Source organism: Adiantum capillus-veneris, chromosome 23, assembly GCF_014529385.1.
Source record: "Adiantum capillus-veneris isolate H3 chromosome 23, ASM1452938v2, whole genome shotgun sequence".
NCBI lineage: Eukaryota > Viridiplantae > Streptophyta > Polypodiopsida > Polypodiales > Pteridaceae > Adiantum > Adiantum capillus-veneris.
Window position 1 is genome coordinate 80,512,047 of NC_140953.1, and position 72,089 is coordinate 80,584,135.

Below are 72,089 nucleotides of genomic sequence, written 5' to 3' on the forward strand. Positions count from 1 at the left end.
GAATGGATTGGTTTTCCTCAGATAGCAAGGGTTCCTTATTTATGATAGGTAATTGGCATGGACTCAAAATCATCCTTGGCATGAATTGATGCTATATGCAGAAAGCTTTAAAGAGTCTTGTGAGAGATAGCAACGATTTTTTTTTTGCAAAGTCTAAATCATACGGATGTAGAATGCTATCTTATTTTTTAGTCATGTACATGGTCATCTACATCAATCAAATGATGATTAGTAGTCTTTAAGAATATCTAAGGTATGAAGCCGTTTGATGGTATTACATGGAAAAAGCTATGAACTCTACATGATTCTGGTTACTTTTGCTTTCAAATATAAAAATGAAATTTGAAGCTATATAGTGGGTTGCAAGTGAATAGTCATGTATTTATATAGTTGAATAATCATGTATCTATACAGAGGAGAATATTCACGAACTACATGATGGTTTTGTGAGTATCACATTGGAAGGTATAGCCGTAAACGTCCTGTGGAAGGTCACATTGAGAGATTGCATAAATTGGATTTTTGAAAGATTGTTTGAAATGAAAATGGGATGTTGCCCAAATTTGGTCAAGTTGTTTTATCTCAAAATTCAGCCTTGAGAGTGGTTATTCTATGTGCTATTGAAACCTCAAACCTCTCGTGGAGGGTCTCAGTTAGAGATGGCATATACGGTTTTTTTTAAAAAATTGCTTGAAACACAAACAAGACTCTGCCTGGTCTATTTTGATTATGGTCATCATACTTTACAGACTTTGGATTTCTTGCATGGTGGTTGATTTAGATCTAGACAATATGCTCAAATTTTTGACATGGAGAAGGACATTGAATAACCTTAAGAATAATGCAAGTTTTCCATGATTGATTATTTAAAGTTGTCTGTCTAGATTAAAAAATCCTTAATCCTCCCATGAGGGTCTCCAAAGAGATGGCATGCACTGTGGCTTTTTGACAAATTCTTCAAGAATCAAACAAGATGTTGTCCAAATTTTTGAAAAGAAGCTTGTTTTTTGGCTTTGTTGATACATTCGACATATGATAGTGCGTAGGGTAAGCTATAATCTAATTCTGCAGGTGTGACATGGATAAGAATTGGACCCAGTGTTGACACCTGCAATACACACAAGCATTGACAGTTCTAAACCGAATGCTTTTGTATGGATGCAGGAACAGCTGGATCTTTCTCCTTGTAGGATTAGTAGAGGTTTGTCTCTAGGGTCTAGATATCTTTAAAGTGGATCACATCAATAGCAATACCTGGAGAAATAAAGATCTACATCAAACATTTTTTCATTCAGTAGAGGTTTATGCTAATGTAAACTATTAAAATAAACATTTGAGAGGATGTTATATACATGTAACTTATCTTTTGGGTATATTGTTAATGTCCTTGTACATATATCATTGCCCTTGTCCATATGTAAAATCTAATCTACTCCATTGTATGGTTCAATAGTTTGTATAATCAAACTATTGTTAGGATTTTCATTCCAAACACACACACACACACACACACACACACACACACACACACACACACACACACACACACACACACACACACACATGTCGAGAGAGAGCCAGAGAAAGCATGAGACATTCAAAAGCATCACAAGAAAGGCAAGCAGCAGTCAATCAAGCAAGGAGTGCTTAAAAGCAAGTTTGGGAAGGTGAGTTTAGCGAGCTGCAGGTAGGAACTTGGGAGTGGTGATGTTTTGAAAACACACACACACACACACACACACACACACACACACACACACACACACACACACACACACACACACACACACACACACACACACACACACACACACACACACACACATATACAATGGGCCAGCCACGCAGCGTCTAGGTCACGGAGTGAGCAGAATGAAGAGCATGGGTTCTGTGAGGAGTAGAGCATTTGAACTGGAGCAGGTGTAGCGCTATGACTTTGGAAGCACACACACGTTCTCTCTCTGTAGCCTCACCATTCGTGAAAGCCCTCTATAGTCAATTTTTTTTTTGGCCAAAAGATAGACAAATGTTGTAGGCTGAATACAGTAAAAATAAAAAGTTTTTCCTTAATTTTTTAAATCACACACTTAGTGTGTGTAAAGCCCCAATCCCACCAAGTGATCTTGCAACATCTTGATGACTCTCGAACCCCACTCTTAGACAACCCAAGCTTGGAAACAAAGAGAGAGAGAGAGAGAGAGAGAGAGAGAGAGAGAGAGAGAGAGAGAGAGTTTGAGAGATAGTGTTGTGATAGAGCGAGATAGAAAGTGAGTAATTTTTCTCAAGAGAGAATGAGCGAGTGAGATAGAGAGCATAGAGAGGTGTTGCATCATCTTGGGACTGGAGACTTCCATCCGGAAGGCAACATCAACATTGACATAGTCACCATTCTTAGGCATTGTGTGTGTGTGTGTGTGTGTGTGTGTGTGTGAGAGAGAGAGAGAGAGAGAGAGAGAGAGAGAGAGAGAGAGAGAGAGAGAGAGAGAGAGAGAGAGAGAGAGAGAGAGAGAGTCAATGGCAGCTTTGAGCATCGACAACCTCGACCTCGATGCGTCTATGGCTATTTGAATAGCCACTCCCATCCAATGATGGGAGATGACATCGACATCGGATATTAGAGCCATTTCAACACCAATTTTTGTGTTTTGGCATCGACTCAACATTACTTCCATTACAGGTGGATTTTTTACATTTGACTCGACACTGGTTTCACGCTGACAACATTTTCCCACGATCGATAGCTATACTTGCCACACCCACGGGTGAGGTGCTTCTACCATAGAGGAGTGACACCCGGCATTGACACCGAGTGCACCAATTGTGCTCTATGGCACGGTTTTTGGGTACGACACCTTTGCTGGATATTCGACTAGTGCATTTCTGCCCGACGGCAAAAGTTGGCACATAGCGACATCAACATGCAGATTACAGGTTACGAAGGTTTTTCAGCCGGTTTACACATAGACTCTCGATATTACTAAACATAGTGCTTTCACATGCGATTTGACAGTCATTTTGACAGCAGTTTCTCTGAGGAAAAATGCATTGATAGATGCATTTTTGTGTGAGCACACCTAGTGTGCTCAGTAGCACACCTAGTGCTACTGAGCTCTTTTGGCCGCACACTGATCACTTTTACTGCATGCAACAATTCTTGGCATTTGTTTGAGTTTGGTTCACTCATGTACCTTGAGTTGTGAACATTGCCCAATGTACTACATGTGGAGCCATTTTTTGGCTAGTTTGGCAGTTTTTCCAACGGTTTCTGAGACTGTGGCTAGTCCATTTGTGTCTGCATTAACCTTTGGAGGGTCGATAGCGTTAGGTTTTCTTTGAGCTAGGTTGTGCTCGAATGTTGAGACACCTTCAATGATACAGATAGATGGAGTTTCCCACTTTGGTACCCTCGCCATAGGAAATGTAAATGGACGGCTTCATATGCTTTTGACGCCAAGTAGGCGATCACATTGGCAATGAAAGTATCAAATTTTTTATGCCCAGTTAGTGTTGTTGGCACATTTGGGTATATTTTGCGTTGAGTTTAGACTCCTCATACAAAGGAGACTCTGCCAAATTTCCTTCCCACGAGTCATGACTTTCATTGTTGACACCTTTGAGCCTCTTTCGGTTGAGATTTTACTCCTGATACAAAGGTTACTCTGCCCAAATTTCTGCAGCTTCTTGCCATAGTTTTGCACCTCTCAAACCCTCTTCTAAGCGATGGCTTCTTCTTCAAAAAAGGAGGAGTATCTCATTCGCAAGTTCGATGGCAGCAGCTTCACCATGTGGAAAGGCGCATGAAATAGCTTTTGGATGTGAGAGCCATGGCTACAATAAGTCTACATCTAGCCGAGTCAGTGTTCTTCACTACCATAGGGAAGACAACAACCAAGGAACTTTGGGATAGCTTATGTTCAGCATGGGAGAGCAAAAGTGCATCCAACAAATTTTTTCTCATGAAAAATCTTATGAGGCTAAACATGAAAGAAGGTAGCATAGTTTCTAGTCACTTAACTCAGTTCAACTCCTTGATCAGTCAATTGACATCTCATGGATTTAAGGAGTTTGATGACGAACTCAAGTCTATATTCTTGTTATGCTCTCTACCCAGTTCATGGGACATCTTTTGAAAAGCCATTAGCAATTCGGCTTTGAATGGCAAGTTAGTGTTCAATGACGTTGGTACACCAAGAAAATGTCGACCCAAGGAGAAGACATCGGCACCTGTGTTATAGTTAGTAGGTAGAGGACGCAGTACTTGTGCAGCTGTTTGATGTAAGGTATGGCCAACACTGTCGAGAAGTGTATGTCAAATGTGGATTTTAGCAAACCAAAGGAGGTTTTCATGCTTAACTCGTCGACATTCCCAAAAGTGTGGGTGCAATCATCAGCTAGTGCCATGATATGTTATATGTTGAATGCCTTCACAATTTTGCCAATTTTGAGGCTCTCGGGATGCATGGAACCGCTCAATCGGATGTTGTTTGAAGGTTGCCACACTTGTAGCGGTCCTACTCTTCTCAGGGTGGTGTGCGGGATCGACTGTGACCCGTTTGCATCACCATGGGATTGTCCACACTAAAGATTATGTTTATGAATGCTTTGTTGGATCGGCAATTTTTGGCGTGTGAAATGGGGCCATGACACCCAAAGCTTTTTAAAGCTATTAATAAAAAAAAACAACGAGCTGCAGTTGATGCAGGTGGCAGGTTGATTGAAGGAAAGCGCCACCACTCGGAGGTTGGCATGAGAGGGGTGCTATATCGGGAAGCAGGCAGAGGTGGACGATAGAGAAGGACTGCCATTGAGGTGCCACAAAGGCGGACTACTTGAAGGCAGAAGGGCCAGAGGAGCACTAGCAGGTGGGCTCGACCCACAAGTAGGTTGGGAAGGGCCAGGTGATGGACTACAAAAAAAGAAGGGGTCGCCAGAGGGGCGCCACTCAGGGGAAGCCGAGAACAAGCAGGTCGGGGCTGAGGTGAGCAGGCCAAGTTGCCGGAGATGGGGAGGCCGAGAGCCGCATGAGAAGGTCCAAGTATCACTTCACAAGCAGAGTGGGGTGCGCTGTCTGTAAAGAGGGGCTGGCTGAGTGCAACAAAGGGGGTTGGCAGCGTTGCATGTAGGGAAAAGATGCTATGAGCTGCAGATGTTGGGGTAGGAGCTTCGTTGGGGGCACTACACGCAGAGGAGGCCGATAAAGGATGCAATTGATTTGAGCAACACATTTGTAACCGTGTCAAGAGCTACACCTTCATTTGTAAAAGCCTCTACTGAATTTCAAGTTAATCACAGCCGAGTTTTTCTATGTTCTTCTCTACCCATTTGCGTCATCTACTATATTATCCGATGTGTATGTGTCCTCCTTGAGTTGTGTATCAGGTGATTGAAGGAAAGAGATTGTGTACGTGTATGAGGAAGGTAATGAGGAATTTGAGTCAATCTATGAGCTTGGAATTAGCTTGGCGAGGTTTTTGCATGTGAGTGTATCCCTGTGTGGATGTAATGCATGCAAAGTGGATCCTAGCTAGAGGGAGAACTTACACATGCCATAGGATTTGTGGGTATTCACGTATGTAGAAACCATGATGACAGGGGTTGTGAATAGGACGTGTATGCAGTCAAGGTTGGTCGGGATCGGGCTTGGGCAGTGATTGTTTGCAGAGTGTGTATCGAAGTGTGTGTTTACTAGGGGATAGGGGTGATGTGAGATCACTGGGCTATAGAGAGGCAAGCATTCAGTGTGTCGGGTGTTTTCTCATTTCCTCCTTTCCAACGTCACCTCGGGGGTGCACTATGTAATCATGTTAATGTATAATGTGAGTTCAAAAAGATAGGTTTTTTAACGCAAAAATCTTAGGCAATTTAATAGAGATACATTAAAATAAGGGGTTTTAATATTCAACTTTGGAAAAAATTTCTAAAATAAGGAGTCATTTTATTCATTTAGACATGTTAAAAGAGGGGGGTTTTTAATACCCCGTGAACGCACGTATATAGGGGGTACTCAACAGTGAACCCCTAGAGGACGTCACAAATGTGCTGCTCATTGAAGAAATTCAACCTAAATCTCTTGATGGTGCTAGTCATGGAGATGTATATATGGTTGATAGTTCAATGAAGGCAAGAGGCCATGACAGGAAAAAATACAAAAGAAAAGTAGAGAGCAAAATCCTTGTAGTCCTAGCAGACACAGGAACTCAAGTAGAGACCGTAGTGCCAGAAATATCGAGTGTTACTATTGCCAAAAGAAGAACCATTACAAAAAGGATCTAAAAGAAATGCAAAAAGATTATTCTGGCAAAAGACAAAAGTACGGTAAATATTGAGGAGCTCAATGTGGTTACCTACCACTACAGTAAAGGATGTTTCTTCTCTAGTGTGATAAGCGTTATGCCAACAGAGATTCATGCAGAGGTGATAGCAGATGCCTTAGATGTTCTCATTCTCACTTCAGATCTCACTCCAGATGCTTTGGTTGCACAGGATGAGGGTCATGCACAGAATTGAATTCTTGATTCTGGTGCAAGTTTTCATGTCACGCCACATAGAGAGTGGTTTTCCTCTTATGCACCAATGCATGGCATAGTCAAGCTTGGTGACTCCTGTGAGCTTGACATTATTGGCATTGGTGATGTGAAACTTTAGATGCATAATGGCACTACTTTTGTGTTGTAGAATGTCAGACATGTGCCCAAGCTTACAAAGAGATTTCTTTATACAGGGCAATTGGATTATCTTGGCTACACTACAATTTTTGGTAATCGTTCTTGGCTGATCCAAAAGAACAACCTTGTCATGATGAAAGGTCGTAAAAATGGATCCCTTTAGTCTATGTTTGTTTTGAGTGTTGATGAACACTCTATCTACGTTGTCGAGTTGTTGTCTATTGAGTTGTGGTACAGTCGTCTATGGCATATTAGCCAAAAGGGAATGAAAACACTTTAGTGTTTTGTCTACTTACCTATGTTAGGCTACTTACCTATGTTAGATTACATGGACTTTCTATTGTGTGAGCATTGTCTATACGACAAACATACTAGGTTGAAATCTTCGCCATTGAACAAGAAACTATGCGAACCCCTAGACTTTGTGCACAGTGATTTGTGTGGTCCAATTCCACATAAGACTTTAGGGGGGGCAAAATACTTTCTCACTTTCATAGATGATTCTATCAAAAAGGTGTGGGTGTATCTCCTTAAGCGTAAGGAAGAAGTCTTTTCTACATTCTAGAAAATCCTTGCCATTGTTGAGAACAAATCAGGGAAAAATCTCAAATCTTTGCCATTGTTGAGAACAAATCAGGGAAAAATCTCAAATCTTTTTGTCTCTACGGGGTTCAAGGATTTTTAAATCAAAGAGGCATTTGTAGGCAATTTACTACTCTGTACACACCTACTCAAGATGGGATAGCTGAAAGAATGAATTCCACAATTCAAGAGCGAGTTATCTCTATGATTTCTATGGCAAAACTTACTCCAAAGTTTTGAGGGGGATCTATTCTGACAATAGTGCACATTATCAATAGGTCACCTACCTCTCCTTTGAATTTCAAGATTCCATAGGAATTGTGGATTGGAAAAATGCCAAGCTATGAATATTTGCGTGTGTTTGGATGTGAGGCATATGCACATGTGCCCAAAGAACCTTGTTGTTGTAAGTTAGATCCCAGGTCACACAAATGCATTTTTATTGGCTATGGTGCAGATGGACAGATGGGCTATTGTCTTTGGCACCCAGAATCCCGTAAAGTCATTTGCATCTCACATGTCATTTTCAATGAATCAAAGATGCACAAGAAGCTCATTAAAGGAATTGAGTACAAATGCATTTGATTTGAGGATGTAGCCTCTAAACCAACTCAATTTAGTAGTGATGCACCTAATCCTCAAGTGCAAGATACTACTATATCTCTAGAGAGAGAAGAGTCTAGAAGTCAAGCATCAAGATGCTCTACAAGAGTATCATGTGCACCCGAGAAGTTTGAGCCAGGTATACACCACATTTTGGTCACTAACAGTGGAGAGCCAACCTGTGACAAAGAAGCTATACATGTGGATGATAATGTTAAGTGGGAGCATGCTATGTAATTATAATACAATTTGATTGTGGCTAATGAGACATGGGATTTGGTTGAGCTAACATAGGTTGAACATGTTTTACCCTGCAAGTGGGTATACAAGAAGAAGTGTACAACGAAAGATCCCGAGCCTAGGTACAAAAGGGTTTTGTATGTGAAACTAAAAATCCAACGAGGGAAGAATTAGTTTGTAGACTTAAAAAGGCACTCTATGGACTCAAGCAAGGTTCAAGATAGTGGTACCAAAAGTTTGACAAATTCATGCAGTCCCAGGGTTACATAAGGAGTCAATAAGATCATTGCTTATACACAAGAAAGCTGAATGATGATCTTTAATAATATTGATCTTGTATGTAGATGATATGCTTATCGTATGACTATCATGTCACGCCACATAGAGAGTGGCTTTCCTCTTATGCACCCATGCATGGCATAGTCAAGCTTGGTGATTCCTATGAGCTTGACATTATTGGCATTAATGATGTGAAACTTCAGATGCATAATGGCACTACTTTTGTGTTGTATAATGTCAAACATGTGCCCAAGCTTACAAAGAGATTTCTTTCTATAGGGCAATTGGATGATCTTGGCTACACTACAATTTTTGGTAATCGTTCTTGGTTGATCCACAAGAACAACCTTGTCATATGAAAGGTCGTAAGAATGGATCCCTATAGTCTATGTTTGTTTTGAGTGTCGATGAACACTCTATCTACATTGTTGATTTGTTGTCTACTGAGTGGTGGCATAGCCGGCTAGGGCATATTAGCCAAAAGGGAATAAAAACACTTCAGTGTTTTGGCTACTTACCTATGTTAGATTACATGGACTTTCCATTCTGTGAGCATTGTCTATACGACAAACATACTAGGTTGACATCTTCGCCATTGAACAAGAAACTAAGTGAATCCCTAGACTTAGTGCACAGTGATTTGTGTGGTCCAATTCCACATAAGACTTTAGGGGGGGCAGACTACTTTCTTACATTCATAGATGATTTTACCAAAAAGGTGTGGGTATATCTCCTCAAGCGTAAGGAAGAAGTCTTTTCTACATTCCAAAAATTCATCGCCATCATTGAGAACCAATTAGGAAAAAAGCTCAAAGATTTTTGCATGGACAATGGTGGAGAATATGTCTCCATGGAGTTCAAGAATTTTTTGCAATCGAAGAGGCATTTGTAGGCAGTTTACTACTCCATACACACCTTCACAAAATGGGATAGCTAAAAGAATGAATTGCACAATTCAAGAGCGAGTCATCTTTATGATTTCTATGGAGACTCTTATTGCAGAGTTTTGGGGGAAAGCTGTTCTGACAGCAGTGCACATCATCAACAGGTCAGCTAATTATCCTTTGATTTCAAAATTCTAGAGGAATTATGGAGTAGGAAAACGCCAAGCTATGAGCATTTACATGTATTTGGATGTGAGGCATATGCACATGTGTCCAAAGAACTTCATTGCAAGTTAGATCCCAAGTCACACAAATCCATTTTTATCGGCTATGGTGCAAATGGGGAGATGGGCTATCGTCTCTGGCACACTGAATCTTGCAAAGTCATTCTTAGCTCACACGTGATTTTCAATGAATCAAAAATGCACAAGAAGCCCATTAAAGAATTTGAGTACAGACGCATTCGTTTTGAGGATGTAGCCTCCGAACCAACTCAAATTCAGTAGTGTTGCACCTAATCCTCAAGTGCAAGATACTACTATTGCTTCGGAGAGAGCAAAGACCAACACTCAAGAACTAAGATGCTCTGTAAGAGTATCACATGCACCCGAGTGATTTGAGCCGGGTATACACCACATTTTGGTGACTGACAACAGAGAGCTAACCGGCTACAAAGAAGCTATACAAATGGATGATAGCATTAATTGGGAGCAGGCTATACAATCAAAATACAAGTTGATTGTGGCTAATGAGACATGGTATTTGGTTGAATTATCAAAAGGAAAAAATGATTTACCTTGCAAGTGGGTATACAAGAAGAAGTATACATCAGAAGATCCCGAGCCTAGGTACAAGGCTCATCTAGTTGCCAATGGTTTCAAGCAGCAAAAAGGTGTGGGTTTCTATGAGATTTTCTCTCTAGTAGTCAAAATGACTACACTTCGCACTGTGCTTGTCTTGGTTTCTATCTAGGACATGAACCTTGTCCTCAAATGGACGTGAACACATCATTTCTTCATGGGGATCTAGAGAAAGATGTCTACATGAAACAACCAGAGTGTCTTGTATGTGAAACCCACAAGCCCAACGAGGGTAGAATTGGTTTGTAGACTTAAAAAGGAACTCTATGGCCTGAAGCAAGGTTCAAGGCAGTGGTATCATAAATTTGACAAATTCATGCAGTCTCAGGGTTACATACGAAGTCAAGAGGATCACTGCTTATACACAAAGAGGTTGAACGATTTTTTTTAAATCATATTGATCTTGTATGTAGATGATATGCTTATCGCATGCAGATTAATTGATGAGATCAATCAGTTGAAAAAGATGCTAAGCACTCAGTTTTCCATGAAAGATTTGGTAAATGCCAATCACTTTCTTGGTATGCATATCAAGAGAGACAGGCAACGTGGAATTCTTAAATTATCTCAAGAAAAGTACAACCACAAAGTCTTGCAACGTTTTAGTATGTAGAGGGGGAAGTCACAGAGTATCCCAATGCAAGCATACTCCAAAACTTAGAAAGGAAGATTCTCCCAAGAGAGTTGCTGAGAAAGAGGAAATGGCAAAAGTGCCATATTCTTCAGTAGTTGGCAGTTTGATGGACATGATGGTAGCCAAAAGACAAGACATTGCACATGCAGTGGGAGTGGTTACTAGGTACAGGGAAAACCATGGCAAGAAGCATTAGGAAGCAGTGAAGAAAATCATCAGATACTTGAAGGGTACAACTAGCAAGTGTTTACGCTTCAAAAACAATGATGCATCTATTGTAGGTTAGACGGATGCGGATTATGCGGGTTGTGTGGATCAAAGAAGATCTGTCTCTGGCTATGTGTTCATGTTTGTTGGAGCAGCTATCACTTGGAGATCATGTCTCCAAGACTGCATGTCTTCATCTACCACTGAGATAGAATATGTGGTTGCCGTTTGACGCAAGAAAGGAAGCCATATGGTTAGATCATCTAGTGGGAGATTTGGGCATCCACGAGGTTCCAATACTACATTGAGATAGTCACAGTGCCATTGCTTTGGCAAAGAATCCGGTGTTTCACTCAAAGTCAGAACACATAGAGGTCAGATACCATGTCATACGAGATGCATTCGTTGGCAAGCGCATCAATCTTGTCAAGGGTCACACTGACGACAACGTTGCACATGCTCTTACGAAGAGCCTAGCCTCAAAGCGATTTACACATTGCATAGAACTTATGGGTACAGGATGAAGCCTAGGTGATGCTTCATCAACTTTTTATAGAATAACTATATTGATGCCACTATTGGCCACCATGACCTTCAAGTAGGAGGTTGTTGGGATGTAGGCCAGGTGGCCGTGGAAAACCACCCTTACACTTACTTTTTCCCCTAATCAATATAGGGAGAGAAAGTGAGAGAGTTGAATCTCTCTCACTTTCCTCTCCACTAACCTAACTCCCTGTCTGTGCTTCATCCCCTTTCCCAATTCTCTTCTCCCCTCTCTTGCATGCATTCCTCACATGCACACTCCGCCAAGACAACCCCCATGACGAGTTCTATGACTCCGTAAAACATGAGAGCTTCAAGAAGATGTTGCCGATAATGAAAATCCTGACAACCATGTAGGTGACATAAACAACACTTTAACTAATATAAGGTTGCATGATTTTCCAAATAAAAAACCCACGAACCAATGTCACCACTACAAGAATAAAGTACATCAGAAGTGAATTCCAAAATCCTCGTTGGAAACACAACTGCAACAATCATCCTTAGACGTGGCTCCCATTTAGGAAGAACAGACCCAACCAAGAAGAACACAACCGTGTGAACGGGCTAACAATGCTCTAATCAATTGGATAGAAAAGTCATCCCAAAAACAAAAATCCAAGAGAAAACAGATAGTAACTTTCCATAGCCAGCCAAATTAGAAAGGAAAAGTGCCAGATATCAACCTTGCTAAGGATAGTAGTGACAATGATGATTCTTATGACATCCCCTACCAAAAACTCAGATCATCACTCTCACTAGTAGTTACATAACAACCAAGTAAGGCCAGAAGAAAAGAACAAAAAGTCAAAATCAACAAGCTTAACAAATCTGGATACCAAAGAGTCAGCTTGGCCAAAAGCAGGTATGGATCAAGAAGATGAAGATCTTTGATAAAAAAAAACCACAACATCCAACACCAAAAGGGAATCAGTCAAAGCATCCAAGAACAGCTAAGAAAATCACAATGTCCCAAGATTTTGAAACTCAGATTTGGGTTCCAAAGAAGTTGATTCAAGCACAAAGAGGTCAAGACTGATCCCATCGCCAATCAAGCGTACAAGGGCTGCAACAAAGAATGCTGCTAACTCACACAAAGACAAGGTGGAACCCAAAGAATTCTCTTCAAACACAAAGAAAACATGGACAAGTATGGGTTCCCAAACGAGCAGCATCAACAAAATGGCCAGTTATCACGAAGAAGCGGGTCTCAAAGGAAACCAATAAAACTATTGTCATTGCATCACCACCTAAATGAATTCTTTCAATTCCTCCTACGATTACAGTACAATTAGAAGAGAGCTCACTTCAAGCTAGAACCCATTACTACAGAAAAATGCTAGATACGACAACCAACCACAAGGCTAGAATGGATTTCAAAGAAGTGTCAAAATAGATAAGTAAGCCTTCAAAGAATCCCTACAACCTTCAATCAAGAAAACACCACAAGAGCTTCAAAGATCGTCACATTGCTTAGAATATGAAGCCTCGCCAAAAAATGCCAATAAGCAAATTTCTTATAACCACATCTTGCACAACATAAATTTTTCCTTGCATTGATTGTGTATGCATAATAGGGCTACATTACAAGACCTGCATAGGCACAACTTTTGATTGCCCAAGAATAACACATACCCTTGACAATACCCTGTCGTCAAAGAGGACTCCAAATAGGAGGGGGGGACGCATTCTAAATGCGGACCTCTTATTATGAATATTAGAGGACAATGTTTTGTGAGCTACATTGAATTTTTGCGTTTGATTGTGATGAGTTTTTGACAAAATTCAGAGTATATTCCCTCATAATAGCGTTACAGGAGAATTACGGGGACAAAAGTCATATATCACCCCCTAGGGACATGTGTACAATGTACATATCATTTAGAATTCTAGTTGAATGATTTTTCCTTTTGTTGAGTTGATTTTTGGTTTCTTTAATTATTTTTTTAGATTTTCTTATTTAGAAAAAGAAAAAAAATTATAATCCAGGTGACAAACAAATTGAAGAGATGTCTGAGCATGACAAAGAGAAAAAGGTGCAAGAAAATGATGAAACTTTGCTATGGATTATGGTTAGAAACATCATTTGTAATGAGTAGTTATTCTAAATGCAAAAGCCGGTCATTTTGGAAGAAGAATTTTATCATAATCAAAGTTTTAAGCTGCCATCGACTATGTGTGAGAGAGAAAGAGAGAGAGCATGAGCTTCATCTTGGTGCTACTTCCCGCTGTCTCATCGCATTGGAGAACCGACTACACCATCGCGATAGGCTCGGTGAGAGATACGCAAGCATTCCATGCCAGATGGAGCACGTGCTCTAACGCATCTACGAGCTATTTGCAATTGTAAGTATATAAAACAATGTCTGTTTTCTACGTGCAAGTAGTCATTGGAATTGTGGAGACATAAGCTATCCATAGGTACTCATAGATTTCAAATTTGGGCACTTTCAAAATGCTATAGCCCTCTGTCGGATTTCATCCAACTGAAATAGATCATCTACTCGTTGCTTTAGGGTCTCTTTGAAATCCATCCCAGATTCAGCTACCAGTTTTAAGCTTGGATTTACAAATCCATAGGTACAATTACTTTTGTGCCATAAACTAGTTTAAATGGAGTCATTCCCATCGTGACTTTGTACGTAGTTCGGTAGGCCCATAATGATGTCTGAAGTCTGGTATCCCAGTAGTGTGTCTCCTTCTGAACAATCTTTGTAAGAATAGTTTTGATGGTTTTGTTATTAATTTCACTATGAGCATTGAATATGGGATAATATGGTGTTTACTTCCTATGTTTGATTGAAAAAACTCCCATGAGAATCTTCATTCTATCATTAATGAAATGAGTGCCCTGATATGACAAAATCTCAATGAGACAACCATATCTGCACATAATATTTTCATAAAAGAATGAATAAATTTGACTTAGTAGTGTTATCTGGTAGAGCTTTGTCCTCCTCCCATTTTCTAACATAACATGTAGCCATAATGATAAACTTGCTCTTTCTGGGAGTGATCTTTTTGAATGGTCCCATGAAGTCAAGTCCCCATTTCATAAAGATCCTCAATGGTATAAATGGAGTTAGTGGTTTCATGTCAGCTATTGTGGCTTCTTGAAAGAAATTCAGGTCCACAATGTGACTTTCCTAGGGGAAAATTTTAAATTTGAACTCCATTAAGAACATCATCCACCTAATCAATCTTCCTTGTATGATCACTTTATTAATAAAAAATAATAAATCTTAATGATCAACATAAAAGTGAAATAATTTCCCTAGTAGAGGTAATGTCTAAACTTAGTTGCACTAAACACCATTCCCAGTTCCTCTCTTTCTGTTGTTGAATTTCCTTGTTCGAAGATCCTCAATCCGGCTTAGAACATCTCTATCACCAAGAAGAACGCCAACGAGAGCAGGACACAACACAAGAAAAAGACGATACACCGCCTAGAGAGGACTCACCTAAAGGAAAAGTCAACCCTATTGAAGAGGTTCGACACCTCTCCTCCAAGTAGACCACCACAACCGGAGAACACTACACCACCACAACCATAAGAGACCACTCCCATTGCTAGAAATATCAGAATCATCCAAAGAAACTACCAATGAGCAAGTGGATGAACCAACCATCCCAATAGAAACACCAAGTACTCAAGCCAACTAGCCAAATGATCCAATCACAATCAAGGCTCATGACACATCAATGGATTAGCCTGAAGTGAGCAACACAAGAAGTCTAGAGAGTCTAGAGGACATAGATGGATATGACCAGTATGCACATGATGTGGTGGACAAAATGAAAGATGAGATCTATGCTTGCCACCAACAGCTCCAGTTTTGTATAAGAGATTGCAGCTCTCCTATAAAAGGGTCCACATGGCCAATGTTTGTGTTGAATCATACAAAGAAGACATGGAATTCAAAGACAAGGAACTGGTTGACCTAACTGCAAAGTTAGAAGCAAACTTGGAAGCTCTCCAAACAAGGAATCAGCAGAGCAACAAGTCACAACGGACACCTTTGCTCTACAAGAGTCTTCTTCCACAATCAACCGGCTACAAATTCAGCTAAACTTGCAAATGATCAGTTGGCACAGTCAGATACTATATGCCAAGAGTAAAATACATTACTAAACCCACTCAAGGACAACCCTGTAGTAGCCACACTACAGGGCACATATCAAGCATATAAAGCAGTGGAACAAAAGGTTAAAGACCTTGAGATGGAGCTAAGGCTAGAAAAAATGTAGAGAAGAGAACTCTCCATTGGATTTATGGAGTGGGAGAAGAGATATCAAAAGGAAAATGACCAACTTAAAGTGTAATTGAGCAAAGTTCAAGCAGCTACCACAGCGCAAGCCACCACACCAGGGGAAGAATAGGTAGATTCCACACTGCAAGATAAAGACACCTTACAATTTATGGACTTTGAAGGAGATACCACCGAAGAGGCTATTCTTCTAGAGCTAGATATTTATCATGATGAATTTGGACCCTCTGCTCAACTCAAAAGCTTAACTGCTAAGGAAGAAGCACCATTAAATAGGCATGTGGAAGAGGAGACTAAGACCATCTCGAAGGAATCCATGCAGTGGGAAGAGCAGATACTACTTTCCGTCAATGTCAATCTCCTCACACCATTTGATATCAATGAGGCATGGAATCAGCAAGCTCTACCCTTTCCCCTTATAAAGTTTGAAGTCCTCCAAATCAAAGAGAGACTACTCAAGGATTTCCAAGCCAACCCAACAATGGCACATCCCAAACGGTGGGAGATCTGACTGAACTGGCACCTCAAGTATCTTATCTTGTATATAAATGTGCCTCATATCAAACAAGATCCTATGCAGTGCTCGGTACCAAGAGTCAAAAGTTGGCAGCAACATTCTCTCCTCTAGCAAAAGTGGCCCACTTGGCTCAACTACCCCAGGTTTCCACCACCCTTGAATAACAAACCCATAGAAACATACATGGTGGAAACATTATCCTTGACCATTCAATTGTTTCTTAAAATTACGGATTTAGAGTGCATCATACTGGTAAAGATTGCAAAAATTCTCCTAACATGCTTGTAGAGTTTTCATCGTGCAGAGCAAATAGATGCATCATGGATGTCTTTTCTCGAAGGAGACAAGGGATTATGTTATGATTTATCAAGCCAGCCCTCGGAAGAAGTGCTCCATGGATTTTATGCTAGGGTGATATTTCTACCATCCTACTATATGCAAACATTTGAAGAAGCATTCTACATGGGCTCTTCACTTTACCAATCCAAGATCTTTGGCCCCATCATCACCAATCACCAATCTGCGAGCGAGATTTTTTAGTTACTCCACAGTTGAGCAAAGAGATAAATTAACCATGCAATTTATGTACACTAAAGATAAAGCACTCTGCCTCAGATACCAACAAGGTCTCGAGCAGCATGCACAAAGGACAGTGGCAAGGAAGTTCGACCACTACTTAGCACCCTAAGTAGTTGTGTCACGGGCAACACATGCAAGGTGGGGAGGAATGTTAGCCACTCAGCTAGAAAGAGCATCAAAAGGGATGCCACTCACTTTTTAACACCAATCAATTGTAATTAACCCCTTTGTATTACTAAAAATTTCTGTAAAGTCCAAAGACATTGTAATATTATTGATTTTTTATGAGTCTAAAGGGGTTGAGGGCCTCCAAGTTTGTTATTGTATGCAGTTTTTAAGCTTTGTATTGAGTCCAAATAGCTAAGAATCCATGCTTTGAACCTTGGCTAAGGTATAAAAGACAACTTTTGTAATTAAAAACCTAAGTTTTTGGATAATGAAGGTAAGCGTTTGCTGCAAAAGCTCAATGGGAGTCTATTGTTCTTCAATTCCTTGTGTCTCTCTTGTACGGTGTTGCACTGCTATTTTGAGCATACTAACACATTCATAGGTGAAAGCTCTTCCATTTAACATAAGTTTCTTGCAATGAAAGTTTGTTTTTAGTCACGTTGTCTACAAGATGATTTTGCTTCCTATGCACAATACATGCACCAAAATTAGTTTTTCACCTTAGGAATAGGTAGAGCACGTCTACACGAAGCTGTAGAGTGCTTTGGGCACCAAAATTGACTGACCTAAGATAAATTGTTTATCTTATGCGCAATTTTTTTTCAATGTTAAAAATGACATTTGAGTACACAAGAGCATTAAGGATATTATGTTCATACTAGGAATAAAGTTTTGTTGCATTCGAAGACTTGTAGCTATGTCAAATCATTGAATCAAGCTTGCGGTAAGGAAAGTAGCTTTTGATGTCTGATTGAGATAGGTAGGAGCATATTAGACTTGGGTTTTCTAAGAGACTACTCGTGTCAACTACGTCCCACAAATTGACAATTTTTATGTATGTGGTTATTGCATTGCTAGCATCGATATGGGGAGGCTTGGTAGCTGGCTGACAACCCCTTGATCAACAACAAGATTTTGGTAATTTAATAGATGCAACAATGAGGGCTGAAACAAGGTATGGGACAAGTGAGTAGAAGAACAGTAAGAAAAAGAAATCCAAGCATGATTCAAAAGAGGAAGAGTAAGATTTAGATGAGCATGATTATGGAGATTGAAAAACTGATTCAAAGGAAGAATCAGACACTTATGAGGGTGAAGATGATACATGGACTGTAAAGAGGACGAAGAAGTCAAAGAAGAAAAAGAACAAAGGAAAGAAGAAAAATGGGAAATCAAATCCTAAAGATCGTTCCAACGTCAATAAATTGATTTGGAAAAGTTGAAGGACCTTCAACCTTCATTATTTGTCAATCCTCCCAAGACACCATTTTGTCAAGTATGTTAAAGATGTGGACATGATTATGATAATTGTTATGATAACCCTAATTTCAGGGAAAGGAGGCTAGCACACATTTTGGCCAAGATGGATTCAAGGGAAAATGTGGTGGCACCACAACCCTTCAGGAATAAATTCCAAAATTCAGCCCAACCAAAGCCACTTTAGCAAGGAAATTGGCAAAATGTGCATAGATACCAAAAACCAAACAATCCAATGCATCCATGTACTTATTGTGGCACCTTGGAGCATAGGCAAGAACGTGCATGTAAACTTTGGTGAAAACACATGAATGAAAGAGAAATTCCAATTGTTAACCCCCACAAATATAGGAGCTAGTTCTTCCAATGAAAGGAGCTTGAAGGCACCGACTCAAGTGAATGTAGTGCTTTTGGAAGAAATACCTTATTCAATTGAGTGACAGGATAGTCAAGAAACAGACAGAAACTAGCAGCAGTATAATGTGAACATCCACAGGAAAAAGTGACAAAAATAGAAGGTGATCCTTTGCATTGTTTTTAGTGTGATTTCCTACATGCATCAAGATTGAGGAGTTTATGAAAAAAACTATGGAGGTGGAAAGTTTGGCTACTACCAGGTCAAAGGGGAAGTTAAAGATACAAGAAGAGGGACAAAGGAATTACCCTAAAGAAAAATATAGGAGAGGACTAGATTGGGGGTACTAAAGGATATTCAACTAAACCAAGATAGTGACAAACCTGCAAAACCACAGCCAATCAAGAGAAATGAAAAAAATCTAGAAGAATTTGGGCAAGAGACCTTTAGAATGTGAGAAAGTAGATTCGTTTGAAAAGTCAGGGAGTTCCAAGGAGTTACCTGACAAAGGACTATCAGATGATCTTTTTGAAGCTTTGATGGAAGCACCTATTTTAGTGAAGGTGGGGAAATTACTAAAATCGATCCCTGATTTTAGTCAGTCAGCAGACATTTTTCAAGAAACTGACAAGTAAGGTCAAGGATAAAGAGCATAAGCAAAATGGAGAATATAGTCAAATTGATCTAGCATAGGTTGGTTGTGGAGATGTTTCTCAGGTGCCAATTATAAACATTTCCATTGGAAAGGTTTGCATGCCAGATGTCCTCGTAGATGGAGGTTCATGAGTGAACATTGTCCCTGAATTATTTTGTAAGAAGTTGAATCTCCTGAAATGGGAGCATCACCTTTTCAAGTCAAAATGGCAGATCAAAGAAAGGTACAACCTTTGGGGATTCTCAGAATTCTGATGATAAGTGTAGCAAGACTACCTTTTGTGGTCAATTTTTTTGTTTTGAAGCTGGAAGAATCAACAAGTAACCCAATGATTTTGGGAAGGCCATGGCTTAGGGAAACTAAAGTGAAGTAGCTATGGGTTGTAGATACAATTGTGATCAAATATAAAAAGAAAATATTGAGGTTGCAGATGGTTCCAAAGAAGACCATTCCACCTGGATTAAGACCTTTGTATGCAAAAGGGATAAATATGGGTGAAGCCATTGAAGAAGATGAGGACGAAGAGTTTCTTCAAAGGAATGAAATAGTGGTTCCAATGTTTGAAGTTGACGGGCAAAAGATTGCAGATTTAGTTGAGATTCAAAAACAGGTACTTGAATGAGACCTAAAATAATTTAGTAAGAAAACAGTCAAAAAACAAAATATTAGAGGCTGCAAGATGAGAAAGAGGTAGCTAAATCCATAAAGCATGCCTAAAGAATGTTTAAAGAGCAAACGTCTAAGAATTATAGAGTTGTGAGATCCCCAACCCACCAATACCAAGATTGGGATGGGGGTCCTTGACAAGTCTCTAGGAATATTAAAATTCAAAGTCTTTAAATAAGAAACATCCAACAAATAGACGTTTACCATTGATAATGGCTTGGGTCTATAGCCCTAGAAAAAGACATGATCCTGTCTCACAGTGGAAACACGACAACATCTTTAAAAAAATCTAAGATTATTTTAGCCCAATAACTTCCACAAATTGGGCTAAGGTATTCTCAACCGACGCTTTTTTCCCTCTAAGAGTTGTGAGGGCACAGTCATTGGTGAACTCCTCTTCCAATTGGAGAAGCTTACTAAATGCTTCTAGTGTGTGGGAATGGATAGTTACCTGACTAATTAGGTCCACCCGTCCATGATTGACAACCTTAGTCAATCCCCACTTACCACCCTGCACTCACACATGATCCTTTTGTTTCCTAATTACTACCACATGAGTTTTAACGCTTAAAATAATGGATTCCTTTTTAACTTTCTGTTGCAAATATTCATTAAGATAATTCATTGATATCAGCATTGAAAACAGTCTTTTAGAAAACAAACATCTTTAGACTCAAGATAAGGTACGATAACTTATAATATATCTTAAAAATCATAACACGTACTCCCACTTGTCTCAAGCACACCTATACATGGGTGAACAACACCACCCTTCCTTATTTATAAACAACGTAGAAACCCATCACCCAAAAGTTTGGGGCACCCATATGCCAAACCAATTGCTCATACAACCGGGCGGTTCGCCTAGGATAAAAACGGTATCCTAAGTAGTATCCACAAACATACACATGCAGGAGGTACAGACTCCACGTACATGGGGGGAACCGACTCATCCATGGCTGACAAGCCATCATTATTCATCACTTGAAGTGAAAATATTCCAAGGAATTAGAGGTGTCTTGAGACGAGCTGTCTTAAGGATGAGCAATCATTCTCTCCTAAGTCAAACAGCCTTATCCCAAAAATTTCCTTCCTAATTTCCAAACAAGTGCTCGTAGATTTCTTGGAAGATGTCTTTCGTTTCATCCAGTTTTACTTTTTCTAATTCCTTACTCCCTCTTTATGTATGCAATGATAACATTTAAAGAAAAACTTGAATTAGCTAAACTTAATTATAATGAAGACCCACAAGGGACTGATCGGGCATTTGTTGTAGCACTGGGGCCTGAACGCTCTCGTCAGTAGGCCTACTACTAGGCTCGGCTTTGTCGTCGTGTGACGCTTTAGCTCGTTTAGGAACACTACCCTCATCATCAGATGGAGGATTGGCTCGGGTCCTTTTAAGTGCCATGACTTCTTATCCTTATAAAAAGGGATATCTAATAATTAGGTAAATCATCCAAAAGCTAAACTTAACCTTCGTATTCAATCTAATCCCTCTTCTTAACCCAGTCAAGGTTAAATTTGTAGTCCTAGATGGTAAATTCTTGGCCTAGTAATTTCTTATCTGCTTATATAGGTAGAATAACTTTTCCATAGCTTTCCTAAGGGTTTTCTAAGCTCTCTTAGTTTTCTTATAAATTTCTACATCTTTTTCCTAATTTCTCCATCTATTTTAAGCTTGAAATTTTCTTATTTTAACCTTAATATTTATTATATTTGTTTTCCCTTGAAGATTATAGTTTCCCAACTTTATATCAATGGTTTACACTTTTGTAGCTTTCCTAGAGACTTTTGACCGTAAATTCTATTTATCCTAATTTATCTTTTTTTTAAAAATAGGGATTTTGATCAATTATAATTACTTAAGCTTATTTTTCCTCTTTAATTTCAACTAAAATGAATCTATTTTGACTTAAATAAATAGCTAGATTAACTTTCTAACATTAAGCCAGTTATCACAATTTACTTATCATATATATTAACTTTGATAGAAAATAATTATGTAACTTGATTAGCTAATTTCCCCCTTTTGATTTTAGCTAAAAGTAGGCTATTTTGACTTAGATAATTAGCTAGATCATGGCTTATTGATGAGGTATACTAAATCTAATAAATAGCACATAATTATCTAAGTTAGTTTACTAGTTTCCTTCTTTAATTTGTGGCTTAAAATAGCTAATTTAAGCTTATTTAAATACTTAAACTAATTTTTGGTAATGAAATAATTACCTTGTTTTCCTAAAAGTATTTTCTAATTGTGATAATTAACTTAGGAATATTTGAGCTAATTACATTGGTCTCCCATTAGTTTTTGATTAAAAATTACTAATTTTTACCTAATAAATTACAAAGACTAATAAAAAATTATGGTATAATTTTCCTAGACTCTTAACAATCTAATCAAGCTCTAATGATTATTTTATACTAATATAAGCTTAACTATTATATTCTCCCTTAATTTAAAACTAAAAAGATTAATTTCAGTCCTAATATGACTTAATAATTAATTATATTAATATCCCTAGTTTTAATCTAAGTAATAAGAAAAATATTAAGAGTTAAGAGAGTAATTTATTATGTAAAAAGGTTTAATCTTCTTAATTAATCTAATTAGAGATAAATTAGCATAATTTTGTTAATTAAAAAGAGATTAGGCTAATTACCGATAATCGGCTAGAGTTTTTTCTCTCTAGTGATTTTTGGGTAGAGTTACTCTCTATGTGAGAGAGAAATGGCAAGGACTCTCGGTCTAATTCAAAATGAGAGGCCTAGGGCCCTATTTATAGTTTTTCAGGGACACACAGGCTCTCTCTGGCTGTATCTGGTGGTTCCTTGCTACTCAAGCAGCCCCCATCCTCAAAAAGGAACCCTCTACTACTAAATCAATGCCTGAAAGCTCCTGAAATCTCCTCCCATAGCGTGCCTAATTAAAAATCAACCCTGCTAAACTTATTGGCTATTTTATGATATTTTTATAAATATCTGGGGAAAATATCTAGGAGGCCTTAGTAAAGTTCTATGCTTAAATGATTACTGCAACCATCCAATTTTTCTTAACAATTTAACTTACCTTGAATCTTTTGGAGAGACTAGCGGGGTCAATTTTTGTCAGAATTTAATTCTAAACATTTCTAGCCCTGGGTTTGATGTGCTTAAGATTCCAAAAATACCATTTTTAATTTCTTTTGAGATAGGTTTTTTACCTGTTTGTATGACCAATGCTTTCTCCTAAAGCTTTGAGTTCATTCTCGACAGCTAGAAAGGTGGAGACCTTACAATCACCCCAACTTAAGAATTTGAGATGCCCTCATCTCAACCGAAATTGGGAAAGTCTTTGAGAAGAGAGGTTTCATCTTCCCAAGTGGCACCTTCAGTGGGATAATCTTTCCACTTTACCAAACGTTCCCTGATTACTCCATTTCTAAGAGTTCTTTCTCTAGTTTCCAAGATACAATCTAACTGAAGTTCCAACAATCCTTTTTGTTGCATTACAATCTGTTCATCCCCTAATGCATGGTTGGGATTTGGGATGTAGGTTTTTAGTAGGCTGGCATAAAATACATCATGAACTTTGATGTGTTCTGGAAGCTTTAATTTTTAGGCTTGATCAGTGAGGACCTTGATTATTTCATAAGGATCGCAATACTTGGGACTAAGCTTTTTGAATTTTTTGAGAGATAGGTTGGCATATAATTGATGTTGTCGAAGAATACTCAAGACCTTGCATACATGTTCCTTATGCTCCTTAGCATCTTTAAAATATACCAATTTATCATCAAAGAATACCAGAACAAAATCATCCAGGTATTCTCAAAATATATCCTACATGATCCAATTAAAAGTTGTTGGTGCATTTGTAAGGCCAAAGGGCATGACTATGAACTCATAGTGCCCATATCAAGTGTTGAATGTAGTCTTGTATATGTCTGCTTCTTTGATCCGGATTTGATGATACCCTGACCTGAAATCAATTTTTGTGAATCTTTTAGCCCCGTGCAATCTGTCCAGAAGTTTGTCTATGTGAGGGATAGGATACTTTTTCTTTATGGATAACTGATTAAGGCCTCAATAATCTATGCAGATGCGTAAAGATCCATCCTTCTGTTTGAAACAAAACAGGTGCTCCCCAGGGAGAAATACTAGGTCGGATGAACCCTTCCTCGATTTGTTGTCAAAGCTTTCTTTGAGTTTTATGGCTTCAGGTAGAGACATTTTGTAAGGTCTTTTGGAAATAGGTTCACTACCTAGAAACATTTCTATCTCATGGTCGAGGTCCCTTGGGGGAGGTAAATTTGAGAGGTCCTCTATAAACATCTGAAATTTCTTAAGCTACTCTAGAAGTGGTTGGCCTTTGAATATTCATCTTTGTTTAGCTTGACCATGAAAATTTGTTGTCCCTTACGTAAACCTTTATTAAATCTACTAGCCTTAACTAGATGGTCTTTTGGCTTCCCATTACGTCCCTGAACTAAAATTTCCTCCCCTAGCTCATTCCTAAAGGATAAACTACCCTTGACACGATGAATGTGTGCTTGATTTTTGATTAGCCAATACATTCCCAAGATACCTTCGTAGATTCCAACAGGTAGGGTGCAAAAGTAAGATGAGGTAGAAACTCCTCCTAATTCAAATTCTACTTTTTTGATGAATGTTGCGAAAGGACTTCTTTTCCATTTTCTAATTCCACTACCATTCTTTTGACTAGGTACTGATTCAACTTAAGCTTCCTTAAACATTTTTGAGAAAGAAAAGAATGGGTGCTACTACAATCTATAAGTGATTCAAACTTTTCACCTTGTTGGTTTGCAGTAGCTTGAATGACTGCATATTGTTGGCACGCTCCAGGATTATCAATTGCGGCAAACAAGGTTGCTCTTTCATCTTCCTCATTCATTAGAGTAGGATCTCCTGATGTTTCATAAGCTTGGGTTCCTCTTCCACTTCCTCTTCTTCTTCCCCTGCCATGTCCTCCATTTCTTCCTCCTCTTTGTAGGCCTAGTCGTAGCCGGGTCGTAGTTCTAGGGTCTAAATCTTGGGGACAGTTGTGCTTGTAGTGTCCCATCTGATCGCATCCATAACATCTTATATTAGAGAAAGTTTGATTCAAAGTTGTTGCAGCAGTTATTATACGCTGTTGACTTCCTTGGTTAAAATTTCCTCTAGCTCTTCCTTTATAATTGTCATAGTTGGGATAGCTTCTGGTGGGATTGTTTCCTTTAGTTGCAAGAGGTTTGGCCCTCAGAAGGGTATCCTGGATTGATATAGGTCTCATGGCTTCGAGACGTTGTGAGCGGGATGAAAACACACACAGTGCCTCTATAACGACCCTACACACACTCTTGGGAAGATACACACACACACACACACACACACACTATGGGGCACCACTCGACTTAGACAACACACCTGGCCGAGACAGGGAACACACCTCTGGAGTGAGAGGAGAGAGACTATCCACTTTCCCACTCCACACAGACACACACACACACACACACACACACACCCAAAAAACTCAGCTCAAAAGAGGATAATTTCTGATGTTTAGATACAATTGAGCTTGGGCCAACACCAATGGGGCAAATAGCTCACACAATATAGGTAAAATAAGCCAGATACAATCACAAACTAGAGCAGAAACTTCGCTCATAGGAGAAACTTACACAGAAAAACAGCAGGAAAAGAGTGAGGAATTTGGCAAAATGGATAGCGCCATCGCATCCGGAACGGCCCAAAACCCCAGTCTACAATGTCAAAGTGCTCAAATCCGACCTCGGATGAGCAGTTTACGGCCAAAACAGGCTCCAAAATGAGCAAAAACACAGTTGCGGCTGCTCCTCCTCTCTTCTCCACGTTTTTTTGGGTCTTCTCTCTTGTTTTTCAGTTCCCACACTTAGATTTATTAGTTGGGCACCCTTGGTCTTTTAGATGACCTCAAACGGACCCCGAACAGGCCAAAAACTGACCTCGCAGTGCATAGTTGTCACCTTTTTTGCATCATCCGCACACCTGGCACTCCTTTCTTTTCAATAATCCATCTCGCAACCACGTGAAGTGGCCCCAAAAAGTGGTCCTAATGATGACCTTTCTGCATAACTCTCACAAGAAAACACCACTTTGTGTCCGTATTCATCCACGTGCAAATATTGACCCCGTTCGGTCTCCTGATGCCACTCGATGCCATCTGACGCACCTGCTTACCTCATGTCGTCGGCCTGCGGATAGCTTCCTCAAGAAGTTTTACTTGCTACCAACTCCTCCTTATTGTAGAAAAAACACAGTGGTACTGGTAATAGTGAAAATCGATGCACTATGTACACCCTGTCCTACCTGTACACATGTGGGCCCCACGTAACCACCTGGCTCTGAAAAATGGGCAATTCTTTATTTGATGCACCATGCATGTATATGTACATATGCGCAATCCCTTGCTCCAAAAAACTCTTGACATAATTTGCCCATTCCCTAACCTGCTAGATCATTCATGATCAGCAGCAGCAAAGAGCGATATGAGACTTGCTGCATCACAGGTCTCCTCATCCTTCACCAACATTGCTTGCTCCACAGACAGTTCATCTTGCTCCACCATCATCAATCTAGCATGATACAATTTAAGACGCAATCCATTTACCCTTGACTTATGTAGAACACCATCCAGGTTAGCCAGCTGATATGTGCCATTTGGAAAACACTCCACTACCTTGAAAGGGCCTTCCCACTTAATTTGAAACTTCTTTTGGAAGGTGTTGTCCAGCTTACTGTTGTAGCGCAAAACCAAGTCATGCTTCTTGATACCCTTACTTTTGACCTTTTCATTTATCTTTGCTAAAGCCCTATCTTGCATCTGCCCATAATGTTCCAATGCACTCATCCTATCCAGCTGAACCTCTTGTACCTGTAAGAGCCTCTCTTCGAATGCATCACTAGGCGGCCCAAGCAACTTCTCTAACATCTTGACCGCAGGAAACTCTACTTTCACAGGCAATAGTGCTTCTTTTCCATACACCAAATGAAATGGAGTAAACCTTGTACCTGTCTTCACCGAAGTACGGTAAGCCCATAATGCACTAGGCAATTCCAAATCCCAATTCTTTCCTTGGTGCTCTGTCACTTTCGAAAGAATCTGTACCAACTCACCATTGAATCTTTCATTTAAGCCATTACACTGTGGGTAATAAGGAGTGGTATGCTGGTGCCTAATCTTCATCTTTGCACATAAAAAATCTAGCAGTTTGGCTCTAAAGCCAGGCCCCTTATCTGAAAGTAGCTCCAGTGGCACCCCAAACTTGCAACATATTTCATCATACACAAATTTTGACACATCCTTTGCAGTGATCTGTTTAACTGCTATAGCCTCTGCCCATCTAGAAAGATAGTCCACTGCCGTCAAAATATAGCTTTTGCCCCTGCTTGTGATAGGTAACGGGCCTATTGCATCAATCCCCCACTTTTCAAACACATCAAACGCCATAATGGTTTTTCGTAGCTCTGGCTTCAACACTCTCTTCCCAAATGCTTGACACCTATTGCAAGACCTACACCAATGGTGAACATCCTTGTGCAAACTAGGCCATACATACCCCTCTTGCAAAATCTTATGCAAGGTGATCTTTAGAGCAAAATGGCCACCACATGAGCCTTCATGATTCTCTTCCAACACTTTGTAAAGCTCCTCCCGCCAAGGTACACGTCTCAACACGAGATCAGCCCCTTTCATGTATAAGACATCACCAATCAATTTGTACCTGTATGCTCTACGCACAAAGCCATACTTCTTAGACTTCTGAATCTCCTTTGGAATGATTCCTGTTAGCAAAAACTCCTCTTCTTGATCCAAACTTTCCCGGCCATGATAAAGAGGTAAAGTTGTCCTCAACACAAATAGCTCCCCAATCATGCCTTGAGCTGCTTCATGTGCCTCTCCATTTAGAGCACGTTCAATGTGTCTGATGATCCATGCTTCGAACTTTTTTAACAGGTCTTTAATTCTGAAGCACATTTCCTTCAATGAGGTGTTCTTGCTCTTCCACACACCCAGCACTTGCTTCACCACTAACAAGGCATCACCTTTTATGCTCAACCTTCGAACCCCATGCTTCAAACAAATGTGTAATCCGGCTTCCAGAGTAGCATATTTAGCCTCATTGTTACTATGAGCATCCAATTTGAACCCTCTCTTGCATACTAGCTTCCCCTCTGGATCATAAAGTGCTATACCCCCTGAAGCTGCATCATGGCTCTTTCTATATGAACCATCAAAGAACAACACATGTGCATTGCTGATCTGTGGCACTTCTTCAACTACCTTTCTCACCACCTCTTCCTTAACAATAAGGGGATTCTCCTTGTAGGTCGACAAATCAGCTAGGGTAGCCCTTGTACTATCTTTCACTAGAAAAGAGAACTCAAACTCTTGCAGCTCAATTACCCATTTCTTCACCACATTTGACATGTTAGTACCATTATTTAACTGTGGCAAAAAAGCATAACTCGTCAAGAAAACAAAAGGCCGTGGTAGCAAGTAATGACAAAATTGTCGACAAGCAAATATTACACTGGCCATCACTAGCTCTACTTCCGAGAACTTTCTCTCCGCTACCAACTTCACTCGGCTTGCACAATACACTGGCCTCATATAATGGCTTCCCTTCCCCTTTTGCAATAGCATGGCTCCAATGGCATCATCCCCTACTGAGGGATTTACATAAAAACATTTCTCCCAATCAGGAGCCTGCATGGCTGACAAACCCCCTAACACCTCTTTCACCTCTTGAAACACTTCTTCACACTTGTCATCCCATTGCAATGGATCATGCTTTGCCACTTGTTGTAATGGATAAAGAATCTGAGAAGACAATGGAATAAACCTTTCCATGTACTTCACTTTGTGTATAAAGGTTGCCAATTGCTTCGTACTCGTAGGTGATGGAAGAAGAATAATAGACTTAACCTTGTCTGGATCAGCCTCAATGCCATTTTCTGACACCATGTGGCCCAATAACTTCACCCTTGGCTGTGCTAGATGACATTTCTTTGGATTTAGTTGTCCTCCACATTCATCATATCGAGCCAATACCATCTGCAGCTTCTCATGGTGCTCAGCCCTACTGCTATAAACACAGAAGTCATCCATAAAAGCTTTAACACAACTACCAATGAATGGTTCCAACACCCAATTTGCTCTCTCTTGATAGAAGGAAGGTCCATTTGACAACCCAAATGGCAATACTGTGTAGCAATAGCATCCCCATGGCGTAATAAAAGTTGTCTTTGTGCGTTCTTTAAGAGCAATCTTCAATTGAAAATAGCCTGAAAAACCATCACACACATTGTACCTCTCATAACCTGCCACTGAATCCAAGATCTGATCAATGAATGGAAGAGGATATGGGTTCTTCTTAGTGGCTGCGTTTAAGGGTTTAAAATCTACACAAATTCTCCACTTCCCATCCTTCTTTGGGCTGACTACAACTAGACTCACCCATTCTGTGGTCTCCACAGGGACTATGAACCCTGCCTTCAATAACTTGTCCACCTCTTCTCACAAGGCTTCCATTTGCTCTTGACCCATCCTTCTTAGCCTTTGCCGCACTGGCTTAGCACCTTCTTTCAGCTCTATATGCATCTCTTCGCCCTTGAACCCTCTGATCTCTTCATATGAAGTAATGAACAAATCAGGAAAACTAGCCAGCATGTGCAAATATATATCCTTCTCCATAGTTGAGAGGTCTCCACTGATCATTTGTGTCATCAATTACTGCTTCTTTGACAACTCAACCTTGGTTTGCATCAGCCCTTCAATCACTTCATAAGGCCCTTCACTTTCATCTTCAACCTCATTCGCAAATGCAACTAAACCAAACTCCTGGATTTCTTTGTCCATCAAAAGAAATGCAACATCAGTATCCTCATCACTGCTGGTAGTGCTATCACTGTCCTCATCTATCACCGTGGAAGAGTCTTCATTACTAGACTCATCCTCATCTTCATAAAGCTCCTCTAATCGTTTCCTTGTGTCCATATTATAAAGCTTCTTGGTACCTGTCTTTCCATAGAGGCTAATCGTACCATGTCGCCAATCTTGAACAACTCCCACTGCACGTAACCATGGTCTGCCCAGTATAATAGGATATGCTCCCAACCCTGCTGGCATCACATGAAAATCAACCACTGCCTTTGCATCATATGCCTCCACTTCTAAGCTCTTTACAACACCCAAGCATTTTACTTTTTGATGGTTTGCCAATCTGATCCGAAAACCTGACACCCCAGCCACTGTGAGACCCATCTTCTCAACGCATGAGTGTGTTATGACGCATATTTGGGCTCCGCCATCCACATAACCTTGTCCCAAATTTTCCTTTTATGCCACACATCTACTATTGGACAAATGTCTGGTAGCTCATCCATTGCCAACACCTTTACTGAACCTCTCTCTGGCTCTTTCTCCATTGGGTTAACCATCCTCTTCCACTGTCGCTTTAGCTTAGGCACCATCTCTATAAGTTGCCCAAAAGTAACATCTGCCTTCCTGCTCGTCAGATCCTCCTTCAAGTCATAGCTTAATTGCCCATCCCCTAGTGGAAAATCTGAAACATGAAACTTTCGATGAGCTCTCCTTTTCCTCTTGGCCTTGACATCCTCGCCTTCATGGCTCTTTCCTTTCTTCTTACTAGGACCTGGGGCACTTCTTCCTTCCTTATCCTCTGTGGTCCTCTTCCCAATAGGCATCACTAATGTATCCTCTAGCTTTGATGCCTTCTCCAAGGTGACTACACTTAGCACTTTTATCTTTCCCTTTTCCTCCTGGGTCAGTCCACAGGTTCCTTCGTCTCCCTTAATTTCGATGCCATAATCATTTGACCTAGTTAGCACCTGTCTTGGAAATGGATACATGTCTCCCCCCATCCTTGGTGGCTTATCACATTGCGGGCTGATGTGACCCAACTCTCCACAATTATAACATGTGGGTGTCTGCCTCCAAAACCTACCATTGCTTTGTCCAACACCATTCCTAGGCCTTTCTTCACCTCCTAGCTGATTTGCAAACCTCCCTCGACCTCGATTATTTCCCACTTGACCTAGCATGTTTAGGCTGAGATTCTTCATCAAATCTACCATTTGCCTCATGTCTTGCCTTAGCCCATCATCTTGCACTGCTGTAGTGACCACTGCTGGCATAACCTCAGTAGTAACAGGAACCACTGGTTCGTGATGAACCCCTGACATGCAACCTTGTAAAGACTCTATAGGCTGAAATTCAGACCTCATGGGCAAAGACTCCACCCCTAATTGGCTCATTTTCCTCAACTTCCACTCTTTGTTCCTTGCTACCTCTAGTGCATCTTCATATGTCCTAGGCTTCTTTAGCTCCACTCTCCAACGAATATTCTCCCAAAGACCAGCTAAGAACCTGTCCTTCTTCATCATGTCAGGCGGGGGTACCTGTGGTGCTAAGGCCTTGCACATTTGCTCCCATGCCAATGAAAACTTACGTATGTACACATCTACTGGCTCACCTTCCTTCTGCACCAAACCTTGTACTTCTTGCCACACTTTGTCAGGATCTTCTATCTTCACAAACTCCACTTCCAATCCATGCCTTAGATTGTCCCAACTCAATCTTACAGGTGGATCCACTGCACGCAACTCCTCTTCAAATGCCTTGGACCAAACTCGTGCATCACTCTTCAAACAAATTTGGAGAAGGCGTAACATTTGCGTAGGGTCATGAATCTGGTTGCTAATGCAGGCAACCTCCATCTTTTCCAAAAATTCTTCCACATCTTCATCACTTCTTCCATGAAACTCCGGATAAGAGAAAGCCATGGCTACCCAAGTTTCAATGCTTTGAGAACCCCTTTGAACACACGTGCAAGAACCCAAAACTTTTGACTACCCAATCCCCAGAAACTTCAATGGAGCTCAACTTTAGATAAGGACAAACACATGCACATCAAATGAGTTTTCATAGTTGATCATCGGAATTACAACAGGCAAAGGACATTCCAAGATCTCTCGTAATCTTCTTGGCCCAAACATAAAGACTATGCGCTGCTAGAAAAAAATCTTCCTGGACACATGAACATTTATCTGGATTCTTTGAGTTAAATGAAATGGAGTGAATTGAGGGCCATTTTGATCATCCATTAAAGCCAATCATGAAGCTCCCAAGAAGGCACACCTGACTTAACCTCTGATTTTACCAAAATTTCAGCAGCATAACAGCATAAATGGCTCAAAAGACCAAAAAACCAGCCATCATAACTTGGAAAAATTTTGGCAGGGTTTCCCCAGAAATAGAGCAGTAGGAACCCAAAATATAGACTGTATATGTATGCATAAACTATCAACAATAGAACCCGAGCATCAAGTAGGACTCACTAGTACATAGCCTATGGCGAGGTCACAAAAAGGGTGCTCCAGCTACCTGTATCACTGAAAGGATCTCTACATTTGAGAATCCCCCAGCTCAATAAAAACCTCACGCTATCGACCCTCACACGAAGGCTAATGCAAATCGCGTATAGTCAAGTCTCAGAAATGACTATCTTCCAGACCAAGTCTCAGAAATGGCTGGGACTGCCAAATACAACCAAGTATGGCTCCACAAATGCGTACAATGGCAGTTTCCACAAGTAACGTACAATCCAACAGACAATGCGCTCAAACAGGCGCCAAGTGATGCATACCCACAACAACTGCAAGTGACATCATTGCTAGTATATCACTGTACTCCAGCTACCTGTACCTGTGTGAATCACCTGTACCTGTACCTGTACCTATCCCTGTAACCTGTAACCTATAACCTGTAACCTGTAACCTGTAACCTGTAATCCCGAATCTCGAAGCTTGAAGCTCGAAGCAGAAGGTACTCGAAGAAGATCCTCCGTGGGGGCGCCAAAAGAATGTGAGCGGGATGAAAACACACACACAGCGCCTCTATAATGACCCGACACACACTCTTGGGAAGATACACACACACACACACACACACACTATGGGGCACCACTCGGCTTAGACAACACACCTGGCCGAGACAGGGAACACACCTCTGGAGTGAGAGGAGAGAGACTATCCACTTGCCCACTCCACACAGACACACACACACACACCCAAAAAACTCAACTCAAAAGAGGAGAATTTATGATGTTTAGATACAATTGAGCTTGGGCCAACACCAATGGGGCAAATAGCTCACACAATATAGGTAAAATAAGCCAGATACAATCACAAACTAGAGCAGAAACTTCGCTCATAGGAGAAACTTACACAGAAAAACAGCAGGAAAAGAGTGAGGAATTTGGCAAAATGGACAGCGCCATCGCGTCCGGAACGGCTCAAAACCCCAGTCTACAATGTCAAAGTGCTCAAATCCAGCAGTTTACGGTCAAAACAGACTCCAAAATGAGCAAAAACACAGTTGCAGCTGCTCCTCCTCTCTTCTCCACGTTTTTTCTGGTCTTCTCTCTTGTTTTTCAGTTCCCACACTTAGATTTATTAGTTGGGCACCCTTGGCCTTTTAGATGACCTCAAACGGACCCCGAACAGTGCATAGTTGTCACCTTTTTTGCATCATCCGCACACCTGGCACTCATTTCTTTTCAATAATGCGCCTCGCAACCACGTGAAGTGGCCCCAAAAAGTGGTCCTAATGATGACCTTTCTGCATAACTCTCACAAGAAAACACCACTTTGTGTCAGTATTCATCCACATGCAAATATTGACCCCGTTCGGCCTCCTGACGCCACTCGATGCCATCTGACGCACCTGCTTACCTCATGTCGTCGGCCTGCGGATAGCTTCCTCAAGAAGTTTTGCTCGCTACCAACTCCTCCTTATTGTAGAAAAAACACAGTGGTACTGGTAATAGTGAAAATCGATGCACTATGTACACCCTGTCCTACCTGTACACATGTGGGCCCCACGTAACCACCTGGCTCTGAAAAATGGGCAATTCTTTATTTGATGCACCATGCATGTATATGTACATATGTGCAATCCCTTGCTCCAAAAAACTCCTGACAACGTGTGCTCAAGGGCTTGTTGAGACCTTGACAGAATCGGGAAATTTGTTGTTTTATGGTCATTTGAGGAGCATAACGTCGTAAAGACACAAACTTTGTATAGTACTCCTCTAGTGAAAGTCCTAACTGTCGTAGACCAAAGAATTCATTCATCTTAATTTCTTAGTGAGCAGGAAGAAGATAACATTCTATAATGGCCCGCTTCATCTTCTCCCAAGTTGGTTTATTAGTAGGATTATTTCTGCAATGTTGTTTCCACCACAGCTTGGCATCTGCACTAGGACGGAACATACCCAATGTTGTTTAGTTTTCTTCAACAGTTCCTATGGATATGAAATAATCATCCATAGCTTCTAACCATGCTTCTACATCCCTCTCTATATTGGGCCCTTCTCCCTTAAAGATAGGGGGTTGGACCTGCTTTAGTAGTAATTTCATTTCTTGTGTAACAGTGTAGAGGCTATTTATGCGAGGATTACCCTGTGATTAACTTAGGGAGTTTAGTGTTTATTAAAGTTTTCTCTACTTTACTTATAACATTTAGTACTTCATTCGCACAAACAACAACAATCGAGATGTATTCAAGCTTTAATCAATGGAGTTTCTTGCAGTGTCTGATCTTCTTCTCTTGGCACTGACTTTGCTCTGTCTGAAGTTGTCAAACTGTGTTTTCTAATGAGTGATTATGGAGTGAAGTTTGATTCTCTGTTTGAGAGCATGTGTGTTGAGAGAGATTCTTGTGTTGATAAACCCCAACACATTTGGTGATCCTGCTATGTTTATAGCTTTGTTAGGTTTTGGTAGGAAGTCCCAACAGGAGACAATGTTTCTCTTTTCTCTTTGTCTCTCATATTTCAATTACACACACTTTTAATCACTTTTTTGTCAAAACCCAATTTTTCCTAGTACCTTAATGTTTTTCCTCTTGGTCCAAGACCTTAATTAACCTGGCTCTCATACCACTTGTGAGATCCCCAACACCCACCAATACCAAGATTGGGATGGGGACCCTTGACAGGTCTCTAGGACTATTAAAAGTCAGAGTCTCTAAACAAGAAAAATCCACGAAATAGACCTTTACCATTGACTATGGCTTGGGTCTATAGCCCTAGAAGAAGACCTAGTCCTGTCTCATAGTGGAAAAAAGACAACATATTAAAGAAAATTTAAGACTGTTTCAGCCCTATAACTTTCACAAATTGGGCTAAGGTATTGTCAACCAATGCTTTTTTCCCCCTAACAGTTATGAGGGCACAGCCCTTGGTGAACTCCTCTTCCAATTGGATAAGCTTACTAAATTCTTTTAGTGTGCGGGAATGGATAGTTCCCTGACTAATCAGGTCCACCCGTCCATGATTGAAAACCTTAGTCAATCCCCACTTACCACCCGCACTTACACATGATCCTTTTGTTTCCTAATTACTACCACATGTGTTTTTGTAAAGAATGAGGATGCAAGAGAGCTACACAAGACAAGCACAAAGCACACAGAGATGGAAAGCTTCTTCTTCTTCTTTACAGAAAAGAGAGTACAAAATGACTAAGTGCTAAAGCTGAAAAGTAGCACATATGTACATGCGGTCACTAAGTGTGAACTCGCTAGAAGCGTACTAGGCTGGCACTATAAGTGTAGTCCAGCTGTAGAATCACTGGCAGAGATCCTCCGTGTCGGTCACCTAACGCGCCAGTGAGTAAATGCTGTAAGCGGCCAAGACCCGTAGTGGATGCCAGCTCAAGGTGTAGAGCTCGACATCTCAACACTCCCCCTCGAGCTCTGCATGTCGCAGAGTCCAAGCATAGTCCGGAAACGTCGAAGCTTCTCAGCTCCGAGAGCCTTGGTAAAGATATCCGCTATCTGCTCCTCTGTGCTGACGTAGACCAAGTCGATGTCGCCCGCCAACACCCGCTCTCGAACGTAGTGGTAATGGACCTCTATGTGTTTGGTCCTGGCATGGAACACTGGGTTCCTAGCCAACTGCATGCTGCTGAGGTTGTCACAATGGATGAAAATATGCTGGTCCACCTACACTCCCAAGTCTTCAAGTAATGTGCGTAGCCAAGCTACCTCGCACGCCGCAACTGCTACACCTCTGTACTCGGCCTCTGTGCTCGATAAAGCAACCGTAGGCTGCTTTTTGCTGCTCCAAGTAACAGCAGCACTCCCAAAAGAGAACATGAAGCCACTCGTAGATCTCCTATCAACAATGCTACCTGCCCAATCTGCATCTGTATACCCATACAATGCTAATGGTGCATCTGCTGCATAGAACAATGCATAGTCAAGAGTACCTTGCACATACCTAAGTGTGCGTCGTACTCCATCCAAATGTGGCTTCCTCGGAAATTGCATGAACTGACTCTCCAAGCCTACTGTGTAGCTCAAGTCTGGCCTCATGATAGTCAAGTAGATTAGACTACCCACAATCTTCCTGTACATGTTGACATCCTCAACAACATCACCCTTCTCTGCACTCAGCTTTGCATTCACATCCAAGGGAATAGAAATTGGCTTACAATCAGCCATACCATACTTTGACAACATGTCCAAAGCATACTGTCTCTGTGATAGCCATACACCCTCTGGAGTCCTGATCACTTCAATGCTAAGAAAGTAGCGCAACTCGCCTAAATCTTTCATTTCAAACTCCTGTTTGAGAAGACCCTTCACATGGTCAATCTCCATAGCATTGTCACCAACAATAATAAGGTCATCTACATATATGGTAATGACCACAATCCCCACATCACTCTCACGTACATAGAGTGAATGATCAGCATGAGCTCTCCTAAAACCAATACTGACAAGATACTTGGCAATCCTGTCATACCATGCTCTAGAGCCCTGCTTCAAACCATACAAAGCTTTGAGAAGTCTGCATACATAATCTGGGTAACCTGGATCGACATAACCAGGTGGCTGATCCATATACACTTCCTCTTGCAACTCACCATTCAAGAAGGCATTCTTTACATCCATTTGATGCATAATCCATTCTCTAGATGCAGCCACTGCTATGACAGCTCTCACAGTCGTCATCTTTGCCACTGGAGCAAAGGTCTCCTCATAGTCTATGCCATACGTCTGTGCATAACCCTTTGCGACCAGCCTTGCCTTGTGACGCTCAATGTTACCATCAGCCTTATGCTTGGTTTTATACACCCATTTATAGCCAATAGCTTTCTTGCCACTTGGCAATGGCACCAACTCCCATGTGTCATTTGGTTCCAATGCAGCCATCTCTTCATTCATTGCATCATGCTACAAAAGGCTCTTCATATTAGCGACGCTCACACAGCGACGCTCAAAAAAAATTTTCCCGGCGTCGCTATGAGCGTCACTATAAGCGTCGCTATGAGCGTCGCAAATTTATTTGTAAATTTGCGACGCTTATAGCGACGCTCATAGCGACGCCAGCTGGGGTAAAAAAAATAACCGAGCGCGCCCAAAAACTCAGATCTCAGATCTGAGTTTTTCGGCGCCCTCAAGCAAAGAGCAGGTAACGCTCTCCCTCACTCACTCTCTCTCTCTCTCTTTTCTTCTCCACACACACACACACACACACACACACACACACACACACACACACACACACACACACACACACACACACACGAGGAGAGGAAGGAGAGCCAGGTATGCTCCTTCCCTCTCCTCATTCTCATGTTCCCTTCCCCTCTTTCTCTCTCCCTCTCTCTCTCTCTCACACACACACATACACACACACATAGTGTTTTTGAGAGAGAGAGAGAGAGAGAGAGAGAGAGAGAGAGAGAGAGAGAGAGAGAGTACAAACAAAAACAAAAACGCACACACATACATAAACAAAGAATGCACACACACATTGAGAGAGAAAAAGAGAGAGAGAGCATGCATAAACAAAAAACGCACGCATTGAGAGAGGAAAAGAGAGAGAGAACATGCATAAACAAAAAACGCACACATTGAAAGAGGAAAAGAGAAAGAAAACATGCATACGATCCAAAAAAACGCACACACATTGAGAGAGAAAGAAAGAGAAACTAAGGGAGCGTCGTAGGAAACTAATTAAAATTAAAAGACCTAAAGATCTAGCCGACGAGGAGTTGAACTGAAGACCTATTATTCAAGAGGGAAATGGCATAATCAATCTATCATACTTGGCATGGGTGATAGAAAGGTTATACCATTTATCTCTTTTTATTGGCACACACATCCACACACGCGCACACACACAGGAAGAAGAGAGTTATAACGTCGTAGGAAACTATCTTAAAAGACGTTAAAGATTAGGTTATATGTAGACTTACATTAAATTAGATTTAGGTTTATTTTTAACTAGATTTACGTTTATTTAAGCTAGATTTAGATTTACGTTATATTAGATTAGATGCGGGTCTCCATAGACTGCGATGCCTGCATGAAGCGGGTGAAGAAAGCCCTCAATGGAATATAGGGTATTGCTGCCTTCACTCATGGTGGGCTCCGTCGATCCAAAAGTACTGGTGAAATGTCTTCAGAAGATAGGGAAGAAGGTGGATCTTCAGGGCGACAAGAGTCACTACATCCCCGACACAATGACCATCTAAACAACCTCTAGTCATTAGACTTACGTTAAATTAGATTTAGCTTTATTTTTAGTTAGATTTACGTTTATTTAGATTTACGCTTATTTACGTTAGATCGAGTCCACGCAAGAATTACTTACGGTTTAGGGTTTAGAGTTAGACGAACAGTGAAAAGATCTACTGTGAAAAGATGTTAAGATGAAGTGAAGTGCTACAGCTAGAGAAGAGGCAAAGGGATTTTGTCCACTACATGCAGTATCATGTAGACGTGGGTGTGTAGATTTCTTGTACCCACAAATATAGGTATTGACCAATAAAGACGAGATTATAACCCGGTGGTTCTGATCTCCGTGCACCTCTAGACCGAGGTGTGCGGGGATTGGACATGACTAGAGAATGTGAGGTAAAGAGAGAGAAAGAGAGAGAGAGAGAGAGAGAGAGAGAGAGAGAGAGAGAGAGAGAGAGAGATAAGACGAAGAATGCCAATAGAATATTAGATTTGTTGTCCAGGTTATAAGTTTTTTATCCTCATTATGAGTAGCGACGAGGATGTGGGACCGTCCAACCGAAACACCTATCTCTCAACGAGGGTCTTATGTCCTTGTAATCAATGCAAGCATGCTGTGCGACGGACAAGACGTGTTTCTTTGCAGCACGTTCGCAAATTTGGCGAGTTCGATCCATCTATTATAGATCGAGTTGTTGCCAATTATAACTCGTCGGACTCTGACGCTGGCCAACAAGCAGCAATCTTGCAACCCAATAGACGTATTCGCAGGCGCTTTGGTCAAGCAGCATATGTGAGGCCACAAGATGTACCCTCTGACATCTCGGGGGATGATCATGCAGAGCACATTCCCAACGAGGCAATGTTTGAGCCCGAGATTGATGAAATGATCGAGACGATCATGGATTCAGAAAGGCTTATCTATGATGATATGAAAAGTGAAGCCGATACGTCATTGTATAATGGAGCACGTATGTCTAGATTGAAAGCACTCCTGGTTCTTCTCAACATGCAGGCAAAGTTTGGATGGAGTGACACTAGCGTCACAGCGCTTTTCAGGTGATCTATTACAATTAGTTTACTTTAATAGAACTCTAAATGTATAATGATCTGATAGATTTTTACACGACTGTATCATATTTTTATGTTGTGTAGATTGCCGAAAGAGCACATTCTACCAGCTGACAATGTGATGCCAGATTCCCGAGATGAAGCAAGAAAGATTTTGCGAAACTTGGGGATGGATTACAATTCTATCCACGCTTGTCCTAATGACTGCATTCTTTTCAGAGGGGAATACACAGACATGGAGAAGTGTCCGAAATGTGATTCCGAAAGATATCGAGTAGATCTCCACGGGACAAAAATTCCACAAAAGGTTTTGCGACATTTTCCTTTGCTTCCTCGCATCAAGCATTTCTTCGAATGTAAGTCCATGGCCGCCCTAGCATCATGGCATGAGGAGAATAAATCTTCGGATGGTGTGCTACGAATTCCTGTAGATTGCGCAGCCTGGAAACATATAGATGGAACATGGTCGGATTTTGCCAGGGAAGCTCGAAATTTGCGCTTAGGCCTGCCTATGGATGGCGTAAATCCATTTGGTCAAAGATCAACATCTTACAGTGTATGGCCTGTTGTCATCGTCAACTACAACATTCCCCCGTGGTTGACTACGAAGAAGGGGCACCTATGGCTAAGCTTGATTGTGCCAGGGCGATATAAAGTGGGGAATATGGATGTGTATCTTCGTCCACTATTGGAAGAGCTACAACAATTGTGGATTGGCATAGAGGTGGTGGATATGAGCCGACACACAGGACGACGGAATGCTTTGATCAGAGGTATTCTAATGTGGACCATGCATGACTATCCCGGGCTAACAGAATGCTCAGGTGATCTATTGACACTCCTCACTCAGACACTGTAAATCTTGTTTTTCCCCATAGTTGATCTATTATCATGTGTATACATGCAGGGCTTCAAACAAGCGGATACAGAGCATGTGTCACATGTGGACCTAGACTGAATGCACGTAGGGCACCCTCACTGAAGAAGCAAATCTACGAAGGTCATCAAGCGTATCTTCCGGAGAATCATGTGTTACGCGACGGCTTTTTGGGAAGAGAGCCACCAAGGATGTCTGCACAAGCATGGTTAGAGCAGAAGGAGATGTGCGATGACGGATTGCCTCCAGGGATGAAGAGACTATCTCTATGGTACGAGTTACCATACTGGCCCCGACTCGTGATCAATCACTTGCTCGATCCAATGCACATATTCAAGAATGTGGGTAATCTACTATGGGACCATTTGACCGGCAAGAAAGATACTTTGGGAGCCAGAGTTGACCTTAGAAATGTGGATCGTATGGAGCAATATTGGCCGCAAACAGCGTCTGATGGATCGATAAAACTCCCTAAAGCACCATGGATTTTCACAGGAGCCCAAGAACGCAAAGTAAAAGAGGCCATTCGATCTTTGCGGACCCCCACTGGCGTAATGCACTCGCTCCGAACGTGTTTTACTAAAGAAGGAAAGCTTACCGGTTTGAAGTCACACGATTGGCATAAAATGTGTCAGGTACGTTCATAGTGGACTTTAATATCATTGCATAAAATGTGGACTTTAATATCATTGCTGCACATACTTTACAGTTTATTTTACCGGTTGCCATTGAGGGATGTTTGTCTCTCGACATCCGTAACACAATCTACAAACTTGCAAAGCTGGTGCAATGGATCTCACAAAAGGAGATCAACGTAGACTCCATACCATTCGCCAAACTAAATGCTGCGGAGCTTGTGTGCATGTTTGAGAAACATTTTCCTACTACAATGCTAACCATTCAGGTGCATCTTCTTGTTCACATAGTTGATGAGGTGGAAATAGCTGGCACAGTTCATTCCAGATGGATGTTCTTCTTAGAGCGTTTCATGAAAACGCTTAAGGGATGTGCGTCAAAAGGCACGTCCGGAGGGTAGCATGGCAGAAGGTTGGTTGGTATCAGAGTCCCTAGTGTACATTGGAGAGTGGCTAGACGGATTTGATAAATCCCGGGACACGCTATGGCGAACCATAGATGATGAACGCATATCTGGGATTGTCATGTGCAATCTCGGTGTTGAGAAGAAGATGACGGAAGATCTAGAGGCTAAAATCAACCGATTTTGCATGCTTCACAATCCAGTGATGCAAAAGTGGATTTCACAATATGAGGATGCAAAGCAAGAGCGACAAAGGGCACGAATCGAGTGGAGACGGGGAAGACGACCACCGATGCACTATCCAGCGGTTCTGGAGAGCCTACCAACCTTCATGAGCTTAAGAAGGTTGCACAACCAATTGAAAAGCGCACAACAATGCGGTGACGAAGTGACTGAAGAAGAGTGGGAGTACTCTCGGGGTTGCGCGACCAAGGTAAGTTTGCAATGTACGACTAGCAAGTGACTTTATTTATAAACGTTTGAACGGCCACTCATAATCTTTGTTCGTTGTAGTATAAGTCATACACAGCAGCATGGTGTAAAGGTCGACATTTTAGGGTGGAACGAATCGACAAAAAGCGTTTTACTCAAGATTGTGGAATTATGGCAAAATTTGAACAGTCTAGTCGACGACGTTCCTCTGATGCAGATCCCGTGGTGGCGGAACTCACTTACTTCGGCACGCTGCAAGAGATTTTGAGGATCGATTACAGAGGATTTTTTGTCGACTTGTTCGACGTGCAATGGTTCAAGATAATCATGGAGGGTCGAAACGCTACTGTGCGTAGAGGAGAGTCTGGTTTTCTTGAGGTGGATTCTACTAAGAAATGGACTGACCTAAGAGACACTTTCGTACTACCCGAGCATTGTGAACAAGTAAGTATATAAATAGTTAACATCCCCCTTTTACAAGTTATGTGCTTGAAAGCTCTCATGTAAGTTATGTGGCTCTGGCAGGTAGTATTTCATCCTACAAAGTCTACATCAAACTGGTGGTACGTCATAGAGGTAGCCCCTCGTAGTGCAAGGACGTATGAAGGCTACCATGTACCAATCACAACGACATCAATGGAGGAGATCAGAGAAGATGCTCAATCAGAAGCCGCTGCGGTGGTGCCAGACGAGCATCAAGATGCTACTACTCTATATGGGGTGCATGCAGAGGAGCTACAAAATGAAACAGAGGATATGTGTTTAAACGGAGAGCTCTATATAGATATAGGAAGTTATGCTGAGTTATGCGAGGATGAGAGAGAGATCTCTTAAAGCCACAAATATTGTATTTGAACAATTTTGCTCCGTGCTGTAAAAGCTCTGGCTCTCTAAGTAGCTTCCATGGTGTATAACGCTCTTTTCTACTCGCGCTCACATCTTTTGATTGAAAATTCTGAGTTTTCGACTTGCCTCTTTTATCACTCGATTCATTGCGTCATTGTATTTATATGCGTCATTACGTCATTGTATTTAATGGTCTTTGCGTCATTGTCTACTCTATTCATTCAATATTAAGTTTAAATATTCGTGTGTTTAATGCAGGTATGGATGATGAGGAGTTTCTTTCTTCTTTGTCACCGCAGCAGAGACAGTGGTACGTGGAGCGTCATCGCTCTGGCGCATCATCGCGCGTTCCTACACCATCCGCATCTCCCTCTCTTTCGGAGCATTCGGCGCGCTCCGAAGCTTCGGCGTCGACGAGACGAGCGTCACACTCGTCTAGACACCGGCGCTCTAGTGGTGGCGGTGGCGGTTGTTGTGGGGATTCCGCCACCGATGCCTCCACACCGCCTCGTGTTCGACGAGGCTCTTTACCCTCCCCTTCTTTGCCCGCCCCCACACCAGCCACAGCATCGCCATCTACGCCAGGTTTTGCACGGCTGACTGTTCCTAGAAGCTACACACCTCTACCTACTCCGCCGGGAGCCACCCCACTCGACACTCCTCGCTTCGGCGCCCAGACGCCGGTGGAGACACCTGACGTCCGTACCCCCATCGACACGCCGCTAGAGACCCCTGCCGGGACACCCAGGTTCACGCGTCACCGGCCAGAGGGCTTGCCTTACTCCGTCGACATCAGCGGCGGCATCATCATGGATGATGACGGCAAGAAGGTGATCTCGCGCATGCGTGGTCTTTGCTCTCACCTGTTTAGACACTATATACTAAACAAATGGAGTGAAGTACCAAGTGATTTAAAAAACAGAGTCATCAGCATACTTCATGATGAGTTTCCCGTTCCAACACGGGATCAGCGCTTCAATGAAGACCTGATGAAGATTCGAATGCGCGAATACTGCAAACACAAGCGTTCCGAAGTGCAAAAAGCAATCAAGAATGGGTGGAATAGGCCAGATTGGCTGGCCAAAGAAGATTGGAAGAATGCGAAGAAAGCAGCGCGCGAGAATCCCGACAAGTGGAAGCAACAAAAGGATGCAGCCAGAGCGCGAGTAGAGGCAGGGAGCTCGCACCACTTGGGGAGCGGTGGATGGGCATCATGTGAGGCCGATTTTGTAAGTCTTTTCACATTGCTCTTTATGCATGTTCGATAGTTTAGGGTTTATGAGTTTTTTAGTTCTAACATAATGAAATCTTTGTATGTTTTGACAGTGGTCGATGACAGGACGTGATCCCACACCGTACGAGCGCGAGTACGCAGGCAGGAAGGGCTTAAATGCCCTGATGGACATTCTCAGTTCTCGCGGCGGCATGGTTAGTATTAGGGTTTAGTCTTTTTTATTTTTTGTATTGTTTTATAAATGTCGTTATATGTTTATATTTACTGAAAACTGTCTTATTGTCTTTTTTTGCAGAATCCGACAGATACGCCGCTTGGACGCGATGAGACGTCTGATTAGACGACGTCAGTTTAGCCGTAGCTAGATAGCATTAGTTTAGGGTTTCTCGTAGCTTATGTATCATGAGACGGATTTTATACGTCTTTTTGAACCATGTATAATTTGCCAATCAATTCAGTTTGCCTATGATGTGTACAATTGTCAATTTTGCAAACAATGCGTCTTGTGGGTGACTATTTTGGGTCTATTATCTACTTTTGCACTTTTTTTAAAAACTGAATCAAGTACAATATGGTTGATGGGTGGCAGGGCATTCAATGCCCTGCCACCAAAAAAATATTCTCTCAGGCGTCGCTATAAGCGTCGCTATTTATGGCTCTGTAGCGTCGCTATATGCGTCGCTATACTCTTCTGTGAGAGCGTCGCTATAGGCGTCGCTATGAGCGTCGCTATATAGCGACGCATATAGCGACGCCTATAGCGACGCTCTCGTAGCGACGCTGTTAGCGACGGTTTTAGCGACGCCGGGGGTTATAAAAACCCAGTGTATTTCCGTCGCTAACAGCGTCACAAGAGCACACAACCTCTTGTACATTTCCAACTGCATCCTCAAAACATGTGGGCTCCACATCCTGTATCACGTTAGCCATGTAGGCTTGGTGATCCGCTAGATACCCATCATAAGTCAATTTCTGAACTGGATTTCTGACTCTATTAGATCTGCGCGGTCCTGGGTCACTCCTTTGCCCTCTAGCATCTTCTTGTACTTTCCTTACACCTGGTGTCCTGAGAGCCGGAATTCCAAATTCCTCATCAAGACTTTGTTCAGAACCATCTGAATCCATGTCTACATGTGAAAAACCTGATGATGCATCAGCCATAAAGGGAGGTTCATCAACCTTTTCCTTTCCTTTTCGTGATACATTCCCTGTACCTGTTGGTGGAGTAACCTGCGTACGTAGTCTACCATTCCATGGTTTCTCAACAGAGCCACGAGAAGAGGACTCTTGTGGTCCACTCAAAACCTGTGACTGTGGCCTCACATTTTGTACAACCACATCATCTTTTACATCAGCCCCAATAGTGCCATGTGCATTACTGTACCAGCTGCTCATCTCATCAAAGACTACATCTCTGCTCACTCGTAATTCTCGTGTAGTAGGATTGTAGCACATGTACCCCTTTTGTTCAAGGGAATATCCCACAAGAATACATTTCTCTGCTTTAGGATCCAATATCCTACGCAACTCATCTGGTACATGCACGTAAGTTATGCAGCCAAACACTTTCAAGTGTGCCAAATCAGGCTTTGTACCTGTAAACTTTTCCTCAGGTGTTACATCATGCACCGCAGCTGTAGGTGTCCTGTTCATAATGTACACAGCTGTATTTATGGCTTCAGCCCAGAAATGATGAGGCATGTTCTTCTCATTCATCAATGCACGTGCAACCTCTGCAATGTGCCTGTTTTTCCTTTCTGCGACCCCATTCTGCTGTGGAGTATATCTGCATGTAAACTGCCTGTGTATACCATGCATTCGCAGAAAATCTGAAAAATCATTGGAGAAGTACTCTCCCCCTCCATCTGACCTCAATGTCTTGATTTGCATATCTGTCTCCTTCTCAATCATGACTTTGAAGTCTTGAAAGTGACCAAACACTTCACTTTTGTTACGCATGAAGTAGACCCATACTGTCCTTGTATGGTCATCAATGAAAGAGACATAATACCTGCAACCATGTATACTTGCAGTATCGGTTGGACCCCAAACATCTGTGTGCACCACCTTAAGTGGATTTTTACATACATTGCGCTCATGTGGAAATGAGCCCTTTGACTGTTTTCCAAACTGGCATGCTGCACACACTTTATGCATACCATCCACCTTGAATTTGGGCAAACCTTTTACAATCTGTTTTGATTGCATGCTGCGCAATCTCTACTCATTGACATGGCCAATGCGTTTGTGCCAAATGTCAACATCAGCCACAACACCTATGCCCTGCGCAAATAATGCAGCTTTTACCTCAAGCATTTCTACATTCAACGTAAACATTCTGCCCACACATTTGCCCTCTGTGATCAGCTTATAGCCATTCTCGAAATCTTCTACATAACAGCCATTTGGATTGAAGCGAACCTGCAAACCCTGCTCAACCATTTGTCCAACAGAAACAAGATTCTTTGTAATGTTTGGGACATGAAGTACATCTGCTAAGTACTTTGATTTCCCACTCTTCGTATTTAGAGGTATGTCCCCTACATGAGCAATGGGGTGAGCTGTGTCATCTCCTATTTGCACATAGCCTGACACATCTGGTTTGCGCATATCTCTAAACCACTCTCCACGAGACGTCATGTGATTAGAGGCACCTGAATCCACATACCAAACATCATCTTGGGTGGAATTCTCTGCAGTCATTGTATTCATTACATGTTGCATAAAAAACATGCGCTCGTTTTTGCTGTCATCTGCATCTCTGCTAGTAGATGCATAGTTGCCCTGTTCTCTCTTTCTACTTGCTTTTCCCTTTGGACAGTCACGTGACATGTGACCTCTTTCACCACAAGTCCAACATTCTCTACTATCTGGAGTATGTTGCTGCCTGCTTGATCCTGCACCACGACCTCTTTGACTCCCCCTGCCTTGAGACTGGTTTCCCCTGCCACCTGTATTGTTTTGATTTGATTGACGTTCCAGAAATTGGCCCCTGCAACCCCTTGGGCCTCGACCACGACCTCTACCTCTACCTCTGTTGGAGTTAGAATAGAAGGCCTGTTCAGAATTATTTCTGCCATGAGAAGAAGATGTGTCAAGGTTCTTCTCCTCAAGAATAAGCATAGAAATCAAATCTTGGAACACGGGGATGTCATCTCTTGTATTCATGGAAGACCTGAAATGTACATACTCATCTCCTAGACCATCCAAGCATGCACGGACAATGTCATCATCTTCCACTGAGACTTTAATAGATCCAAGAGCCTCAATGATACTTTTGATCTTCAAAGCATAATCATTGATGGAGAGGTTGTTCCTCTTAACCTGATTTAGCTCCGACTTTAGTTGAAGCTTCCTGGCCTTGGTGTTCACCTCGAACACTCTGCCTAAGTTTCTCCATGCAATGGCGGGGGTTTCAGCATCCTGGAGATAGCCCATCATGCCATATGTGATGCTCATAGAAAGCCAATACATCACTTTGCTCTGGCCTTGTTGCCAGTCCCTCAAAGCTTTCCTTTGTTCTGCTGTAGCATTTGCCTCGGGAATCTCTGGTTCCTTTTCATTGTCTCCTTCTACATAGTCCCAATAACCTTTTCCTTTTAGGAAATTTATTATTCTAAACTTCCATGCAGGGTAGTTATTTTTCTCAAGCTTCTCAGTAACAATCTAGTACTAGGCTGGCACTATAAGTGTAGTCCAGCTGTAGACTCACTGGCAGAGATCCTCCGTGTCGGTCACCTAACGCGCCAGTGAGTAAATGCCGTAAGCGGCCAAGACCCGTAGTGGATGCCAGCTCAAGGTGTAGAGCTCGACATCTCAACAGTTTTAACACTTAAAGTAATGAATTCCTTTTTAATTTTTCGTCACAATTATTCATCAAGACAAGTCATTGAAATCAACATTGAAAACAGCCTTTTAGAAAACAAACATCTTTAGACTTAAGACAAGGTACGGTCACTTATAATATATCTTGAAAATTCTGACACATAATCCACTTGTCTCAAGCACACCTATACATGGGTGAACAACAGAACCCTTCCTTATTTATAAATAGGGTGGAAAACCGATCACCCAAAAGTTCGGGGCACCCATACAACTGGGCGGTTCCCTTAGGATAAAAATGGTATCCTAAGTAGTATCCACAAACATACACATGTAGGGGGTACAGACTCCACATACATGGGGGAAAGCGACTCGTCCATGGCTGACAAGCCATCATTACTCATCATCTGCAGTGAAAAGAGAGGCTCGAGCTAGAGAGGCTTGTAAGAGAATACACTTTCGATAACTCACCATGGAGGATACAAGCTTGCTAGCAAGATCGATCACACCAAAGCTTATGATGGTTGGCATTGGTTATCCTCAAGTAATTAAGCTAGTGGCTATAGAAGCAGAGGTGTCTTGAGACAATCTGTCTTAAGCATGACCAATCGTTCTTTCCTAAGTCAACTAGCCTTATCCCAAACATTTCCTTCCTAATTTACAAACAAGTCCTCGTAGGTTTCTTCGAAGATGTCTTCCGTTTCAGCTAGTTTTAATTTTCCTCATTCCTTACTCCCTCTTTACATATGCAATGTTAATATTTAAAGAAAAACTTGAATTATATAAACTTAATTATAACAAAGACCCCCTGGGAGTGATCGAGCATTTGTTGTAGCACCAAGGCCTGGGCGCTCTTGTCAATAGGCCTACTACTAGGCCCGAATTTGTCCTCGTACCACGCTCTAGCTCTTTTAGGAACACTACCCTCATCATCAGATAGAGGATTGACTCGAGTCGTTTTGGGTGCCATGACTTTTTATCCTTATAAAAAAGAACGTCTAATTATTAGGTAAATCATCCAAAAGCTAGACTTAACCTTTGTATTCAATCTAATTCCTCTTCTTAACCCAATCAAGGTTAAATTTGTAGTCCTAGATGGTAAATTCTTGACGTAGTAATTTCTTATTTGCTTATATAGGTAACATAACTTTTTCATAGCTTTCCTAAGGGTTTTCTAAGCTCTCTTAATTTTCTTATAAATTTCTACATCTTTTTCCTAATTTTCCAATCTATTTGAAGCTTGAAATTTGCTTATTTTAAGCTTAATCTTTATTATATTCATTTTCTCTTAAAGATTGCATTCCTCAACTTCATATCAATGGTTTACACTTTTTGTAATTCTCCTAAAAACTTTTGATCGTAAATCCTATTTATCCTAATTAATCTCGAGATAAAAATAGTGTTTTTGATCAATTATAACTACTTAAATTGATTAATTAATTATGTTATAATCACCACAAGTAGATAATGATATTTTCTAACTCTGGTAATTATCTTTTATTATCCAAATTAGTTATCTAATTTTTCTGTTTCAATTTTAGCTAAAATCAGTCTTTTTAGGCTTAGATAAATAGCTAAAATAACTTTCATACCTTAAGCTAATTATCACAGAGTACTTATGATGTATAGAAACTCTAATAAATAGCACATAATTATCTAACTTGAGTAGCTTATTTTCCGTCTTTAATTTCAACTAAAATTGATCTCTTTTGACTTAAATAAATAGCTAAATTTTATTTTTAAACATTAAGCTAATTATCATCACTTATGATATATATTAACTTTGATAGTTAGGACATAATTATGTAACTTGATTAGCTAATTTTCCCCCTTTTATTTCAATTGAAGTTAGTCTATTTTGACCTAGATAAATAGCTAAATTAACTTTTTGATATTAAGATATTTATCATGGATTTTTTATAATGTATACTAACTCTGATAAATAGCACATAATTATCTAAGTTAGTTTACTAGTTTCCTTCTTCAATTTGTGGCTAGAAACAGCTAGTTTTACCTTAATTAAATATTTAAACTAGTTTTTTGTTAGTGAGATAATTAACTCGTGTTTCTAAAAGTATTTTCTAACTATGATAATTAACTAAGGAATATTTGAGCTAACTAAGTAGGTTCCCCATTGGTTTTTTGATTAAAAGTAGTTAGTTTTTGCCTGATTAATTATAGAGACTAATCACAAAATTATGATATAATTTTCCTAACTTAATAACAATCTAGTCATGCTTTGATAATCATCTTATACTAATCTAAGCTTAAATAGTATATTTACCGTTAGTTTAAGACTAAAAGAATTAATTTTCAACACTAATATGGCTTAATAATTAATTAGATTAGTATCCCTAATCTTAATCTAAGTAATAGAAAAATATTAAGAGTTAAAAGAGTAATTTATAATGTAAAGAGGTTTAATCTTCTTCATTAATAAGATTAATTAAGAAACTAAAGATAAATTAGCATAGGTTTGCTAATTAAAAAGAGATTAGGTAAATTACCGTTGATAATCAGCTAGAGTTTCTCTCTCTAGTGATTTTTGAGTAGAGTTTCTCTCTATGTGAGAGAGAAGTGGCCAGGGCTCCGAGTCTAATTCAAAATGAGAGTCCTAAGGCCCTATTTATAGTTTTTCAGGGGCACACATGCTCTCTCTTGTTGTATCTGGTAGCTCCTTGCTACTCAAGCAGTCCCCATCCTCAAGAAGGCACCATCTTCTCCTAAATTAGTGCCTAACAGCTCCTATAATCTCCTCCCACTGCATGTGTGATTAAAAAGTCAACCCTACTAAATTTTTTGGCTATATTATGTTATTTTTAAAAATATCTGAGGAAAATATTTGGCAGGCTTTGTGAAAGTCTATGCTTAAATGATTACTACAACCATCTAATTTTTCTTAACAATTTAATTTACATTGAATCTTCCAGAGAGACTAGCGGGGTCTGTTTTTGTTTCGAATTTAGTTCTGTAAATTTCTAGCCATGGGTTTGTTGTGCTTAAGATTCCAGAAATACCATTTTTAATTTCTTTTGAGATAGTGTTCTACCTATTTGTATGACCATTTCTTTCTCATTTATCTTTGAGTTCAATCTTGACAGCTAGAAAGATGAAGACCTTACAAGAGTCAAGGAAGATGACTTGGAGGATATGAATCTGGGAGAGGAAAATGATCCCAAAATGGTCAAGGTATCTACCAAATTAGATATTGGGTTTAAAAAATCATTGAAAGCTTTTTTGCTAGAGTTTAAGGATGTGTTTTCTTGGTCATATAATGACATGAAAGGGGTAGATCCAGCTATATGCCAGCACACTATAAATTTGGAAATAGACGTAGTGCCAGTGAAGCAACAAAGGTACAGGATGAACCCCAATTATGCCAAACAAGTAAAAGAAAAATAGATAAATTGTTGGAACTTGAATTTATTTATCCTATGGATAAGGTTGTCACCAATTATGGTGGTCCCCAAGAAGAATGCAAAAATTAGGGTGTGTGTGGGCTATAAGAAACTAAATGTTGCTAGAATTACTGATCCATTTCCTTTGCCATATTGTGACTACATGTTGATGTAGTAGTTGGGGAGGAAATGTACACTTTTTTGGATCAATTCAATGGACATAATTAGATCATAAAGGCTCTCAAGGACGGGGATAGAACGACCTTTATAAGTGAATGGGGAGTGTATGTTTCTATAGTGATGAACTTTGACTGAAGAATGCACCACCTACTTTTCAAAAGTTGGTTATGGAAGTGTTTGGTCCATACTTAACCACATTTATGAAAGTGCTCTTGGATAATTTTAGTGTTTTAGGGTACAAAGGGGATTATCTCAATCATTTGAGGTTATGTTTTCAGAAGCATAGAGAATCCAGATTGTCCAAAGTGCTTTTTTTTCCAAAGTGGTATTTCATTGGGCCACATCATCAGTAAATAAGGTAAAGCCATTGATCCAAAGATGGTGGAAGCAATCCTAAAAGCCTCACCTCCAAAAAACCTCAAGCAATTCATGAGGTTTATAGGTCAGGTGAAGTGGCATAGCAAAGTTTTCAGGTACTTAGCACATGTATGCTTACCACTTACAAATTTGACAAAGAAGAATGTAGATTTTGTGTGGAAGTAAGAGCAGAATATTGCATTTAACGTGCTGAAAAAGATGGTGAATGCACCAATACTGATTCCTCTTGATTGGAAGTTGCCTTTTCATCTGCTTGTGGATGCCTCTCATTCAACACTACAAGAAGTCTAATGCAAGAAGTGGAGAAAGGTTAGTTCAAACCAATTTATTATGCTAGTAGAGTGCTAGCACCTATAAAGAAGAATTAATAGTTATTGAGAGAGAATGTATGGGAATGATCTTTAAATTACAAAAGTTCAGGCATTGCTTATTGGCTAATAGACTGGTAATCCATTTGGACCATCAAGCCTTAGTCCATACCTGGTCAAGAAGTCTCACCTTTCAAGAAGGTTGGCTAGGTGGGTTCTCTTGATGCAAGAATTTTATTACTCAGTAATCCATAGACCAAATCAAGAACATGTTATAGCTGACTATTTGAGCACAATGGATACATGGGAATCTCCTACCCAAGAGATTGATGAATTGCCTGATGCAGGAGTGTTTCCAATTCATTTGGTAGATGGCAAGGAGTCTTGGTATGGAGACATGCTCTATTTCTTTCTTGAAGGTGTCCTTCCAAAGCAAATGTTAGTGGTTCAAAGGAAGAATATGGCATGGAGAAGAGGTCTTTCATAGTTATCATGGGAGTCATCTATAGAGAGGAATGGATCAGATTCTAACAAGATGTGTTTAACATTTTGAAAAAAAAAATATTGATTGAAGCTCATTCAGGGAATGCAAGTGATCACTTTTCAGGTGACACTATAGCAAAGAAATTTCTTCAAGTAGGTTTCTGTTGGGCTTCAGGTTTTAGGGATACTCATCAATTTCTGATAAATTGCTTAACATGTCAAAGGGATGACATACCTCTAGATTCAAATAGTATGCCCTTATAGCCAATACTTCCACTTGAGCCTTTTCACAAGTGGGTGCTTGACTTTGTGGGACCTGTCAAGCCCACTACAAAATTTACAAGGAACATGTATATTTTGGTACAACAGATTACTGCACTAAGTGGGTGGAAGCACAAGCCATCAAGGAATTCAAAGCAAAGAGTGTAGGAAAGTTCTTGTATAAGAACATGATGACAAGGTTTTGATGCCCACTAGAGTTGGTATCCAATCAATTATTAAAGTAATCAAGAAGCTAATTGAATACCACCTGATTGTGCACAAGAAGTCTACTGTCTATTGTCCTCAAGAAAATGGTGAGTCCACCAACAAAACCTTGATAACCATATTGAGAAGAACGATCTCAAAAAATAGGAAATATGGGATACTAAGTTAGATTCAGCATTGTGGGATTTTAGGATAGCTTTCAAATCCAATACAAAAATGACACTATTTAAGATGGTGTATACGCTGGAAGCTATTGTGGCAATGGAGTTTGTGGTACCAAGTTTGTGAATTGTTGTTAGCCACAATTTGTCGAAGATGATGCTTGAGTCCTTAGGCAGGAGCAGCTCTTGAAACTAGAGGAAATCAAAATTTAGACAACTTACCTTACTGAAGCAACTCAAAGGAGGGGCATGCATGGGTTGATAGAAACTTGAAGCACAAAATCTTTTCTGAGGCTAATTGGGTGTTATTGTACAACAACACGTTGGGTAAGAGACATGGAAAATTAACATTAAGATATTTGGGACTGTTTTAGGTTGCAGAAGAAGTTGGACCATCAACCTATCTATTGTAGACACTCATGGGAGAATTTCTTCAAAGGTCATAAATAGTTTTAGATTAAAGTATTTTGTTCATGGGGGGCCTCATTTTGAGGAGAGTGAGACAAGTCCCCTAAATCAGGGAGAATCTCTTGGGGAGATTTACATGCTAAGTGCGGATGGGTCACATATATCTCTTTCAAAATTTAAAGTTCAAAATCAATTTAACGTCCTTTTTACACTAATCTTTTCACTCATTTGTGTGTGTGTGTGTGTGTGTGTGTGTGTGTGTGTGTGTGTGTGTGTGTGTGTGTGTGTGTGTGTGTGTGTACTCTACTACCTCCTGTGTTTTCTCTCTCCCAAGCACGTGGCTAAGCATCTTTGTCAGGACAACGGCAAGGCCGGACTAGACAAGGGCAAGGCCAGGCTAGGCAATGTGGAAAGGGAGTCCAACTAGGGAAAAGGGCTAGGAGCCATGCTATATAGTGGGTGGTTGGGAGGTGGGCTCCTAGGTTCTAGTTCCCCTTGTCTTACACTGGTATCAGAGCTCAGGGGGAGAGGAGAGTGACGGAGGAGAAGGTTTTGGCATGGCGAGGCATGGCTTTGCATGCCTTCACGGATTCTCTCTCTCTCTCTCTCTCTCTCTCTCTCTATCTCTCTCTCTCTCTCTCTCTCTCTCTCTCTCTCTCTCTCTCTCTCTCTCTCTCTCTCATCAGCATGAGGCATGGCCTCCCTTTCTCCGGAGTCGGCTCTCTCTCCCTCGTTTTTGAGAGCAGGCCGTGCATGGTCTTGCATATCTTGCAAGGCGTGGTGTTCACGGTCGGGGGACAAGGCACACGATATGTGCATAAACTCTTAACAGGCGGTGATGACAAAGAAGGGAGCCGTGTGCAAGCACCCCTAGTAGAGGGAAGCGAGGCAAGTCGGCCACCTCCAAAACTATCGCAGATGGGCTCTACGGGTTTGCCCTGCCCTGCTCATTCTTGTTCGACACTACGGCCGCCCCTGGTTTGGGTTCTTAAGGTCACTTTTTTTCTTTCCTGCACAGGCGGCAGAGAACACCATTGCCAAAAGCAAGTTTCATTTTCACACATAAACTCCCTAAGGCCTTTGGCCTTGGGCAATTAAAATTTACTAAGGGAGGCTGCCCACGGGCCAAAAATTGTCGGATAGTTAGAATGACTTGTTCAAGTACAAGTACTACTAAACAACATTACAGATGGTTGTTTATACATATAGCAAGTCTCTAAGTTGTTAATGAAAAAGTTTCATTGTTTGTACCTAGAAGTGATCAATGTTTCACCTTCTATTATGGTTCAGACGTTTCAACAAGGCTTGCACAAGATTGCAATTGAAAGTATTTAGTTTCGTTTAGAACTATTACATTCCTTTCCTTTTTAATGTGTGCTAGGCGCATCACATTTTCCATAAGGATCACCATGGATATACAGGTTTGGATCTGTTTTTTTCTAAATGCATGCACACTAGGTGTTATGGGCCCTAGTGTTTAGCAAAGGCTGATTTGGAACGGCATGCATATTCCTCAAGTTGTTGCTTATGAAGCATTTTTGCACTCTATGTGTAGTATCTCAATGAGTTTATTTTTTGGTCTACCAATCACCGATAGAGGTCATGGCTCAGTTTGGGTGCTTGTCTTTCAAATTAACCACGATGGTTATTCATCCAATTGTTGATTCCTCAGCAATGTGGCATGATATTGTGATCCCCTTTTACCAGCCATCTGGAAAGACTATCTGTAAACCGTGGGGGGAAAACGCCTCAGTACTGTCAGTTATCCAAGGGGATAAGTAGGTTACAAAGCGTAATCTTGTGCTAAAAGGATATGCAAGTGTGTACGTTAGCACCATGCGATCCAATTAGTAAGCATTTATTGCTCTACTTGGAGTTTTCTTATAAAGTTAAAGCATGGTTGCGACTAGGTGTAGTCTCTTCATGTATAAATCAAGTTCTCAACCTTGAACACTAGTGATGGTGGGGTTGTTTACTGCTGAAATTGGAAAACAAGTCAAGGACTTAAACTTGGCTGATGAGTATGTTAGCAAGTTACTTTCATGGAAAGTGAAAAGAGGTACTCTTTAGGGTGCATCTTTGTGTGATAACTCGTTTTGAACACTAATGTGTCTTCTAAATGGATTCTACACACAATGATAGGATAGAAATCGGTAACACAAGCTGGTTGCAAATGGACAACAATGTGGAAAATCAAGATGTTACTCTTCGTTTCATTGAACCTCCTATGGAACCGTGTTCCGGTAACCAAACAGCTGGATCCATGAAGGATGCCACTTGGGAAAACATTAGTGTTCTTACGAAGCAATTCCCCACTTTTGTTTTTGAGGACGAAAACTCTTCTTTAAGGGGGAGTAATGTCAGGACAACGGCAAGGCCGGGCTAGGCAATGTGGAAAGGGAGTCCAACTAGGGCAAAGGGCTAGGAGCCATGCTATATAGTGGGTGGTTGGGAGGTGGACTCCTAGGTTCTAGTTCCCCTTGTCTTACAGTCTTGTCACCATTGAAGTAGAGGACCCTCTTGCAAGAATGAAGAACTGGAGACTATGGTGACCATAAGATCAGCCCGCAAGGCTAAAGCAACTACTCAAGCCATCTCTACATTGCCTAAGATGGTCATGAGGAGGATCTATCAGCACCAATAGAGAAGTCTCCATTGGCTATGGAGATGGAGGTAGTAGAGTGCACTTTTGTGGACCTAAGATAGGAAATTGACTTTAACTTGTCATTGCACAAAGAATGGTTGGAGAAGGTTGGCCTATTGCAGTATACTATGCTTCCTTGGAAGCATTGGAGAAACAATGCTTCATAGTGAGCATCCTCACTCACCTGCAAGACACCAAAGGTAACATATTTGGTAGGTTTTGGCTCAATCCTCAGTTGCTTGGTACAATTTTTAGCTTGCGTGTAGAGAAGGAAAATTAAGTAGGTAAAGCTTCAGATGAGTTGATGGAGCAGCAAGATGTGAAACCCAGGCAGGTTCTAGCAAATAAAATGTTACCTAGAAAGGGTTTGTGTGTTGGTAAAGCAAGAGTATAACTCCAAAGAGAACTTTTCCATTTTACATGTTATTGAATGTAGAAGAAAGATTGGGTGGGCTAGGCGTAGTATTGAAATCTACCAAATGAAGAAAAATAGGGACAGAACTACCAAAATTGATGCCTTCCTGAATGCTCTATAGATCCATGCAATGCATATGATAGCCTTGATGGGAATTAGTCCAAGTAAGGTGTAAGAGCATGTAAATTTAATGGCCTAAAAACTTGTGTGTAGCGGAAATTAGCATGAGCATAGTGGGCATTTCATTAGAATAGAGTCCTAATGAGAATTACAAGAGTGCTTGGGTGGAGAGAGCAACAAAAAGCATAACACCTAGTTAGATAGCATGAACAATACTTTCAAAAGAGAGAGAAATTAAGCTATTGACAACAGTTGAAGACCGGATTTGCATGGAGCCGGTCCCCCCTCCAAAAGGCTTTGTATTATGGTTTCTCCCATCAAGAGAGACATTGTACAATACAATTCTTTGTGTTCCTTCAAGACTAGCTAGTGCAATGAAGATGAAAGCTTCATGCACTAAGCAAAACACTTATCAAACACAACATCAATTATCCCCGATCTCAGACCCAAGACCTCACACACCTTCGAAGATGGTGAGAGCTAGCAGGGTATGAGAGTAGATTGAGAGGAAGTAGGAGTATTCTTACGAGAAAGATGTACATCTCCTCACATAATCACTCATATTAGAATAGCTTAGCTTAGTAATTAGCATGGTAGAGGAGATGATCATGCATTGAAGCTTGGCTCTTGGTTGGATTTGTATCACAAAGCCAAGAGTTGTTGGTGTAGGCCTCCCTTCTCACAAGCTTGGAGTAGGTGGTAATCTTTCCATTAAAGCTTGAGAAGGAGAGAGAATCTTCTTTACTTCACACATGAGATTGTGTGAGTTTGTGTGTGTGTGATAATTCCTTGCAAAAATCAGCCCCCTCTCTCTCTTGGGCGACCCCTCTTGCTATTTGCTCTTGCTATCCTCTCATTGGACCTCCCTAGGGCTAGCTAATGACAATTAAGCAGCATAAATGATAGCCTTCTGACATGTGTCCCCCTTTCCCCTTTTGTGAGAGCTTTAGGTAACTTAATAATTCAACTAAAATCTCATTGGAACCCTTTGCGTCCTGGCCAATAGGAATCAGGCAAGCCATTGGGCTGTTGAATGCTCGTTGGACCCCTTGGGAGACTGTCCAATAGTCTTCTAGAGGACTTAATTCTCATTGGTTCTTTTATTAAGTGTTTTTAAATTAATTAAACTAGATTTACTCTAGCCTAATTCTCATTGGTCCACCTCCAAGGCCATCCAATAGGAATTGGGTACACCTTGTGGGCATCTGGCCTAGGGAGCTGACATGTGTCCCTCATTCCCTTTGTGTAAAGGGAGCTTGTGTGTGTGTGTGTGTGTGTGTGTGGCTTTCTCTCTCATCCCCTACAAGCAAGGCTCACCCCATCCTAAGTAGGGATTTGTAAAGACTTTTTTGACACACACAAAGCATCCAATTCCCCCATGGTTGACCTTTGGACACAACCTTTGAATTTTGGAACCTTAGCAGTTTGGAAGTCTTAATGGGCTGAAACTTAGGGTCTTTTTAGCCCATTGTTGCACATGGGTCTTTTGCAGATGGCCCCCCCTTTGGATCCCTACTATGGCCGGTTTGCTAGCTTAACCAATATTCTAGCTTTTTCTCCCCTTGCCTTCCCCACATTAAATGATCAGTTTAATATGAGAAAATCATTTAGGAGAATTAGATATTGATTATTATGACATTACCTCTCTCTTGAAATCATAGTCTTCCTCGACTATGGTGTAGAGAAGATAAACCATGTTCATGAGTCCTTTTCTTAGCGGGTAGAGGATCCCTATGTTACCCTACGACATCATTCCACAATGGATGACTAGTCCATTTGGCGCTTGAGAGCCTGAGGCTGCCGCAAGCATGTCTGCACATTAGTCCTATCAATCTTCCATAGTAGAGTGACAAGCTCTACTTGGTGTTTGGGAGACGTCATCTCCGCAAACTTGATCTAAGCATGCATACTACTTCATTTTTGTGCACAATAAAGAAAAAGAGAGTCTTATAAGACAAAAACTTTGTTCATTTTTAACATTTTGTACATTTGCTTACTCTTGGGAAGCATTGTAAGCATTGACAAGGTTTAGGTTATCCTTTAATTGTATGCCTTGCATCCATGTAGCATCTTCAAAAGGATAATTCTTAAACTTAATAAGATATCGTCGGATAGTCTTACCGCCTCTTAGTACCTTGTCTTCATGTCCGAGAATGCACTCGGGCTGCAGCACCTCCTCTTGGTCCTCGATCTCCGGTGGGTCTTCAGTAGTTGGTTCTTGAGGTGTCTCTCCTTTATAAGGCTTTAATAGGCTCACATGGAAAGCATTGTGTATGAGTCAATGATTGGGCAACTTGAGTTGATAGGCCATCTCATTGATTGGCCTAAGAATCTGGAAGGGACCATAGTACCTTTTTTCTAGTTTAGCATAGTACTTTTGGTGTCTCGTAGGATTCTTGCCCATCGTGTGCCTTAATCGAGCCTTGAGAAATTTTAATAAGACCCAATCATTTTCTTTAAAGGCTTGGGCTCTTCTGTGCTTGTCAGCAGCAGCCTTTTGCCTTTGTTGTGAGATAGAGATAGCATCCTTAATCTTTTGAAAAGATTCTTGTAGGTCTCGGCTATACTCATCTGCAGCGAAGATCTTCCCATATACCTTAAGTAGCAAGGGACTTTTTGATCTTCCCTCAATTACCTCAAAAGGTGCTTTTCCCGTGGAAGTATGTACAGTGTTATTGTAAGCATACTCCACTAAGGGTAAGTACTTCTCCCATTGGGATCTTTGATCTACTTCTGTTACATAGGCTTTTAGTAGATCGAGAATCGTTAGGTTAGCTATTTCACTTTGGCCATCCGTTTGTGGATGATAGGCCGAAGAGAAGTTTATCCTTGTCCCTAAATTCTCAAAGAGACCCTTCCAGAAATTACTGGTCATTCTAGGATCTCTATCCGACACTATGGACATTGGCAAGCCATGGAATTTGAAAATTTGTGAAATGAAGAGGGTTGCCATTTGATGGTTTTTGATAGTCTTTGGACAAGTATAAAATGAGCTTGTTTACTGAACCTGTCTACTATCGTCCATATTCTCGTATTCCCATGGATAGACTTAGGCAATCCAAAGATAATATCCATGGATATGCTCTCCCATGGTGAATTTGGCAAGGGTTGAAGCAATCCAAGTTGCTTCCCTCTATCAAATTTTGTCTTTTGGCATACCACACATTTAGAAACATACTCTTGTATGTTCACTTTCATGGTAGGCCAATAGAAATATGTTTCAATTCCCTTTAAGGTAGACTGAATCCCTCTATGCCCCGCATAAGGTGGAGCATGAGATTCATACATTACTTTCTCACGTAGTGAGTTAGTAACGCATAGTCTATTTCCATAGAGAAGATAACCATCTTGTAAAGTAAATGGTTCTTCTTTCTTCCCTAATGCAAGGGCTGAAATCACATCTATAAAATCGGGATCAATAGCATACTATTCTATCATTGAAGATAGATCATTGTGAGTTGCTATCGAAACCACATTCACTCTCGGCCGTCTTGAGAGTGCATCAGCTACTTGATTATGCTTGCCAGCAATGTGAGAAATATGAAAATGAAATTGCAAAAGTAAATTTGCCCACCTATTTGTTTGTCAGAGAGCTTGGTCTGCATCATGAAGTACTTAAGACTTTGGTGATCCGTTCGTAGAATAAAAGGAGTCCCCAATAAATAGTGCTTCCATGAGTCTAAGGCATGTAGAACTGCAAGGAGTTCCTTTTCATATATGCCTAAATCTTGCTCAACAAGGTCGAGCCTTCGACTTTCATAGCCTATGGCGTGCCCTTCTTGGAGCAAAACAGCTCCAAGGCAATCACCACAAGCATCACATTGGACCTCAAATGGTTTTGAGAGATCCGCTACTGTAAGCACAGGTTGAGAGATAAGCTTTTCTTTAAACTTTTCGAAAGCATTGTTCTCCTTAGCAGACCATGTGTACCTAACGCTTTTCTTTGTTAGGTCATGTAATGATCCCACAATTTGTTTCTATGAAATGTCTATAATATGCACACATACCTATAAAGCTTCTTAGTTCATGAAGATTCTTTGGTTTAGGCCATCCTTTTATTACCTCTAACTTTGATGGATCCATTCGGATGCAATCTTGAGAGATAATGTGACCTAAATACTGAATCTCTTGCAAGAAAAATTCACTTTTCTTTCGGTTAACATAAAGTTTATTCTCTCTTAAAACTTGAAATATTACCTGGAGGTGTTTCTTGTGTTCGTCTAATGAATTAGAGTAGATGATAATATCATCAAAGAACACTCCAGTGAAGGTTCGATGAGGCCTGAACAGCTTCTCCATCAAGTGGTTGAATGTAGCTGGTGCATTGTTCAAGCCAAAAGGCATGACAATATATTCGTAATGTGGTGCGAAATGCGGTCTTTACAATATCTTGATCAACTATCCTTATTTGGTGATAGCCACTTTTTAGGTCAATCCTACTGAAGTAGGTCGATCCTTGTAGCTTATCAAATAGGTCTTCTACCCATGGAACGGGAAACCTATTCTTGATAGTGATCCTATTTAGTGCTCTATAGTCAACACACATACGATATGTGATGTCTTTCTTTTGCACTAATAGCACAGGTGAGCAAAATGGAGATGAGCTAGGCCTAACCATGCCCTTCTCAACTAACTCATGCACTTGCCACATAATCTCCTCTTGTTGAGTGTGAGAAACTCTATAAGGAGGTTTGTTAGGCGGTGAACTTCCTGGAAGAAGTTCAATTGCATGGTCATCATTAACTCGTTTAGGAGGTAGCTCACAAGGGATGTCATCAATAAAAACATCTTGAAACCCCTTGAGAAAATTGGATAACTCTAATTCCTTTTGGTTGCTTTTATTTTTGCTAAAGCATTAGGTTCATTTTGAGAATCTTTAACAAAAATCATGTACACGGAAATAGAGCTCTTTATTGACTTGTTGAAAGCTGGTGTATGTACAATGGGGATAGTGTTACCCATTTCCTTAGCATCTATATACATATCTTTTTCCCTGAACTTAAAGCAGATTCTCCTTTCAGTGAATTTAACATTGGCAGCCAAGCGGTCAAACCATGGTGCCCCTAGGATTACATCCTCATGCTTGAGAGGAGAGATAAAGAAGTCCTCTTTGTCCACATAGCTTTGGACATGAAACCTCAATTTCCCGATTAAGGGAGTGACTGAAGCTTCTTGCCCCTTGAAAGCACTGTCTGTGGGTAGGACATCTCCCATCTCGTAGGCTTGTATGCCTAGCTTGGTGGCCAACTCTATAGATATAAAATTGTGAGTAGAACCAGGGTCAAAGAGAATAAAAGCATCATGTTCTCTTACCTTTCCCCAAGCATGGCATAGAGGAGATCCTTTGTGGTTTGGTGAGTTTCCTCCTCTTGGATTTCAACCAAGGTAGCTCTAGGAGGATCTTGGCGGTTGTTCTTTTGGGGACAAGCGCAATATGCATGCCCTTGTTCGTCACATTTGAAACACCAGTTATCCTTGCGATAACACTCAAGCTCTTCAGGAGAGAGTTTGTTTTTACCTTTGTAAACTCCCTTCTCTTTAGCTATGTTGGAGTTGCCCTTAGGAGACTTGTGGACATTGTCCTTCCCCTTAGGCTCGTTGGAACCCTTGTTTTTCGTGGGCTTATTATTTCTTTTAGCCCCCGTTTGGAAATTGATTCGAGAGGCCACCATAGTATGGTGTATTACCGCCGATATGGTACGTGGCCTTTGGGAGTTGACATACTCCACCATTTCTTCGGTTAAGCCCGCACAAAATTGTTTCTTTTTCTCTCCAAAATCCAACTTTTTGAAGACAGTGGCTTTGAGTTGTAGGTCCCAAAACTTGTCTACATATTTGTGGATGGATTCATAGGGAGAGAGCTTTAAGCTTCGCCATTCGGTGATTACTTTGTCTTTGGCATCGGTTGCCAAAAACTGCTTCATAGTGGAAGCTCTTAAAGCTTTCCATGTTCGTGGAGCTTCACCGTTGGCTCGTAGGCTAGACCACCATTGCCTAGTAGACTTTTGGAAGTGCATAGCTACATGGCGTAGCTTAGAGGACTCCGTGAAGCCCTCATCTCCAAACGCCGCATCAAATTGTTGGATAAAGGCCAAGACTTTGTTCGTAGCACCAAAGGTGTCATCATAGGTAAGGAAAGAGATGCTCTTCCTTCCCTCTTTGAACTTCTTGAGCTTGGACGACCTCTTCCATGCGGCATAGGATTTCCTATGGCCTCTTCTTTTTGATGGTTCAAAGGTTGCACCATCATTGTCTTTAGAAGGTGAAGAATTTGAAGAAGGTGGAGAAGAGGGTAACCTCTTTCTTGCCTTTTTCTTGTCTTGATCTTCGTTGTCTTCACCATCACTTTCATAAGAGGAAGAGGATGAAGAAGATGGAGAAGAGGGTGTCCTCTTTCTTGCCTTTTTCTTCTCTTGATTTTTATCATCCCTCTTTGAATTATGGTGTGGAGAAGGGTGCGATGGTCTTCTCCGCTTTGGTGGTGATGGAGAGCATTTAGCCCGCCGTCTTCATGGAGCCATCTCCGCCGAGGTGGCGGGAGACTCACTTCTTTCGTGTTCCTTCCGTGGAGGATCTTGAGTTCTCCTTTGGGAAGGAGATGCATCATCAAGAAGTAAATTCTTGAGCCCTTCGTATGCATTCTTTTCTTCTTCCCGAATCGGAGAGAGACCTCTTTTGGAAGTCTCACAAGGAGGCTTCCTAGGTGTTCTCTCATCATGGTGGTGAGCTTGGGAATCCTATGAGCATGGAGCTGCCGTTGCACTTCACTTTGGAGAGATGGATTGCCCATGGCTTGTTGAAGCCTAGAAACAAGATAGTTAACAAGCATCGGAGCATCATTAGTAGCTTGCTCATTAGCAAAATCAAAGTTATCAACATTAATTTCACTCTCTTTATTATTGTCAGCCATTCTAACAACTTTTAGGTGTAAACTTTTTAGGTGTACTTTGGCACTTCAAGCCCTAGTTGCTACTCCTCTTTACCCCTTTAGAAAAAACACTCAAGCTACTGTACCCGTGGCTCGAATACCATTAATTGCAAGGAATAGAAGAGAGGGTCGTTCAACACCAAAACAGCACCGGCTCCTGTCAAGCTTCTAGTAGCTCAATAGTGGTTAAGCCATAGGCAAAAGCCCCGTAGGACTCCACTATTAAGACCATAGCTCTCAACGGTGATGCCCCATTAACTGCACAAAGACAGGCGCACTGCAAGGATGAAAAATCCCTATTCTACTTACTCACAGGAAATTAATAATACCAAACATTTATAGCTAGCTTGAGGACCTCCCTTCTTGAGCAAGAAAAGAGAAACCTTGTGCTCTAATACCAATGTAACATTTAATGGCCTAAAAACTTGTGTGTAGCGGAAATTAGCATGAACATAGTGGGCATTTCATTAGAATAGAGTCCTAATGATAATTACAAGAGTGCTTGGGTGGAGAGAGCAACAAAAAGCATAACGCCTAGTTAGATAGCATGAACAATACTTTCAAAAGAGAGAGAAATTAAGCTATTGACAATAGTTGAGGACCGGATAAGCATGGAGGCGGTCCCCCCTCCAAAAGGCTTTGTATTATGGTTTCTCCCATCAAGAGAGACATTGTACAATACAATTCTTTGTGTTCCTTCAAGACTAGCTAGTGCAATGAAGATGAAAGCTTCATGCACTAAGCAAAACACTTAGCAAACACGGCATCACTTATCCTTGATCTCAGACCCAAGACCTCACACACCTTCGAAGATGGTGAGAGCTAGAAGGGTATGAGAGTAGATTGAGAGGAAGTAGGAGTATGAGAGTAGATTGAGAGCTAGCAGGGTATGAGAGTAGATTGAGAGGAAGTAGGAGTATTCTTATGAGAAAGATGTACATCTCCTCACATAATCACTCATATTAGCATAGCTTAGCTTAGTAATTAGCATGGTAGAGGAGATGAGCATGCATTGAAGCTTGGCTCTTGGTTGGATTTGTATCACAAAGCCAAGAGTTGTTGGTGTAGGCCTCCCTTCTCACAAGCTTGGAGTAGGTGGTAATCTTTCCATTAAAGCTTGAGAAGGAGAGAGAGTCTTCTTTACTTCACACATGAGATTGTGTGAGTGTGTGTGTGATAATGCCTTGCAAAAACCAGCCCCCCCTCTCTCTTGGGTGACCCCTCTTGCTATTTGCTGTTGCTATCCTCTCATTGGACCTCCCTAGGGCTAGCCAATGACAATTAAGTAGCATAAGTGATAGCCTTCTGACATGTGTCCCCATTTCCTCTTTTGTGAGAGCTTTAGGTAATTTAATAATTCAACTAAACTCTCATTGGACCCCTTTGCCTCCTGGCCAATAGGAATCAGGCAAGCCATTGGGCTGTTGAATGCTCATTGGACCCCTTGGGAGACTGTCCAATAGTCTTCTAGAGAACTTAATTCTCATTGGTTCTTTAATTAAGTGTTTTTAAATAGATTAAACTAGATTTACTCTAGCCTAATTCTCATTGGTCCACCTCCAAGGCCATCCAATAGGAATTGGGTACACCTTGTAGGCATCTGGCCTAGGGAGCTGACATGTGTCCCTCATTCCCTCAGTTTAACATGAGAAAATTAGGAGAATTAGATATTGATTATTATGAAAATGCAGGTTTTACCATTAGGGATTCTTCACTATTAGACAGTCAGGGTGGTGGTAGTAAAAATTCAGATGCAAAAAAGGTGTAGGATGAAATCAAGAAGAAAGGTTGGCAGGAAAAGACAGAGCAACAACAACCTTCCTCAATGAGATGGCAAGAGTAGGATGATATTTGGAAGTCTTTGGAGATGAAATTTTGCTCGGAGTACTTGGAAAATTTGGGATTTTTACTTGGGTTTTGATGTCCAAATGAGATGAAACTTGGGATTAGGCATGAGATGAAACTTGGGATTAGGCTAGAAATAGCATGTAGATCACAATGGCTAGGTTCTAGGCCAAAAATTTGGAAAAGGTAACATGGATCATGATCCACGTTTGGAGAGCTAACCATTGATAGATAAAGGTATTTTTAAGCTATCCCCAAAATCTTTCAAGATTTGGATAAGTTTTGGTCAGCCAAAAGTAAAAACGTTATGTCTTTTCACAGTTTTTTGCTATCTTTTGACTTTGGCTATTTTGACCAACTTTTTAAACTTTTTTGCCAATGTGCCTTTTGGGAAAAGTGTTTCAAATAGTTTCAGCTATCCACTGATCAAATCTTAGCAAAATCATGATGAGGGACATGGATTGTGATCCATGTTAACCCGAAACTTGGTCAGCTTGTTGACCTCATTTTGACCCGAAACTTGGTCAGCTCGTTGTCAATTCTATTTTTATGCTAATCTCAAAACCTTTTTGGATTTGGATAGCAAAAATTTAAAAATTCCAAAATTTTGGTCACACAAACTAACTTTGAACGTTTTCTCATAATTCCCTTGATTTGAGTGTCTTTTTTAGCTCAATTTGATCCCAAACTTTGGAGTTAGTCATTAGGGAATTTCAGAGGTCATTTGGAGGGCCTTCTAAGAAAATGTATTTTTTGCACTCTCTCTCTAGAAAAAATGGCAAATAATAGAGTTGGGTCTTTCATAGTAAAAGTTCAAAAAGTGTACTTTAAGTAGATTCCTTACTCTTCTAAACATTCGTTCGTAGTGATTGAGGGACAATCCTCTTTTCAGTTGCATTGAATGAACCTCGTCAATATGGAGGAAATGAGGCTAACATGGAGGGACGAAGGCGCAGCCGCTATTCACTTTTCATTAAACCTTCACATTTTGCTAATGGCGCACTCCTCAAATGGCAAAAATGTTACCCAGAAACGAGCCAAATATCACCTTCACATTGATTTGGACAATGAGTACCAACCATTGATTAAGCGCAGTAAAACAAACACACATATACCTCCCGCTTCCATAGACACGCTCAGAGCTCAGGGAGCTAAACACATAGATATCTGGACGAGAGGCTCTCTCTACCCTAAGAATCCAATGACTAATGCGTCTCCACCATTTGTCAATCCTACAAGCTTATTGACCTTTGCTGGTGATGGAGAAAAGGGCCTTCTGGGTTATTGTAAATCTCTTACAAGAGAAGCTGAAACTTACAAGGGCATTCTCCAAGCTCAACAATGTGAGATTGTTCGCCTTTCACATTTACATTCTACAGATCAGGTTACCATTTTTCAACATAAAACACAGGTACAAGAACTGAAAGGAAAGGTGCGAAGTTGTCAAATGAAGGACACCATCTTGGGTGGTCGCATCCGAAAGAAGAAATTGCGCAATCTTGAAACATTGCAGGTTGCATCAGGAGGTCTCAAGAAAAGAATCCGAGTATTAAGATGATGCTTCTTGGTTGGCTACATTGTCTTAGTTAAGTAATCTTTTTGTTTTTTCTTGGTATGCATTGTTTTCATGTGCCTAAATAGTGTTAGTGAAGCAAATTTTCTGTTATTTACTTATGCATTGTCTTCATGTAGAGATTCAATCTATCCTGACAAAGAAAACATTGACCCCAAAGCCAATATAGGAAAGAGATTGAAGCCACTCATAAGTAGAAGCCTGGCAGCAGATATAGTACATGACAAGAAGTTTAAGGTCCTACAACGAAATGTAGTGGACCGCTTTATTTCAGAGAACTCAGTGCCTGCAAAAGAGATACAAGGCACACTTGATTCACTTGGTGTAAGCAAAAGAGGATATTCGGCTATCCAAAAGTCTGTCTCATCCATCTTTGTTAAGAAGGGTATAAAATCCAAACTTCTACCATCAGCCTCAAGTGTTTGGAAAGAGAGGCTTCAGCTTAACGAGGCACAGGGAGACTATCTTGGACAACCCTTTCATATTAAAGCAACTTACAGTGGCCATGGAGCAAACATGGCATATGATGAGTTCAATAATATTTTTATGGACCTGCGGATATTACAGAAGAGAATGGTGGAGTTTTACAACATCACATTTGAAGAGTCGCGAGGGGTATTACATTTTGTGTTAAAACAGGATGAGTGTGAGCTTGTTAAAGAGAAAAAGCTAGAGCGTGTTACTATTACTTTAATGAATAGAGCCCTCTCAAAGTGTCCCAGTGATGATCCTTTATATTTTAGTGTTCAATCAGAATCTAACATATGGTGGCTTGGTGCCTTTGAGGTAAGCGAGATTCTCAGGTAAGCTCAAATGTTCACATCTACTTAAGTCTCATTTATTTTTTGTTGCAGGTAAAGAAAGAAGATCATGAGATTCTATATTGGGTGTTCCATCGAACTAATATTTCGGAGGTGATTGATCGACAGACTAACCAGGGAGAGGTACTACGTCTAGATGGAAGGGGAGACTTTCAAGTTCAGTGGCATCTTGCAGGTGACCTCAAAACATTAAAGTGCATGTATAATTGTGGAATGGGTGCAATGGCAAAGTCGCCGTGTTTGTTCTGCATGGAGCCTGCAAAGATCATGGACCCAAAGTGGTGGAGAAAAGCTCCAACACATCACATTGAGGATCCTGCTTTTCGACCGGTTTTGAAAATACCACTTGTGAATGTTCACATTTGTACAATGCATGCCCTTTGTAGAATTGTGGAGAAATTGGTCTACTTATATATCGGGTTTGCTTGGAAGATTAAGAACTCGGCAGAACGACAAGTAGCCCTGCAGTGCTTAGAAATGGTACTGTCGGATATGGGGCTTCATGGTGGCAATGTGAAAATCCAGCAGGATGAAAAGAGATCAACTGTTGAGAAGGATGTCCCATACAAACCATCCATCGGTGGGGTGAAGGCACGGAGGTTTTTATCTAAACCCCAAGGTACAAGAGATCCGAAGCTAACAAAACATGGAAAAATATATAACACATCTTATGTTAGCAAGGAAGAGTATCACAGCTGGAAAAAGCTACATATTGCAGTCAAAGACCAAGAACCAACTACTCGTAACGCGAAGGCTAAGGTTTGGCGATCAACAGACATCCTATTTTTGATGTGCGACAAAGATGACTGATCACAAGGTGATATGAACAAGTTCAAGGAGAATCTCAACCTTCTGAAAAAATCATTCAAGACAGCTCATGGATAGACACCCAAATTACTCACTACATGGTATTATCGTGTATTTCATTCTCTCTTATGTGCAAATATGTGAGTGTAAAACATTCTAACTAATCTGTTTTCATATCCAGCACATAATCTTCAATCATTTACCATATTTTATACAAAAGTATGGGAACCTGGCAATATGGAATACCCAAGGGATGGAAAAGTCTCATTACATGGCGAGGAATGCTTATTTCAGGCACACACGACATGGTGGCTCTCGAATCAAGGCTAACAGTTTGAGAGAACTATTTGAATGGTTCTATCGTAGAATCATTCATCGAATGCGAGCAAAAGAAGTCTTGGCAAATTCAGCAACAGCACAAGCCATAAGACATTTACAACAACAAAAAGTTAAAAGATCAATGGCATACAACAACTCCGGAGCTCGTGAAAGTCAACGAAGGTGGAGAGAGACAATGGTGTATGTGAATCACAAGTGGAGAAAGATACTCTGAGTGGATGACATTGTACAAAATTTATGTAATACATGATCTTATACAATTGCTACTTGAAGTGTATCAAGATTTTGAAGGTTCAATTTTGTTTTTTGGCGCGTCACCCTTGTAACGAATCATGAGATGTTTGCCATAGTCTAAAAGTTCATCTGGGTTTTGTCTACCAAGAGCTAGTGCCATTGCTGTGTAGGTGTAGTAATACGCTGCCCGACCACCTGTATAGCCCGGGCAGTAACCAAAACAATCTCTAACAAACACTTTGTCCACAAGAATGACTTTATCTGCACTTTTGGGCAGCACGGGTCCACCCAAGAAGCGTGATAGTGTCTTGAATGTGTAAGTTGCTATTGAACCCTCTTGTGACATGGAATTGTGAAAAAATACTATCGGCGACTCGCAAAGCTCTGAAAGGTACTGCGCTAGGGCCGCATCCCTTCCACGATACTCTCGAGTCCGCCGCCGAAGGAAGTCATCCTTGTCAGCAATCCAAGACTGCACATATCATGTCAGAAGTGACACAAAGAGAGAGAGAGAGAGAGAGAGAGAGAGAGAGAGAGAGAGAGAGAGAGAGAGAGAGAGAGAGAGAGAGAGAGAGAGAGTTACCATGAAGCTCTCATCCTGTAGAAAGAGGTTTTCCTGCCACAGGTCTACAGATGTAGTTGACCCCTGACCTGAATGGTTAAACCAATCCTCCACTTCTTTGTTACTTGTTGATGGTCTTAGGCTTTGTCTTATTGCTTGGAAGGTGGCTTCATCAGGTAGTGTCTCCTTGTATTTTTCAGCTTTCTCAAAGCATCTTCGGAGGCATTCCATTGGATTGCTGGATGTTTTTATTGCCTCATCATCACTACTATCCTCTGAAACAAATCCACTCCTCTCCTCTTGGACTCTGGAAATAATAGCCAGGGAGAAATCCTCCCTTAAATAAAAGATGCTTTGCACATCATGTAAGAAGATATAGGTCCTGTCTCCAATCCTGAAGTCAGGCACAGCAGGCAACATCATCTGAGCATGCTTCTCAGTGAAGTTACTGACATCCAATGGAAGTTTGATTTCTGTGGTTTTCACAGAGAGCATCTTAATTCTTTGTACTTCAATTGCCTCAACCTCAAGGTCGATTGTATCTTCAACCTCCTCGACTTCTTGTATATGAGTTGTCTCCTCGCATTCTTCATGTGGTGCTGCATCCTGCTCCTCTAACACCTCATCAGGATTCTGCATGAGGAATCCAAACAGGCTGTTCAGGTAAATCATAAAGCCAAAGGCTTCCTGAATGAGTTTGCATTCTTTTTGGTGCAAAGGGCAGGCTGAATGTCGGCAAGAAGGTGGTAATTCCCTATAATTCTTCAGTCCCTGTCCCTTTACACCACAGTCATTTAAATGCACAAGAGTCATAGTGGACAGAACAACCCTCCCTACCTGCACCATCACTTCAAACTTATCTCTGTAGGACTGCAAGAAATTACTGTGCTGAGCTAACAGGTCTTCAATGTCAAACTTTGGATTAAACATAGAATGAACTAGATCAAACTTGTCCCCAGCACCACAAGATGCTGCAAAATCAAACAGCCTCTCATCAGTTGCAGCTGGGTCTTCCAGAGAAGACACATCCTCTTTGGCTTTACATTTAGTTGCACAGGGACTACTTTCTAGCACATCTGCATCATCTGAGAAGTCTATATTCCTCTTTCTTGTATTTTTCTTGACAAGTACTGTACAGGGTGAGGGAGCCTTGTAGGGTGAGGGATCCTCTTGGCCTGGTGACCTCTCTGATTGATCTTCACCAATTGACTCTTCTTCAGATATGTCCTGACAAAAGTCAACAGTTCTTTTGGCAGAAACATTAAGCAAATGAGCCTGCAAAGGTTGAAATCCTGGCACAAGATCTGGGTGTGGTTTCAGCCTCTTCTGCCTACTGGACCTTAATCCTATTCATCAGGAAACATGACAAGTCTCACTCTCTTTCTCTCTCTCTCTCTCTCTCCATATATATATATATATATATATATATATATATGTCTCTCTCCAAAGCACAAACAAAAACACACATAGTCTCTCTCTCTCTCTCTCTCTCTCTCTCTCTCTCTCTCTCTCTCTCTCTCTCTCTCTCTCTCTTTCTCTCTCTCTCCAAAGAACATTAAAAAAATACACAGACTCTCTCTCTCTCTCTCTCTCTCTCTCTCTCTCTCTCTCTCTCTCTCTCTCTCTCTCTCTCTCTCTCTCTCTGTGTGTGTGTGTGTGTGTGTGTGTATGTGTCTCTTTGTACTAAAGGCGCGCAAGGACGACAACATACTTTTTGCAACTCTCTACGCGTGCCTTAAGTACAATTGAGAGAAAGAGAGAGAGAGAGTCATAACTATACTATAGGCGCGCGTAGAGAGCTGCAGCCAGTGTTTGGTTGGCTCTGCGCGCCGTTAGTAACGGGGACAGAGAGGGGAGGGAGAGAGAGAGTGTGTATGTCTCTGTGTGTGTGTCTGTGTGTATGTGTGTGTGTGTGTGTGTGTGTGTGTCTGTGTGTGTGTGTCTCTGTCTATGGACGTATGTGTTGAGGTGTGTGTGTGTTGAACAACAGTCTGGGTTTTTCTTTGTTTACACACACACACACAGACACACACAATTTGTACCAACTGTTGGAAATACAGAGAGAAAGAGCGAGAGATCACCTTTTGTTGGTGGGGTTTGCAGAAACTCCAAGGGAGGTGTCTCCTCCATTGCTTT